The 72,089-nt window shown below is 41.0% G+C and overlaps 1 protein-coding gene and 1 long non-coding RNA gene across 2 annotated transcripts in view; both read left to right on the forward strand.

The window, feature by feature from the left end:
• Window positions 1-5,128: 5,128 nt before the first annotated feature.
• RFX6 (regulatory factor X6) lies at window positions 5,129-56,055 on the forward strand. Its single transcript, XM_038396488.2, has 19 exons — window positions 5,129-5,421; window positions 5,979-6,135; window positions 8,389-8,512; window positions 11,517-11,578; window positions 20,819-20,896; window positions 23,483-23,510; window positions 27,309-27,416; window positions 32,874-32,951; window positions 33,044-33,157; window positions 36,041-36,090; window positions 37,421-37,580; window positions 38,465-38,609; window positions 40,132-40,241; window positions 44,407-44,524; window positions 45,752-45,874; window positions 47,547-47,756; window positions 49,995-50,507; window positions 52,235-52,453; window positions 55,156-56,055. Exons 1-19 carry the CDS (start codon window positions 5,193-5,195, stop codon window positions 55,347-55,349), a joined length of 2,820 nt encoding a protein of 939 aa, XP_038252416.1. The 5' UTR covers window positions 5,129-5,192; the 3' UTR covers window positions 55,350-56,055.
• A 10,859-nt stretch (window positions 56,056-66,914) lies between these two features.
• LOC122459325 overlaps window positions 66,915-72,089 on the forward strand; it is an 8,461-nt gene continuing 3,286 nt past the window's right edge. Inside the window, exon 1 of the long non-coding RNA XR_006279933.1 lies at window positions 66,915-67,151. This is a non-coding gene — a long non-coding RNA (uncharacterized LOC122459325). The remainder of the gene's footprint in view (window positions 67,152-72,089) is intronic.

A 72,089-nucleotide genomic window follows, 5' to 3' on the forward strand; every position in this document is an offset into this window, starting at 1 on the left:
CAGCCCAAGAAAGCCTAAAAAAAAAAAATAGAAAATAAATTGTCAAAGACAGACTTGAAAGATTTACACAGAAATCAGTGCATGGAAAGTGGTGGAGAGAGATTGAACACTTCAGTGATTAACCAAGATTAACAAACTCATGGCTTGTAGAAGGATACCTCAAAAGAGACACAAGGTGGGTGAGGTAATATCTTTTATTGGACCAACTACTGTTGGTGAAAGAGACAAACTTTCGAGCCAACACAGAGCTCTTCTTCAGGCCCAGTTAAATACAAGATATTACCTCACCCACCTTGTCTCTCTAATATCCTGGAACCAACAAAGCTACAGAATACACTGCAAACCTCAAAAGAGAGACAGAGAGTTTATTATGAGTACACATGAGCAGTCATTAAGACTTAATTACATTCACAACAAAATTGACCAACAGAACTGATCCCCGAACTGCAGAATGTGTTCCGAAAAGGAGTGCTTGCACACTGAATGCTTTCAGGAACCTGGCTGGGAGAGAGTACATGGACAGGTACAACGAGGTTAAACGAGTGCCCTCACTGGAGCTTCTGTGGCAAGTACAGATTCAAATGAGCCATGCAGAACTATGACCACCAGATTGAAAGTGCTCTAGAGAATGAAGAAGCTAAGATTTTGTAGGATCTGGTAATTGTCTCAGACCAAACGGTGCAGGTGTCACAGGCTGGACATAGTGGTTGTAGAAAACAAGACAAGCAAGCCCATGTTAATTGCTATTGATGTGCCAGCAGACAGAAACATAAAAAAGAAACAAGAGGAGACAGTGAGGAATTAAGAATGCTGCCACAAAATGGACCAATTGCAGAAAACTAGAACATAGACTATCCCTGTGATTGTTAGAGCACTTACAGCGATCCGAAAAGGTATGAGGAGCAGTTCAAGGACATATTAAGAGTACAAGCCATCATGATCAGTGTCCTCCAGAAGACAGCCCTGTTAGACATTGTGAGAACCTTAAGGAAAGTCAAGGAGAATGAGTGCATTTGAGCACCTAAAATGCAGGAATTCTGCATAGGGTTTAATAATAATCCTAACTACCCAAATCTAAGGGGTTGATTCAAGGTCAGGGCTATTGGTGACTCATGGGGATAAATTTTAGACAGTAGCTTTCCCCTTTTTATGCAGAAAGATCTTGTAAGTTTTGAAGGCTATTTTTAAAAAGAAATCCCCATGATGTAATACTGAGGGCAAATAACAATAATATGGGAGCAACATAGTTTAAGCAATGAGAAAGTAACAATTTTTGCTTCAGGACCCAGGCTAGACTGGAAGGAAGCAGACTGGCCTGAGACAAGGCAGTTCAGGCTGGAGTAGTCAAAGGGAAAGATGGAGACCAAGGCAAGAACAGGGGTTTTAGCCCCAGGAATAAGGTGGGAGGATTGGATTTTGATTAAATTATAAATGCCAAATGCATTTTTGTTTTTTCTGCTTTCAAGCAAGCTATTTCTACACACTGTAACTCAATACCTCCAGGATAATTTTTCCTTCCATAGATTAGTATATCAACATATATTTTTCAAATAAAACCTGTTGGAACTATTTTAGGCTTATTAAAGTGCACTGTCTACCCAGCATCAGCAAAGAATAACTGACAGTTAACTATTACCTGTATTTATAAAAACTCTTACTTATTTTATTTCTATTAATTATAGAATAGACATGTTTGCTCACGTAATATGGCACTGGATGAGATACTAGTTCTCATACACTCGGTGTGTGTTTGCTTAGGTGCTCTAGTCTATCCTATTTTCTTTCTTTACTATTGCAAACATATGCTTAGTTTTATATTAAGCTGGCAACACCACAGGACAATCTTTCACTGGCTTTGAAAGGACAAGTAGATGACTGTTTATATGAGCTAGACAAAGGTTGCTAAATTCATTGAGCATTTAGATTTGCTTAAATAGCTCTTAAAAGTCATTTCAGACTTTCAGTAAAGTTAATTGAAGCAGTGGCTCTTTTCAGCATGCTCTCTCTCTCTCTCTCTCAATAGGCCAAATCATGACTGAACTGGAGCAGGTGTGTTAAAGGAAGGGGCACTCTGTACAGGAGGCAGTCATAACTGTCTGACTCCACCAAGGATGGGAGCCAGCTGGCCCCTAGGCCTGATTCACCACTGTCTCAACCCATTTTTATACAGCTGTAATCTTGTTGATTTCAGTGGAGTTATTCCCAAGGCCATAGAATCAGGTTCCTGGACAAGAAATAGTACATTCAATTTTGGGCACCTCATTACCAGAAAGACACAACACACTAGTGTGTGCTCAGAGAAGATGGATACAAATAATTAGGGACTGGAAGGATTTACTTTAGAGGAAATGTTGAAAGAGCTAATTACTGTGGACCAAATCCCCAAGCACTGTCTCAGTGATGTGAAGTCAAAGAGCCACATTCCGTTCTCAGTTACACCAGGCAATGTAGTTGCACCAGTGAAACTAGGAGTTGAATTTGGTTTGATGAATGCTTTGACTGAGTAAGAATTGAAGTATAAACTGAGTCAGGATTTGGTCTTGTGTGTGTAGTTTGAATGCTGAGTGATAACTACTGAATAAAGATCGAAGGGAAGGGGACATGGTAGCAGTTTACAGATGTACAAACTGTGCAACGGTGTAACTCTTCGTTGGGACCTGCCCCTCTGCAGGGATGGATCGGGGAAGAGCAGCACTCCTGGGGCTGCCGGCCAGCATAAAGGGTGTGCAGGCAGCTGGGCATGTGGCATGTGCGAGGCACTGTGAACGGGGGCTGATCTCATTGGGATGGGAGAGCCCTGCAGCCCCCGGGACTATAGGTTAAGCCAAACCTGTCCCCGACGTCCCTCTCCTCCTGGGTGGAGAGAAATTTTAGAGGGTCACAGAAAGAGTTAACAAGATGAAAGTAAATAAGGGAAGATTTTGGCTGAATATGATTTCCTGACAGTGAGATCTATTAGGCCATGGAATAATATCCAAAGGGAAAAGGGGAAAACACCCTCACTTGGGACACTTAGAAGTAGAATGAACGAATCACTAGGAAATGGACTAGTAGGAACAATCCTGCCCTGGCAGATGAATGACTGGGATGACCTCATAGGTCTTTTCCATTTCTAAATTCTGTCATTCATATTCACACTGTAGCTCTAATCCTTTTGGCATATATAAGCACAGACAGGGCTTTCTTGGCAATACCACCTGTGTTGGGCTGATGCTGTGGTCATGAGGAAAGGCTGAACATCAACTTCACTGGACACCTTGTGTCCTCTGACACCTTTGCAGAGTGGGTAGAAACCACTGAAGTTAGAATGGTAGTGTTCTGCCTCTTGGCACAGGCGTGAATGATGCCATGAAGTGCAAAGTAATGGAGACTGGGAGAGTGTGCACTGGAGCAGCTGCTTCATGAATCACATACCCAGAAGTGAGCTGTAGCTCACGAAAGCTTATGCTCAAATACATTTGTTAGTCTCTAAGGTGCCACAAGTCCTCCTTTTCTTTTTGCACATACCCAGTGATGGTCCAACACTGCAAGCTGGTGCCAGTGAAGGGGTGGGGCCCTAGCTCTGCCCTCACGCTCCCCCTTCCTTGTCCTTACCACTGTCAATGCTAGAGATCCTTAATCCTTGTACACCTTAATCCTTGTACACATAAGATGAGCGAAGTTTTAACTTGTGCAGGAACAAGGCCTAGGCAAAGCAAAACTCTTTGTCCCTCTTCCCTTTCCAGCACATCAGCCCAGAGCTAGGAAACTATCTAGTGCTCAGCTCATGTTAAGTTTGCATTCCTGGAAGAGCCTTGCTCTCCAGAGGTGGGCAGGAACTGGATTTCCCATTGCACAGGAAATTCCATGATTTCAACATTTGTCCCATTCTGAAATGGAACCTGAACACACACAAAAATCAGAAATGTCCTGTCAAACGAAATTCTCATCAGCAAATTACTAAAATAATTTTGGATCGATGGAAATGTTTCATTCCAATAAAATGAAAATATTTCATTCCCATTTTGACCATTTGATTTTTTTTTTAAATTAGAATTTAAAGGAAAAGAAACCTCAACACGAAAAGCCCTTCTGAAAACGAAAACTGGAAACCGCTGAGTTCCAAAACCAGGCCAGGGGAAGGTGGGGATTGTATCCGAATGTTTCCCTGTCGGCCAGCGGGCAACCCCGCCCGACCCCAAATGCCCGCCCGGCTCTGTGCTCTCCCTCAAAGAGCAATGCAAATGCAAGTCATGTTGAAGCCCCACAGTGAATGCGCCGGTAAGATGGGGGGCCAGAGCCCGACCTTTGGGGAATGGCATGTATGTAAGTCGCTGTGTTCTTCCCCTGATCCCTGGCCCTGCTCAGTGAGATGCAGAGCCCCCCCCCCCCAGTTGGCCCGTCTTCTTCCCTCTGGGAGGAAGGATCTGACCCGGGACAGCCAGGCAGGCTGCCCTGCCCTGGCTGCGCGCCAGTGCCACTTGTTTGCCAGCCTGGTTGTAAGTTTCTCTGCCTCCACCTGAGTGACCCTGGCTTCTTCTCAGGCCCCTGGGTGCTGCGGGGACCACCCCCCCCCCCCGCTGGAGATATGAAAGGCGGGCTAGAAACACAATCAGAAATACTTGTTCTGCGGGGTTAACCATTAACCCTGCTCCAGCTCGGCTCTGCGCCGGGCGCCCCCCCCCCCCCCACTCACTCCCCCGGGGCCAGGACTAAACCGCTTTCGGTGACGTCGGATCCCGTGTAGTTCGCACGGCGGCTCCCGCGGAAGGGGGCTCTTCGCTGGGACCTGCCCCTCTGCAGGGCGGGATGGGGGAAGAGCGGCGCTCCGGGGGCTGCCGGCCAGCATAAAGGGCGTGCAGGCAGCTGGGCTTGTGGCGCGCGCGAGGCACTGCGGACGGGGCCCGACCTCGCTGGGACACAGGAGCCATGCAGCCCCCCGGGACTATAGGTTAAGCCAGAGCGGCCCCCGACGTCCCTCTCCTGCTGCAGCCGTCCTGCCCGTGCCCGTGGCCGGGGTGGCTGAGCTGAGAGAGCGGCACCCAGAGTCCCACTCCTCCGGGGCACCAGGCTGCTTGGAGGGGGAGAAGCGGGGCTGGCCCAGGGGCTGATGTCCTTGTCGGTGCCCCCTGCGCCCCCAGCCCCGCTGAAGGCGTGAGACGCCCCCGGGAGGGGGCTGCGGCTCGCATGGCCGCGGCTGGGGGAATGTGCCAATGAAGAGCATGGCTAAGGCGCCGGAGGGAGAAGACGACCCCTTCCTGCAGCCCTCGCACAAGGGGTCCCCCGGGCTCCAGGAGGATTGCTATGAGGGCCTGCTGGGGAAGGCCTTGCTCTCCTGCCCGGAGCAGGGGCTCTGCGCCCCGGCGCTGCAGCAAGCCAGTTCGCTGGACAGCCGAGAGCAGGGCGCCCCGGAGCCTGGGCTGCCCATTGGGATCAAGTCAGGTAAGAGCGCTGCCCCCGCGGGGGAACTGCTGTGTAACTGCCCTCTGAAGAGCATCGGATCGTGCCTCTGTCTCCCCCTTTCCGCTCCCGCCTGCAGGCAGCGGGTCTATTTCAGTGTGTCCATTGGCGGGGTGCGAACGGCGGGTTCCCTGCGCCCCAGGAGTCGTAGGTTGGTAGGTGTCGTCCCGGATCTGAGACTGTCTATGTCATCTCAAAGCCAGGAGTGCAGTGCCGGTGCTAGACCATCCCTGGCACACACAACCGGTCACATTACACAGACCTGGGTCGCACTTGGCAATTGTATAGATACATTAGATGAACTCGATAGATCTATCTATCTAACCTAGTTCATCGCAGAGTGTAGGGATATGTAATATGTATCTGTGTAATACACCCGCCTGCGGATATCTAGATCAACGCACACACAGAGATATAAAATCAAAGGAAGGGAATTTAGGATTGAATCAGGGAAATCGAAAATACTCTTTCAAATGGAAATGTGATCAACAAATGTAATGATGCACTTGGATTTATTTTCTTTTCCCCCTGACACTCAGAAATACATTTTAACAGTGAAGCCCTTTCCTCGGAAGAGGAGGATACAGATATTCCTGTCAGTAAAATAAAATCCTTCGACAAAAACCTGTCTCCGAAGAAAACCATCACGCAGATTATGAAGGACAAAAAGAAACAGACCCAGCTCACCCTACAGTGGTAAGGCTCTTGCCCATCTACACACAGAGCACACCTGTACTACAAGGAGTCTTTCTTTCTTTCTTTCTTTCTTTCTTTCTTTCTTTCTTTCTTTCTTTCTTTCTTTCTTTCTTTCTTTCTTTCTTCCGTGGGAGGAAAGCTAATAATTATTTACAAAGTCTGAGTGCATTAGGGTGGTAAAATCTGTGTAAGGAAAGCTTTCCCAAAGGAAGTCACTTTACTACTTGTAGAAAATGCTTCTATTACTGTATATTGGTCAAATGAATCAACAATTAAGATTTCGGACAACAAAGGAAATTTAAGTATTTGTTTATCCAATAATGAAATTGGTCTCTGTAGCCCATTTTCACAATATTTGCCATTTAATCTGGTGCTGTTTTGGAGGGAAAAAACCGATTTAAAAACATAGCTCACAAGATATCTGAAAGAAAAGGAGTACTTGTGGCACCTTAGAGACTAATAAATAAATTTGTTAGTCTCTAAGGTGCCACAAGTCCTCCTTTTCTTTTTGCGAATACAGACTAACACGGCTGCTACTCTGAAAGTAGATTTGCTAGGAAGTATATGAGTGGCTTTTAGCAGCTTTAATGCAGACTGTAGTAACTCAAATGGGACACATTTTAGGACCCTGTCTCTGGAAGTGTAAACCTGTTCACGAATACTTTCACTGCTACTGATTTAGCGCAGCTCAATATACAATCTGAGCCAAACCTCCGAAATAGAAATCAATTGAAAGCATAAAGATCCCAACAGAAACATTCTCTTCTAGTTACCCAATCATTCAATATTAACCAGCATCTGATTTATAGCTGCCGAGCACCAGTTTATTTCAATGTGGTACTGTTACCCCTGCCTCTAAAAATAAATAGCCATAACCTGGAAAAACGTGAAGATGAGTGATTAATTAAGACATACATTTGTGAAAGGAGCAGTTAATTCATGTCTTTGGTAGCTTTACTGAATTGTAATGCAGCTGGTCATTATTCCCAGACTGGAAACTCTAATGTTACTGTATTTTATTTGGGCAAAGAAAACACCCAAGAACAGCCCTTATTTGGGAAATATTCCCTTCGGAGCATGGTTGAAATCAGGGAAATCTCCCACTGAAGTCAGTGAGATCTTTGCTACGAACTTCAGATTTAGCCCTAGATTACTTCCTCTAACAGTGAAAACCATATAAAGTAAACACAGGACTGCATTGCTACCGCAGATTTCTCAGGCTAGTTTAACCTGGAGAGTGGGCTGTAAACCGATTCAATAGAGGTTTCTACAGCAAGTCCTTTTAGGCATGTATGCAATATGAGCAAAGAGGAAGCTGTTATGTGGGAATGGCATTGATAATAGTGAAGGGTAGAAATGGGCCGGGGTGAAATAGCTCCAAGACTGAGAGCTCACAGATATCCCCACATGCCATATTCACTAAATAGGAGATGAAAGGACCAGGTTTCGTTTCATTCCTCGAAGTACCACCTTGGGGTCCAACACTACTAGCCTCTGTGTCACTTTTAAATGAAGTGGCAAGATATTAAGAGATGCAGGCTCACACCTGTTCAGACAGGAGTCTGGGAAACAAAAATAACCTCTAGATGAGGTTGTGCCTCAGTTCCAGTTCAGCCCCTCTCTAAATAAGCATTTCCAGTTTCTCTGGATTTTTAGACAGAAGTTGCATATTGAATTAGTCCAGGCACCGAATCAGGATCTAGATTTAGGCTCTGGATCAGTCAAAAGCGATAAGGTTAAAATGATCCTTGTGGGTAAATCTATTGCATTTCAAGGAGTAACACCAAGGAGGAATTCTTCCCCTTATTTCATAGAATCCTAGAATCTCAGGGTTGGAAGGGACCTCAGGAGGTCATCTAGTCCAACCCCCTGCTCAAAGCAGGACCAATCCCCAATTTTTGCCCCAGATCCCTAAATGGCCTCCTCAAGGATTGAGCTCACAACCCTGGATTTAGCAGGCCAATGCTCAAACCATGGAGCTATTTCTTGACCCCAGTGGTGATTTTGTTTTCTCTCCTGCTGGAGAAGAAAGCTGCAGTGCTGGTTGTCATACATAAAGCACAGCAGATCAGAATAAGCCGTTCCACTCCTCCATCTTGCCGCAGGTGCTGTACAGTAAGTTGCTGACTAGTAAGCTATAGTGAGAGCGCTCAGTAAATTTTGCAGAAAGGGCGTGGAAAAGAATGGAGGAAAAACAAAATGGGGAAACCTAAGGGGTGACTTTTCATTTTGGTTATTGTTTTTACTTTGCAGGCTGGAGGAAAACTACATCGTGTGTGAAGGAGTTTGTTTACCGAGGTGCATCCTTTATGCACATTATTTAGACTTCTGCAGGAAAGAGAAGCTAGAACCTGCCTGTGCTGCAACATTTGGGAAGGTGAAGAGCAAATGTCTGACTGTCCATTGTTTGTTAGACTAATTCTTCAACAAAACCATGTTTAACTCCTCCCATGTTATTATGCCTCTCAGAAATGAACAAATCCTTATGCTTTCTAGAGCCCCTGTGTCTTTGAATTAAATTGGGTCCAACTAAACCTGCATTGCTCCCTCTGAACAGGGTCTTAGACAGCAACCTCAAAGGGAATGAAATTAAGATTCCTCTTGATTTGCACTGTGAAAGTCGGAAGAGATATTTTCTCTCACAGCCTTTGCTTTGCAATGAGAGGGATGTGATTCTTCATATAAAAGGTGCAGCCTGAGGGATCTGGTACAGAACACACAGCTTTATACTTGGCAGTCTTGAGTGCAATTAAAGAGAGAAATGTTGTGAGGTTCGGTAGGAGAAGAAGAAGAGTTCAGAGCAGAATGAGTTTCTAAGTGGGAAACTGTTGAACCCCCCCTTTCTTCAACCTCTCCCACCCAATTAGTCCTAAAATCATTTAACCAGAGTGAGAGATATGGACTTTCAAAATTAAATCCCACACATACAGTTAGTGAAACGGAAAACCAAGAAGGCTTTTGTAAAACAACACTGATCCATTCAGTTTGCTTACAGAAATGCATTCATTAGTCTAATGAAATAACGGTAATGGAAATCAACTCCAGATCATAAAACGTTCACTCCTCACATTTTGTTACCTTCATTGGATGTATTTGGGGAGTTCCCATCTCACGTTGCTTAAACGACTTCAGTATTGTTGGGGGAAACAACAAATTTCCACTTAAACAGTATTTTTATTGTGAATTTTATTTCCTCTGCTTATGGGATAAAGGACTTTTCATTTTGTACATCTACTGCCTTAAGCCCCATTGAAACAATTATTGGTGTGGAAAGATGATTAGGGCACTAGCCTAGGATTTGGGAGACATGGGTGTAAGTCCCTGCTCTGCCACAGACTTCCTGTGTGACCTTGGGCAAGCCATTTAGTCCGTCTGCACCTCAATTCCTGATCTATAAAATGGGGATAATCGTAAATACATTAAAATTGTGAGGGACTCTGATACTAGGGCAATGGCGGGGGGTCATATAAGTATGAGAGAGAGAGAGAGGAATTTGTATGTCTTAGCCTCCAGATTGAACATTTAAAATGAAAAATCAATCCATTACAAAACAAAATATCTAAGGGCCAAATCCTGCCATCCTTACTTAGGATTAATGGCAGTTTTGTCTGGGTCATTTTTTGTTTCAGGTTTCCATTAGTATTGTTTAATATGCATCAAGATGAATCCAGAGTGATTGTGTCTGAGTCATCAGTGAAAGGGAATTGGAACCAAGACACCTGAATCTTATTTCTAGCTTTGTCTCTGACTCTCTGTGCAAGCTTAGAAAAATTACTTGCCCTTCTGTGCCTCAGATTTGTAATAATACTACTTCCCACGAAGTGAAAAACTAAACCAAGCAGTGTTCACAATGTGATTTGAGATCCTAGGTTCTATCAAAATTCAAATATTCACCTGTCGAGGGCTGGCATAGCACACGCTGTGGATCTGTGATGTCCTGTCAGAGGGATGGGAAGCATTCAGTCATTGTATCCTACTGTCAATGGAAATCCTTCTATCACGGTATTTTATTCAGGCAGAGATTACGACCAATAAGGAGCACCCCACTCCCATAGCCTGGCCACAATCCCATTGGGAAGCATAGGTCCTGCTCCCCCATTTGGCACTATCTGTCTGAAAGGGAGTAGGTGAGGGTGAGGACATATCTTTTCTCTCCCATGTCTCCCCCATATATACAAGCTAGCAAAGCTGGCCTGCCAGGGAAGGGAGTGCCCCTGCATCCTCTTCTCACCCAGTAGAGCTGTCCTGCTGGCATGAGTCAGTCTCTAGATCTGACTCCAAGGCCCCAGAACGTGCAGTAGGGCTAGGAGTGGGTGTTACAAGCTACCCCCACCTGCTGCAACATTTTAGCACAGTGTGATGTCATTTCTCACGTGGGTGTTATTAGATCACCCCAGCAGTTTCCTCCCACCCTGAACTGCTCAAGTGGGACAGACATGATTTTAGAATCCTGACCTGCTGCTGCACTGCAGTGGGGGAGCTCTCCCTGACCTGGCTTTCTCCAGCCTTTGCAGTATTGCAGCTTGGTGCGGGGTGGAGGGAGTGAGAAGAGCCATCACAAGGAGTCATTTGCCCCTTCCCTGTCCCCCATGGTCCCCAGTTCTGTCATCCCCTCTACACAGCCTTGACTCACTCCCCAGTACTGCTGCTTCCCTCTCTCCTCCCCAGTCCAGAAGCATTCTCATGTACTTTCAGTCCCCTGGCGCATTCCCTGGCCCTGCATCTCCTCTTTCCATTTCCAGTGTAGACACCTGGTACCTACCTTTCTTCTCCAGGGCCTAAACACCTTCCAGCCCACACAGGCTGGCGCCTTCCCTTCTCCCCTAGAGCCCAGACACACCACACAGTGCCTGCCGGAGTAGAATCCCTGCTACCGGTCCTTTTGTTCCACCTGACGGCCTCCCTATAGGATGGGGCAAAGAATCCAGTGCTGCTTAAGTGCAACTCATTGAATGACACTGAAGACAACTAGTCTTTGTGGTGACAAGTAAGAGTGAGACTGGGAAGGAGATCCTGTGGGGTGTGTGTGTGTGTGTACGTACACACTTATGGGGAGATCTGGAGTTACAAAGTGGGATGACTGAGGGTATTAAATGCCCTAATCTTTCTACTCTGGGCTCTAGAAAGCATAAACAGTTTGTTTAGTTGTTTGTGGATCTTGATAGCATTGAAATAACACTTATTCATGAATCACAAATGTAACAGTTTTCGGTCTCTGCAGTCTACTCTTATACTACAAGTCCACCCTTTATTTTTAATATGTTCAGGAATAAATATTTATCCACTATTCAACATTTGCTTTTTCAAGAGAAACTTTTCAGAGCTGCTGACAAAGGAAACATGCCCTTACTAGAAACTAACATGCCTGACTTTCTCATTAGACCATTCGTCAGAAATTCCCTCTGCTTACCACACGGCGGCTTGGAACAAGAGGCCATTCAAAGTAAGGCACAATTATCCATGCATCCAACAGAGTATAGACAGTACAACATGCAATACTTCTGTGTCTGTATTTTATGCATTAAGCCACAAAATCTGCATTCAAATAACTAGAGCTACAGATGACATTGTGTGTGTGTGTGTGAGAGAGAGAGAGATGGAACTGAAAACAGTCTGAATTTTAGAAAAATTATTGCATGCATGATTTTAAATGTAATGGCTTTTTCCCAGATTCTCCATTATCTTTATAATGTCATGGATCTTTTGTGGTGTTTCCAAACTTTTGTCAGATATTTGTTATACTTGCTCATTTTTGCTGGGAAAATTGCATCATTGAATTATGATTGTTATTATTCTGGTTTGCAAACCTGGCAGCTTTTCACTCCCATTTCCAAATTACAGTAAAGCTTCAGCTGAAACTACTAAAGACAGACATTTAGTGCTAAACCTAGAAGAAAATATACAAATGACCTTTGTTAAGGACAGTTTTAGAAGGACTTTGAGAGTTCATAATTGTAGCTGCAGACTTCTTCAGTCTAATCGACCAGTTGATTTGTTTCAGAGGTGTCACCTTGTTAGTTTGTATCAGCAAAAACACGAGTCCTTGTGGCACCTTAGAGACTAACAAATTTATCTGAGCATAAGCTTTCGTGGGCTATAGCCCACTTCATCAGATGCACCAGCTGATTTGTATAGTTGGTTTGTGGAGTGTTGTGCTTTAGGAGTACAGCATGATGATTTTTTACATGTGTGTTTATGATAAGTAAGTATGATGCCTAGTATGTAAATGATGTCAGTGTTCATCCTGGACTTACATTTTTAGCCCTAGGCAGAGCAGGTGTAATGTTATGGTGAATCTCATAGTATGACAACACCTTTTCTTTCTGAATACCCCAAGAGCTCTGAGGAAGTGTGACTGAGTTTCCCCAATGTGATTTTGATTTTGGTTCAAGAATGTAAAAAGAGTGTCTTGCCATGGATTGTGTATGTTCTTAAGGACGTAAGGAGCAATGTAGTGAACTGATGCACCAATACACCATAAATGATGAAAAATACAATTGTACAGAGGCAGGGTGTTCTAAATGATTCCTTGATGCACAATCAGTGAATAACTAGGAATCAGGTATTTCAGTAAACTCTCTTCCATTCAAAGTAAGGCACCGTTATCCATGCATCCTCATAGAGTATAGGCTGTACAACAGTGGGAAGTTAATGATGCAATATTCTGTGTTGTTTGAAGCTGACTGTCTATGAGGCTGTACTACCAGGGAAGACTTAAGATTGTTAGAGTGACCTTAAAAGCTAATTTCCATACTTCGTTGGGATTTGTAAAGTTTATACTTAAATTAGAATTCTGGGGATTTCAAAGTGAGCGGGACACTTTTCTGGGGAGAGGGAGTTTAGTTAAACTTTATTGTTCTTAGAAGGCATTTTTCCAAAAAGTTAGCAGTCCTCAACCTGGAGTCCAATTTAGTCAAGTTCTTATCTGTGAATTTCTATCGGCTTCAGAAGAAGTTTCTCCTAAGAATGCCCATGTTGCTATGAGGAACGTTATAGGATATAAATGGTATCCATGTTTCTGTGAATATATCTATCTGCACTAGTCCATAGTTATTCAGGCCCTTATTCAAGCAAGTGCTTAAGTATGCATGTGCCTTCAAATACAGGCATAGTCCCAGGATTGCTCTCATGCTTAAAGTTAGGCATGTGTTTAAGTGCCTTCCTGATCAGGGTACAGGAAAATAGACTTGATTCAAAGAAGAGATCACAATAGAGTGATGGTTTATTGAGGCAAGACTGAAAAACAGAGACAAGTAACAAGGAAAAGAATAAACGAACAAAGATGGAAAACCATAACAATAATAGTAATAAGAAAACTCTTGGGAAAAGACTCTGGGTGAAAAATTCTTACCTTTTATTTAGTAACCTGTGAAACAAAGTACAGAAAATAAAGGTGATCTGCAAAAGGAAAACATAAGGTCGTGTTCTTCTCGAATTATTTATACTATATGGCCTGCAGGATGGTTGGTTGACTGTTTTTTTTTAAGTTTTCTTTTCCCCCCTGAGGCTTATTTTTTTACTTTGGTCTTTATCTTAGAAATATCAGGAATGGCAAGTCGGTTTCCTGGCTTTGTGGCGAGCTCACTGGAGATGTCATATATGGAATTTAGCTTTAGGAATTAATCAAATCCTCCTTTGATTAACAACTAACAATTTCAAATTGTTAATAGCAACATATTTTTTCTCTCTCAAGTGTTTCTCAGGCATTGTATTAACAAAAACAAAATGAACCAAAGTGTTTTAAATAGTTGGAATAAAAATCCCTTCCCATCTCTACCAACTTTACTCCACTTGCCTCATTTCTCTCATGTCATAAATCCTACCAGTTTCCCAATGGTCCATAGAGTTTTCCAGGAAAAATAGGAGAGACAAGACCTACATTTCTATTGTAAAGTGACAAGATGGGGGGGGGAGCATAGTTGAGGAAGGAAGCCCAACAATCTTTCAGGCTTTATTTACATATCTAGGGTGACGAGATGGCCCATTTTTATAGGGACAGTCCCCTTTTTGGGGACTTTTTCTTATATAGGCTCTTTTTACCCCCCACTCCCTGTCCTGTTTTTTCACAGTTGCTATCTGATCACCCTATACATATCACAAAGAAAAATAACAAATGGAATGCAAATTTGTTTTTTCCCCTTTGCAGGTCACCTTTAAATGCTGAAAGGAGGTTTTTTGGAATAAAGTTGTTATTGGAAAGAAGCTTGTGTTGGTTAAATGTCCGATGGACGTGGGGGTGTGGAAGGGTGATCATGCATTGTCTGCTTTAGTGAAATCTCTTATTGTAGTAGCTCAGTCATGGCTACAGGCATCCTAATGTAAGTGTGGACTGATGTATTGTCCCAAAACTTTGGTTTGTAACTGATCTCATACAGACTTCTAAATGTTATGGTGTTGGCATTGTATGCAAAATAACTAACTAGCTCACAAATTCTCCAGACTAGTCAAGTTCTTCTAAAGGCCCACATAGCTCAGTGAATCTGGACCTTAGGTTCAGCCATTCTATTGCTATTATAAACCAGAAAATACCAGAAAAAAGTCCCCCGAAAGGCACCTCAGTTTTTTGGACCTGTCATATCTAATAAACAGGTTACCAGATTTTGCCCCAAACCTTCAAAAAGGCAATTCCACCTTCAGTAAATATCACACATCTGTGAAATGTCAGGTGGTTTGATTTCTGTGAAGTTGAGGGGGGTGTTTAAAAGAGAGGTAATAGCACAATTTATAAATATGTATTTATAAATGGGGATCTAGCTCCAGCATTAATTATGTAGAGATGAGTGTCACTGCTCACACCTCTTTTCGAAGACATGGTACAATATTAGAGCAGAAATACAGCTCATCCGGCATTTACTCAGCAGATTGCACAGGCTCACTGATCTTGACAGTATTAATGAGTGATGTTTTCATATGGATTATCTGCTCTTGAACAATTTCTTTGAATGGGTAAGGCACCAAGAGGTTTCGCTCAAACATCTGGCATTGGGATCTTCTTTTTTATTTATTTATTTTTTTTCTGAAAACATCATGGGCCTGATTTTCATTTACACTGAGATGACCTGGTCTATACTTAAAAATTAGGTTTCAGAGTAGCAGCCATGTTAGTCTGTATCCGCAAAAAGAAAAGGAGTACTTGTGGCAATTTAGACACTAACAAATTTATTTGAGCATAAGCTTTCATGCGCTACAGCTTACTTCACTTATGCTCAAATAAATTCATTAGTCTCTAAGGTGCCACAAGTACGCCTTTTCTTTTTACTTAAAAATTAGATCGACCTACTTATGTTGCTCAGGGCTGTGAAAAATTTCATTCTCTGAGCACCATAGTTCAGTCCCATTCTAGACATGGCTAGGTTATTAAGAATTTCTCCATTAACATAGCTACACCTCTCGGAGAGGTAGATTATCTAGATTGATGTGAAAAACGTCATGCCCTGAGTGCCATCTGAGTGCCATAGTTAGGTTGACCTAACCCCCACTGCAGACACAGATAGGTCAGTGGATGAATTCTTCCATCAACTTAACTATCACCTTTCAGAGAGGTGGATTACCTACACTGATGGAAAAAACCCTTCCATTAATGTAGGAACCTTTCTATTAATGCTGTAGCGCTTGTAGTGTAGACATAGCCTAACTGCTCACTAATTAAAATAAGCAGGTCAGAACTTGGGCTTGAGTGAGGTTAGGTACTACTGGGCACCACATTATAATACAGACATGTCGGTAGGGAGAAAAACTGGGTTCTTTTGACTGGACACAGTCATTTCCTCGCACTCAGACTCTTTCTTTTAAAGAATGTAACACAATGGAGTTATTTCAGTTCTAAGGTTTAGATTCTTGCTTAGTATTTTTAATTGTATTACTGTAGCATCTAGAAACTCCAGTCAAGATGCTATTGTGCTTGGTGCTGTACAAATATAGAACCAAAAGACAGTCCCTGCCCCAGAGATCTTACAATCTAATATTTCAAAGGAACCCCCCAGCACTTTCCAGGAATAAATTATCTCACAATGTACTTCTCACCTCGTATATGTCAGGATAGTGATAGAGCACAGCCACAACCAGAGCTGACCAGAGAATGACAATTCCATTTCTCAGCAGCTTTCAAGGTCCCAACATTTGTTTTCATTTTGCACTGGAAGGTTTTTGTGACAATAGAATTGTGTTGGCAGAGAGGCAGAGATGTGTGTGGGTGTCATGGTAGGTAGGGCACCCAGGTCCAAGTCCCTGCTCTGACTGATTGAAAGCAGAGTTTTTCACCCCAGATCCCTCTGATTTAGGCAGCATAGAGCCTTTAACCTGTCTCACTCACATCCCAGGACAGTGCCCTAACCGCCCTTTAGAGTGTAAGAATCTTTCTTTCTCTTCCTGGATCCCAAACCCCATTTTGATGAAATCTTTGTTGAAACCAAAACTTTTTGGCTTAGATGAAAGAGCATGTTTCACTGTAGAGCAGGCTCCCAATCAGCACTCGTCATGACTACCCCGTATTTCCCATATTGCTGAAGGGATGGGGATCCTGGCTAGATCCCAGCTAGATGGGAGGAGACCCACTATAGAAAAGGCTGTAAACACTGGTTCAGATTAGTATATAATAGTCTGTAAACTCTTTGGGGCAGGGACTGTGTCCTCTTGTGTGTTTGGACAATGCCAAGCATAATGTGGCCGCTCCCAGAATAGAAATAATAAACAATAATCACCATGATCTGTGAATTACCTGTGACAGCTACTCAGGAAAATGTACATACTGGGTAGAGTAGACACACAGGAGATTGTGTTTGAGCTCAAGTTACATTTTAATTTCTTTGTAGACTTTGATCGATGTAAAATCTTAGCTTTTATCCATCATGTCTGAAAACTATTATCTTATTTATTAGGAGTGATTTAGTGGGTTAATAAAACTGATATGGCAGCTGGCCTCGTGATAACAAGTTATTGCAAGTCCCTGAACAGCTTAATCCTATCATTTCCTTATCAGCCATCATTTGTGTCAGTGTAAGCTAAAATCAGGGCTACTAGTTGCACAGGAACATATGTTACAGCAGACCTATGAAATAAAAAAGGAAAGCAGTTTAATCTGTTTCTTTTTATAGTTCTGTTGAGAAAATCAAGAAATAAATCCTTCACCATCATGGATCTTATTTTATTCCTAATACATCATATACAATATAGTAAATATATAGCTATGCAGTTGTATATTTTATATAATGAATGAGAATTCCACATTTGTTGGGAAAGAAGGACTATTTTTGTAGGAGGTTAGTTTGAAAATAAAAAATGGCAAGTGTTTGAAGCTGCTGAGAGATTTCAGATATTAGAATAAGATCTGAGAAGTTGCTTTAGTGACAGAGTGCAAATGAGCAAGTCAATGGTGCATATATTATAATGCACTTAACATTTTTTAATTACGGGTGATATCTCTGTATAATATTTTCTCTAATCTAATGTACAACTCTTGTTATTTAATTGCTAAATGATAAAAGTTTGATTTTTTTAGAACATATTCTCACACATTTCATATCAAACACTCCCAACTCTTAAATCTCATCTAAAATAGTTTCAATGCAATGGGAGAAAAATGTCCATGAGCTCAGAGTGAAAAGTTTGCATCTGAACTTTGCCGAATGTCCGGAATGTTCAGATCCAGAAGTTTGGTTCAAGCCCAACTCTTTAATATAGAATATATGGAATACAATGGCTGAAAGAAATTTCATGACTTCTATCCATAAGAGAGATCAGATACAGAAGTTTATGCTATGGAGGTAAGATCCTTTAGCATTATGACATTAACTGGTATTATTTAGGGCCTAAACCACCTGTTGATATGATTTTACAGAGCAACTATTGGTCACAAATAATGGAATGATTCAAGCAGGTGGACATAGTTCGGAGCTATGTTAATGCATCTTTAAAATTGGCCTGCTCATGTGTACTTAGTCACGTCACCGATCCTCAAACTAATATACTCATGGCAAAGAACCAAGGGAAATGGTGATAATGTAGGTGACAAAATCTTGCCCTTCTCAAGGGTCAATGGGTATCACGGTGTTTTGGTGGAGTTACCTTTACTCATAAATTTCAGGTAAACAATGAAAGCAAAAATGTGTTTAGCAATGACCACTTAGCATCACATTTCCTTAGCTATAAAACCTTGACTACTGACAGCAAAGCTGGCCATCAGCAGAAGTAGTATTTCAGTTGGGATTTGCAAAGCCAACCGATAATTTAGACACATAACTCTCATCAAAATTGCTTTTCATGGGAGTTGTATCTAAATCCCCATGTCAGCTTTGAAAATATAATAACCTTCATCTTTTACTGTTCCTAGCCTTCCTTCTCCCTCAGCAGAGAAAACAGTGAGGATACAATTTTAAGCTAAAAGGAATAACAGTGCTGAGTTGGGAATGCTTATCAGCTTGTTCAGAGACATCATCAAAGAAATACCACTTTGTGGAGATAGCTCTTCTACAAAACACTTAAGCATGTGCTTAGTCTCACTTAAGTCAGCAGGACTACTCATGTGCTTAAAATAAGCATGCCCTTAAGTATCATACTAGATCAGGGCCCAAATCTGGTTGCAGAGCACAGCAATTTGATATAGATATATGGTCCATTGGTAGATTAGGATCATCCGTAGCATCATAGGGAGCAAGTATTTCATTAGTAATTGTATCGATTCCAACACATTGAGGCTTATATTGGTAGCAACAATGGTTCAACAATGATTTTCACCATGATATTGTTTACACTGAGTTCTTTTGTTACACTGGGAAATGATGGTCTAGCTCTGATGCACAGACTGAAAAGTCAACACTTTTCTTGAAAAGGTTTCATTTAAAACCTCTTTGATGCCATAAAATTAAGGTCTCTGTCACATTCCAAGACTAATAATGCAATGCTGGATTACTTCCAAAGCACATGGTCCTCTTCCTCTTCTCCTCCATATGATACTTTATGGTGTTTTTATTTCTTACTTTAAAAGTGACTTTAGTACTTTGAAAAGTGTATGTATAGGGATCCTGTACTAAGGCGGGAGTATCTGGTAAATGAAATTCTGTAATGCTGGTATGGAAACATTGTGCTATTACCTCTCTTAAGCTTCTGAGCACATGTAAAGTAGAAGTTTCCAGGAGCCTATGTGGTCTCAGACTGAGCTAAGCCCTTCAGACTGAGCTAAACTACTGGAAGACCGGCAAGACAATATATAGGGAAAAGTGGGATTTGGCTTCCTGCCCCAACCCTTTCTCACTACCACTTACCCAGTGACTCTCCAGATTCTACCAGAGCATAGGGACACTGGAGAATCAGAAGACACAACCCCATTTTATACCCCCACCCAGAATCAGGGCTATTGAATCTAGACATCTGTGAGACCATCTAGCCTTCCTGCCAGTGCAGGATTGTTTCATCTCGTACATTTACTGGAGCTTTGTCCAGTCTAGTTATCAATGTGCCATGTGATGGGACTAATCACCCTGAGGTGGTTATTCTTCTTCTCTCCACCTCACTTCTTCTGTCCATCAGGGATCTTGCAATTTCCCACCAACTCTAGCCCTTAAGAATTTTTCCACCTAATTCTCCCTCCCTCTAGGTATCTCCTTCCTTACTGAACACTTTTTAAAACGTAAGGGATGAAGGGATTAATATAGAGAGTTTATAAACCAGGTTATAACTTTGGCATCCTTCTGGATGAACAGTGCTATATAAAAGTAAGCTATTAGCTTTTATAGATGAGGAAATGATGTTGATGTAAGTGATACTAATGTGACACTAATGAGTCATTTTTAAAGACATTACTACTTTTATTGTTTATATTTGAAATATAAAAAGGCGACTTAATTTAAATTTCCCTCTCAATTAAGCTGACGCAGCTCCACTGAGTTTGGAGGGGTTATGCCAATGCAATTTAGGCCTACACACAAAGTTGACCAGTTTAACTAAAAGTTGTGATTCTAACCAATTTACTTAAACCAGTGCAACTGGGTGTTATGTCAAGAGTGTCCACATGAAGGGAGTTGCACTGATTTAACTAGTGAATCAATGCACGCACTGTTGGTGGACAAGGCCTAAGAGGAGTATCCAGCCAATGGGAGGATTCAGGGATAGTATTTCTAGATATGGGAAAGAGGCTGAAAACTGACTCACAGGGTAGCCAAGAAGCACAATATTGTTCCATGCACCTCATCTGATTGAAGATGCTGCAGCATCATGTCAGGAAAGAATAGTCTGAAAGGTAAGCTGATTATAAACCACTTAGAACCTTCCAGGGACTTGGATACTACAATGATAAGCATGATATAAAAATCTAGATAGATGGATCAAACCTGGCATTTTAACCTTCACCAGGAATCAAACTGAAAGCCACTGCTGACTCCGGAGCAGAGATGAAGAGATAAACTGGCAGGACATAACATTTAATAAGTGGGCAGTTGCATTCTGCACCAGTTGAAAGTCTAAGTGGGTTTCAAGTGGACCCTGGTAAGTGAAGGAAGTAGTTTAGCTGCGGTCTTTGAGCCAAATCTTGAATACAATGGTAATATTCCCATTGCCTTCAGTGGGACCAGGATCTGTCCCAGTGACATGAAACATTACTTTAATTAAAATAGAGTCTAAGGAAAAGTTGAATTAAGCACCAGTTTAGTTCCCTGTAGACCTTTATGTGTGTCCCTTTTCTTTTTCATAGGTATCATTACTATGGAATTGGCATTAAAGAAAGCAGCGCGTATTACCACTCTGTGTATTCTGGAAAAGGGTTGACAAGGTACAGTAACATGACTTCTGAGACTAAGTCTCTGCCACTGTATTTTGGAATGATGTTCAGCGATGATCTAATTTTAATCTCATCTATCTATGTAAGGTAGTCACAGGATACCTATCACTGTAATATAGAGGCACCAGTAATATTGTTCTCTCATGTTTTTAATGCTCCTGGTTTGGGGCAGTAATTTACTTCCAAAATCCAGAGTTAAATTTTTGGACACAATGGGCCAGATTCCAGCTGGTGTAATTCAGCATACCGCCACTGAAGTCAAGGGAGCTATGCCATTTACACCATTTACTCTAGCCCACTAAATTTAGAGTAGTGACGCTCAATTTTCAGAGCATTTTGCTTATACGTATTTGTGTGGCAAAGACTCCATTTGCCACTCAATGCAGTTCACCATTGTGAAACTGCCAGGGAATGGTGTGAAGTTGGCACCTGTGGGCAGGAGGGCTGGTTTCAGTGTAGATTAATATTTACTGATTCTTTTACTGGCAAATATCAAGCTGAAACCTAAACCAGAAGCTCTAATTATATTTATTTAAGGGACAGCTACCAAGATCAATAAATTATGATAGCTGCATGTTGGTTTACCAAACAAAGATTAATAGTTCATAAAACAAATGTCTCTGTTCACATATGGCTTGAATGAAGGCTTTCATTGTCAATGAAAATACAGCCATGAGTGGGATTGTGTTAAAGGAAATGGATAAATGAGTTCATAAGCATATATAGAAAATTCAGCCGCTGACAGCTTCAGGTTATCGACCAGGGTCCCTGGCATAAGAAATGGCTAATGTTGCCATTGGTCATCTAAAGAAAGGGGGATCCTGCAATTGCTGGGTATAATAATCTGAACCTGCCATTTCCTTATCCAGTATTTATCAAGGGTTGCGGGGGTGTTTTTGGCACATTTGTAGATGAGGTTATTTTGTAATGCAGAATTATCTTGAACAAATTGCTCATTTAATTGAGTGAGAGGCACAAAGGGGACCATATCACTAATGGTCCTGGGCAGTGTCTCAGCCAGAGCCATGCACCATTAGGTTCAAACCTGTGGCCTTACAAGCTCCAGTGCTGCTGAGTGAAAGAAAGTGGAGTTAATGCAAAAGTACCCAGGGCCAGATTTTCAAAGGAGTTAGGTGCCTAACGGTGCAGAGAGGTGTCTAGTGAGATTTACCAGCACTCCCAGTATTTAACAACTATTAATTTCATGAGACTGAAGTGCCTTGGCACTTTTGAAAACCCCACTAAGCACCTTTCTGCATCTTTAGGTGCTTGAATACCTTTAAAAATCTGCCTCCCCACCCCCGTCCTTCAAAGGAGGAAGTGTAGCACACTCCTACCAATAGTACTGTGGGTAGAACAGCTTTAGCTTGTGACTGGGGTTTTGGAGGAACACACCCAGCAAAAGCTGCCCAAGTTATATGCTGAGTTGGTGGTCTCCCCTTGCAGCTCTGTCCACAATACACATCTAGCTGTGAGGCCCCTATCTCCATCTCTGTAGGCAATGGAGTTCTTCTACCCACCCTCCCTCTCTGCTTGCCTTCTGGTATCGACATTAGACCTGAGGTTTGGAAGGAACACACATTTCCCCTTTCCAAGATACTCACTGACATTCCCCTGAGCCATTTTCCCTGTGTCTGGCCTGTGCAGGCAGCATACCTTGGGTCACCTCTGGCCATGTCAGCTCCACTCCCTGTCCCCGACACATCTCAATGGCTTTAAACCACAATATCACCCCATGTCACTATAAAACTTCATGTTGTCATTGTAATCTTATCACCTTGCAGCTAAAATAAGGGAGAATTCTCTTAATTAAACAAACCACAACTGACTTGTTTTCATCATTGTGCAGATCCTTGTAGAACCTTGCCACCCGGGATTCCCTAACATAGTAGATCTGATTCAACTTGAGTTTTCTAGTGACTGCACCTAGGGCTTGCTTTGACATCCAATGAAGCCAATGGGAGTCTTTCCATTGACTTCTGTGGCCATTGGACCAGGCCCATAGTACACAGAATGCTGTCTATACTGTTTTATATTCCTGACAGTTATTAATGATTTTTTTCCATCAGAGATACATCCCTCTTGGATTGAAACAATTCTGAGTTCTAGGAAAGTTTCTGGCAAACACTATTTTATGCGGTTATTGTTCTTCTCAAAGGGGAAAGTCTAAACTCTTTTTTCTTTCATTTATTTTTTATTAGTCTTATTCTCTGCGAGGGCAGTTCTAAAATATTCTAGATTTGGGGTCCAATGCTTCCCTGATTTACAGACTTCTGACACAGGTTTGAAGTCTGAATGGAACCTAGATCTTAGACTTTTCTGTTTGGTCACTGCCCTAAAGTCTTCACTTTTAAAAGACGGTCCCCCATGGCTGTAATGATGTTCTCAGGAGCTTGGAGGCCAGTAGAAGTTGAGGAATAGAGCTAATTGCCCAGATATGTTTATTTTTCAGGTTCACCATGATAATTTTCCCATCCAGAGTAGTGTGTGGGGGAGAAGCTGTTGTTGTGGATGTTTAATTAAAATAACCACAATGCTCAATTTTGATATACTAATACAATCTATTTGTTTTCAAAGGTTTTCTGGAAGCAAGCTGAAGAATGAGGTAAGCACGGTGCCCCTTTTTCTCTTACTTGTAGTCCCATTATTTATAGTAGTACTATTGAATAGGGAGTAGTTCCCCCAACTCCCAGTTTGCCTGAAAATTGAAACAGTACATTAAAGGGTAGATTGTGCAACCTTTAGTCAGGCTGCTAAGAATGTGCTCCCAAGAGTAATCCCAATGAAGTTAATGAGATTACATTTGTGAGTAATGTTAGGGTTGTATAGTCTAGCCCTTTGTGTCTGAGACAATGCAGTCAAGTTTCAAAACAAAACTAAAATGAATGTGATCAGACAGGATTTAGTGAAAATTTTTCAACTTTCCTTACATTAAACTATATACCTACTAACTGCCTTGAATATACCATAGAATCATAGAAATGTAGGACTGGAAGGGACCTCGAGAGGTCATCTAGTCCAGTCCCCTGTACTGAGGCAGGACTAAGTACTAGACCATCCCTGGTAGGTATTTGTCTAACCTGTTCTTAAAAATCTCCAGTGATGGAGATTCTACAACCTCCCTAGGCTATTTGTCCAATTAGTTTTTGCAGAAAGGATTTACAATGATTGCATGAGATGTCACTCTCACCAGCAACACAGAAACATTGAAAAGATTTTAAAATCTTATAGGTACAGACTAAATGAAACTTCAATGAACATTGAGTGCCAGGCATATTGTTTACCTCTGGTATGTTTTATCACATTTTTTAGTATTTTTTCTGTACGAGCAGATATCAGAAACTCTTTTATCTAAACCAGTTAGTGTGCCATTAGAGTCTGCATGGTTAATTAGGCTGATAATATTGCTGTCATTATCTTAATGTTAAATAGCCATTAGAAACAGATGGCATTAGAATGAAAGGGCAGGTGGCAATGGGTTAAAATATCAAACCTAGAAGTGGGATACAGTCATATAAATCCATTAGCACAATGAAATGGTGCAAATGTTTTTTTTAAAAGAAAACTTTTATGCATTAATTTCTTTTAATCAAAGCTTTTAATACATTTAATGGGTAATTGCGTAATAAAGGCACCCAGATTGCTCCTGTTATCAATTTAAAAAAACAACTCTGGATGCTGATAGGCAATTGAAGAACTACAGAAATATTGACTCAAAACAGTGTTTTAACTGTCTAATGTTTAAGACAATACAGACTTTAAACTTCTATCATTTCTTTCATTTAGCTCTTTTTCTGTGTTTGAATAGGTCGATGGGACAGGCAAGGTGCTGTTCAAATAGCACATGTCTGTCATTCCTTGCTTTCTGTTTTGTTTTTTTTAACGATAAAGTAAAGACTGTTTGGAAGTCTGAAGTGTTCATTCAAATCTGAATTTAAGGTACAAATGCAAATGCATAGCCTCAAACGAAACAGATCAGTGTAAGAATGTAAGTCAAAAGATTAAAAAACAGGGCAAATAAGTGGTGGACAACACCTAGCTTCAGTTCTTTTTATTCTGAATTCATTTAATTTGAGGCTGACTCAGATTGTTGAAATCCTTACATCTACTTCAGTGGCCACAGAATTACACACTTTGCTGTATTTCTTTGCACTATGTTGATGTACACCCATTAAACTTGCTAATTCACGCTAGGGTGAAACTCACCCATACGCAGAGGGCTAGAACAAGGCCAATTTAAGTACCACTTACATTCTCAAATCAGGGTTTAAATGTGGCCTGCCCAGTACCCGGGCTGAATCGCACCCAGTAGTGACTGAGGAAACCCATTCAGAATGAGTGGATTAATAAAGGTGAAATTCCTATCATTGCAGAAGGCCAGTGTAAGGCTCTGTGCACTGAGGACTAAGTGAGGCAGAGATGGAACACAGGGACTTGTGCAGGCAGCCTGCCCGGGTTAAATGTAATCCTGTGTGAGCAAACACAATTCAACAAGTCAGGAGAGCATCACAGAATGTACTCTGCCCATTTATCTTGACCACTAACATTTCATTTTCCTCACGGTATTTCATAGTACAGCACTAAGTGTACTGTGGTATATGCTATAAAGCTTAGGAAGTCTTAGTAACGTCATACCTCTCATTATACAGGGTGCTACTGATCAGTCTTTGCTGAGAAGTGGGCTGAGGCAGCCAGGTTTTTGTGGGAATTATAAAGTCAGCAAACTAGTGAAGCGTTGATTGATCATGTTTTATCATTCAGTTAGTATCTGAACATGCAGGCTTGTCATTGTTTCATCATCTGCACCTGCCATCGCTCTGAAAGGGAAAGGCTTGCATCAGCGTTTGGGGCCACAGTTCTAGCCCTGAAAGTTTTCCTCTCGAGGTATAGCCAGCACCTGTGTTATCTTTGGCTGTGATCCTGCCAGGGGCTTACAAGATTAAGTTAGGTCACTGCTTGCATGGGAGCTCTGTAGGGAACATCTAGGAACTGCAGAAAGTGGTACTGATGACCCAGAAGGGAGGCATTTTTCCCTTTGAGTTAGTGCTGGACCAGTGCGCCCCCAGGGTAATTGGTGGCCTGGTGCTTTTCAGAATACTATCTTCCAAGGAGATGTAAGCCTGACGTCATGACCCCTTGCGCTTGTCAACAATCCCACAGCATTTCTTTTTTTTTTTTTTGGTAAGAGAGAGTTGATCTTAGTGTCCTGGCCAAATTGCAGCTTGGTTAAGTGTGTTTTGCCTCTCTGTACTATCCCCGGCATGATTTTATTCTTCACTTCCTGTCCTTACATGAAGTCCGGGACACTCAGTCAGGCAAAACTAGGGACTTCAGTGCTGGGCTCTTGAATTGTTGCATAGTATTGCTGTACATTTGTAATGAACTGTGGTTACACACCCCTCCAGACATCACTGTCTTCAGCAGGGATTGAACCAGAACCACAGGCCACTGCCATTTGAATAAGGGAGAACTCCTTTAGGTGTGAGAAAGCAGCAAAGCACAGAGCTTAGGTCAGCTCCTGAGAGTGAATGAATGGGAATCACGTGTATGAAGGTTAGACTGTTCTGGGAACCTTTATAAATGAATGGGAGCTTACCTCCGAAATGAGCAACCAGCAGAGGTGCTCTTTCACTTATCCAGCCAGTGTGAACAGAAGAAAAGGCCTTGGTGTTTACAGTCTTATTAGTGTTTCAGAAGGCAATTTGAGTCTCACTGTGAAAACTCCCACTTGTTTCAATGGAATAAAATTGTGCCAGTGCTTAATTTGTAATGGAAGAGGTGCCGGGGATCAAGCAATTTTTTTGCATTCAAACTGATGCAGCAAGCTCAAAAGTGCTGGGGCTACGAACTGCCAAACCTAGAGGTCCTGGGGCTCCCCCCTGGCAAGCCATGGCACAAATTAAGCACTGGATTGGGCCCATACTCTTTAAAAGGTCCCTTCCAGAAAAAAATGTGTCCAATTAATCTCTGATATAACTCAAAGTCAATGGAGTTGCACCAAAGATGAATTTGGCCCAATGTAATCACCTGGTTTTACAAAGCTTTGTGTACGTTTTATGTATGTCCATTTAAACACAAGAGATTATAGTCTGCTTTCACTTATAAATTGGAGTCAATTATTTGAAGCCAGTAGAATTCCATGAAGTCAGTGGAGTGATTCCAGTTTTGTACAACTGAGAAAGCAAATGTCGATGGTGCTTAAATTTAGGCACATGCTTAAGTATCTTACAGAATAGTGACCCAAGTTTTGAAACTGTCAGATTTTGGAAGTATTATCTGAATTTAACCAAAGTTTTGGAACCTTTGGGAGTCTCATAAGATATAACGTCAGTTAAATACTAATTGGTGGTGGTTTTGGTAGTATTACGTATTTCTAATTTTACTGTATTTTTACACATTTCAGGGTGGCTTCACTAGGAAATATTCTCTTAGTTCCAAAACTGGAACGCTCCTTCCAGAGTTCCCCAGTGCTCAACACCTTGTTCTTCAAGGGTGCATTTCTAAAGAAAAGGTAAAATGGGAGATGCTTCTTTCTTGACTTGCAGATCAAAAACTGTCAGAGAACTTTTCTCCATATCTCACTCAGCCTTTGAGGATCACAGTATTGACATGAAAGAGCCAGAAATGTCCACAATCAAACAGAGTTGACTGATTTATAGAAGGGGCAAACCTTTACTAATGTCGATTAACTGGTTCACCATTGGCAAGGTGGTTGAATTATTTACCTATTAACTGCCTTAGTATTTTACGAACTGATGGTATGTAACAAAGGGAGGGCAAAACAAACAAATAGTTGGGAGCTGTATTCATTCCAAATGCCTTTGGATTTTAAAGTCAATTTTTACTGATTAGATTGGAGCAAATAATTCACAACAAATAATTAGGTGAAATTTACCTTTCCCCACCTCCCCTCTTCATCAACTGTCTATGAACAAATTACAAAATGCCAGGTGTGCTGATTATTTGAAATTATTCATGAATTTTGTAGCAAATAATTCTTGGTCACAATATTGTTTGAATTGCATATTTGACTGTAGCATGGGAAGTCTGTGCTGCGTTGCTCAGTTACATAAATCTGATGATATTGTTGCTGTATCCTGAATGGATGATGTATGTAACTGAACAACACAGTGTACATTATAAATTGTGAATATTATAAGTAAATACACAATATTACCCCATTCCCGCTTGCACTTTAACCACCCAATAAACAGTTCTGCTTACATAACCCAGGGGTTAGTACATGTGTTATGTGTCTGATCCATGTAGGATATGAATCCGTTAAAAGGGCCCTAAACTGCATAGCTTAGATCTTTAGCACAAGCTGTAAACTCTGAAAGTTGCTGCTTCAGTCCCCCAGTGTTGGCCAAGTTTGTGGCTGCTGTACTAAGATTAGAGGTCTCTGAAGGCTTTCTGAGTCCCTAATGGCCACTGACCAGGTGTTCCAGTGCTGCCCGTCCCCCTTCTGAGCCATCTCCTCAGGGGAGGAGCTGGTGGGCTCATGCCTACTTGTTCTGGAAGAGTGAAAGGAGTGAAGGCCTTGGAAGCCCTTGTGCCTCTGTTATGAAGAGCTACATGTAAGAAGCCATTTGCAGTGTACAACAAGTTTCATTGGTCCTCTACAAAATCCAAGACCTATGCTATATATTGTTGAGCACAACCTACTAGCATTTAATCCATTAGCTAACTATCTACATATGGATAGACATCTCTCATTTATAGACCACTCTTGTAACAGCAGTGTCTGAGGGCAGCAGGGGGTGACTGGCATACTCAACTGGCCTGCTCTCTCTGACCTGCTGTTGCTGCCCCAATTTGACTCCCTTTAGGGCAACAACAAAGCAGAAGCTCCATGCTGCTTTTGTGGCTAAAGAAAAATATATTTGCTACAGTTGGGAAGTTGTATTGAGCATGGGTAGCATGTGAACTGCTGGCCTGGGGAGGCTAGCCCCCAGCTCCACCCCTTCCACACCCCTCCCCCCGCGGGAGCCAAGAGCCTCCCCCTGCAGCCGCAGCCGCTGGCCCCCACCCCAGGCTAGTGCACCCAGCCCCCGGAGTGCCTGAAGTGGCGTGGCCCCAGCTGCACAGCACATGGGAAGAGCCGCCTCGCAGAGCAAGAAACAGGAGGGGGACTGGGGGCGGAGCATGGGGGGGCTATGCCTGGCTGTTTGGGGAGGCACAGCCTCCCCCAGCCTATGATACTTGCCACCCATGGTATTGAGAATTTAAATCAATTTAAGTTAAGCCAATGAAAACTTCTTATGTAGACAGGCTCTCAGATGTGGTTAAAATGAGCTGTAATACAGGATAGTTCAGCCTCTGCAGATGGAGCTAGCCAGGTAATAACCACATCAAAACCTGTGTAGCTGCACCGTAGTCTGACTCTTGGAGACAGGGAGGGAACAAATATTGCATCCAAGACAGCTGGAGATCTATGAAAAAGGTCCAGAACAGAGCTCGAATAGTATCTGAAAAGGATAGACTAGGATCGTCCTTTCTAGGTTTTTAAAGTGAAGGAAATGCCCAGAAGCGCCTCAGATACCATGGTGATGGGAGCTGCTATAAAAACCCACACAGATAGATCGTTAAAATGCTAAGAAACTTAAGTGAGTGGAGGTTCTAAAAGTGTAGAAGCTGGAATTAGGTGTTACAACTAAAGTGGGTTGAAATTTTCCAAAGTTTTGATTTTTTTGATGAAAAATTATCAAAATTATAAATTTCTACAAAAAGTTCCATGAATACATTGTTGACTCTGCCTTTCATCCTCCATTTTCCACACAGTTGTAGTTATAATTGTAGCTTTGTGAAAATCAGCAGGTTCATTTCACACCGTGATCTGTACACATCTTTTATTTTTGTTTCTCTTGGCACATTCCCCTCTTTTCCCTAAACCAAAAATGTGCAGAAACTAGGGCTGTCAAGTGATTAAAAAATTAATCATGATTAATTGCACTGTTAAACAATAATAGAATACCATTTAATTAAATATTTTGGATGTTTTCTACATTTTCAAATATATTTATTTCAATTACAACACAGAATACAAAGTGTAAAGTGCTCACTTTATATTTATTTTTTATTACAAATATTTGCACTGTAAAACACAAAAGAAATAGTATATTTCAATTCACCTAATATAAGTACTGTAGTACAATCTCTTTATCATGAAAGTTGAACTTACAAATGTAGAATTATGTACAAAAAAAACCGCATTCAAAAATAAAACAATGTAAATCTTTAGAGCCCACAAGTCCACTCAGTCCTACTTCAGCCAATCGCTAAGACAAATAAGTTTGGTTACATCTGTAGGAGATAATGCCTGCTTCTTGTTCACTATATCACCTGAAAGTGAAAACAGGCTTTTGCATGGCACTCTTGTAAGTGTCATTGCAAGGTATTTACGTGCCAGATGCACTAAAGATTCATATGTCCCTTCATGCTTCAGCCACCATTCCAGAGGACATGCGTCCATGCTGATGATGGGTGCTGCTTGATAACAATCCAAAGCAAGGCAGATCAATGCATGTTCATTTTCATCATCAGCAGAAGGTTGAAATTCTTTTTAGGTGATTTGGGTTCTGTAGTTTCCGCATCAAAATGTTGCCCTTTTATGATTTCTGAAAGCATGCTCCACACCCCATCCCTCTCAGATTTTGGATGACACTTTAGATTCTTAAAGCTTGGGTCAAGTGCTGTAGCTATCTTTAGAAATCTCACATTGGTACCTTCATTGCATTTTGTCAAATCTGCTGTGAAAGTTTTTATAAATCAAACAACATATGCTGGGTCATCGTCTGAGACTGCTATAATATGAAATATATGGCAGAATGAGGATAAAATGGAGCAGGAGACATACAATTCTCCCCCAAAGAGTTCAGTCACAAATTTAATTAGCACATTATTTTTTTAAACAGCGTCATCAGCATGGAAGCAGGTCCTCACTTTCAGATGACATTGTAAATAAGAAGTGGGCAGCATTATCTCCCGTAAATGTAAACAAACTTGTTTCATTTAGCGATTGGCTGAACAAGAAGTAGGACTGAGTGGACTTGTAGACTCTAAAGTTTTACATTGTTTTGTTTTTGAGCGCAGTTACGTAACAAAAAAACCCTACATTTGTAAGTTGCACTTTCACGATAAAGAGATTGCACTACAATACTTGTCTGAGGTGAATTGAAAAATACTGTTTCTTTTGTTTATCATTTTTACTGTGGAAATATTTATAATCAAAATAATATAAAGCGAGCACAGTACACTTTGTATTCTGTAAAAAGAATGAGGAGTACTTGTGGCACCTTAGAGACTAACAAATTTATTTGAGCATAAGCTTTCATGAGCTAAAACCCAGTTCAATGTACATGGCAGAGGGGCATTGCTGGCACATCATGTGCAACTTAGAAACTGGACAGTCTCTTTGTAAAAGAATAAATGGGCACAAATCAGACATCAAGAATTATAACATTCAAAAACGAGTCAGAGAACACTTCAATCTCCCTGGTCACTCGATTACAAACCTAAAAGTCGCAATGGTACAACAAAAAAACTTCAAAAATAGACTCCAATGAGAGACTGCTGAATTGGAATTAATTTGCAAACTGGACACCATTAAATTAGGCTTGAATGAAGACTGGGAGTGGATGGGTCATTACACAAAGTAAAACTATTTCCCCGTGTTTATTTCTCTCCCCCCCCCCACTGTTACTCACACCTTCTTGTCAACTGTTGGAAATGGGCCATCCTGATTATCACTACAAAAGGTTTTTTTCTCCTTATAATAGCTCACCTTAATTGATCTCTCTCGTTACAGTGTGTACCCATTTTTTCATGTTCTCTGTGTATATATATATATCTTCCTACTGTATTTTCCACTGCATGCATCCAATGAAGTGGGTTTTAGCCCACGAAAGCTTATGCTCAAATAAATTTGTTAGTCTCTAAGGTGCCACAAGTACTCCTCGCTCTTTCTACAGAATACAAAGTGTACAGTGCTGATACAGACTAACACGGCAACACTCTGAAACCTTTGTATTCTGTGTTGTAATTGAAATCGATATAGTTGAAAATATAGAAAAACATCCAAAATATTTAATACATTTCAATTGGTATTCTATTGTTTAACAGTGTGATTAATCACAATTAATTTTTTAAATTGCAATTAATTTTTTTGAGTTAATCACGAGTTAACTGCAATTCATTGAGAGCCCTAGCAGAAACCATGCAAACCTGAGTTTAATCTGAGCCTTGGTATGTTGGAAAGTTTCACAAACCGTTGCAAACTTTCTCTGAATCTGGATGATCAGGTAAGTTTTGTCTAATGTCAGTCTTCTTTGGAAATGTTTTGCACAACTCTAGTTACGAATATTACCCATTTTTCAGACACTGGGACAAATTCCTTTGTCAGTCACACCTCTGCAATCCCATTAAAATCAAGGAGCAATACACTAGAGATGAATCAGCTGCATGAGATGAAAGAAAAATTCTCTCTTTAAAGCTTTGCTCTTGAAAGGTGATGATTAAACTTTGACCCAGTGACTGACAGCTTTTTTCCCCATTTGTCCACCCAGTGATGTTTCAAAACACTCATAGACGCCTATAGTAGCCTAATGATTAACTTGTACTACTCTTGGGAATTAATCCTACTTTCAAATATGTGGGTATACTTCACCACCTAACTTGGATAAATTGGTCACTGCCTATGTAAACTTTCAAAATATATTCTGCAGGTCTGAAACAGGATTGGACCTTAAAAGTGTTGACGCAGAACTAGAGATGGGTGCCTCTTTCATTATTACCCATTCTAAAGCTGTACCCACTGTTTTTTGAAGGTCATGTACTTTGACTCCTTTTATGCTAGAAGGTTGATATACTGTACTTCAATGCTAGCAAAAGACAGCAGAAACCTACTTCATCACAGCACTAACAGAGAGTGGTAAGAGATCCTATTTAATCTTTCTCTCTTCCAAAACAGGTAGATACCCTTATCATGATGTACAAAACACACTGTCAGTGTGTCCTTGACAATGCAATTAATGGGAACTTTGAAGAGGTGAGGCTGTTTGAATACACATTCTTTGGTTATATATGCATAGGTAGCAGAAAAGACATTATTTGTCTCTGTGTTTTGTTTCCCCTCCCCAGATCCAGCATTTCTTATTACATTTTTGGCAAGGAATGCCTGACCACCTTCTTCCCCTGCTCGAAAATCCTGTTATCATTGACATCTTCTGTGTTTGCGACTCAGTACTCTACAAAGTGAGTTAAGCATTCAGTTTTGTGGATAATCGGGGTCAATCTACAGCTGTTTAACAGGAGGTGTTTGAGTAAAAATACAGTGCAGAAGTTAGAACAAGATTCCTGAGGCCTGACTCCTCTCCCTTGCACCTCTGTACATCAGCAGCAACGTCACTATAATCATTAGCATAAAATTGCAAAAAGAAAAGAAGTACTTGTGGCTCCTTAGAGACTAACAAATGTATTTGAGCATAAGCTTTCGTGAGCTATAGCTCACGAAATGCATCCGATGAAGTGAATTGTAGCTCACGAAAACTTATGCTCAAATAAATTTGTTAGTCTCGAAGGTGCCACAAGTCCTCCTTTTCTTTTTGAGAATACAGACTAACACGGCTGCTACTCTGAAACCTAGCATAAAATTGGTGTCCGAGCAGAATTTGTACTGACTTTATTCTCTCCTCTGCCACCTACTTGCTGTGTGATCTTGAGTGGGTCACTTAGGACCGAATCCTGAGGTTCTTACTCAGGTTTTACTCAAGGAAATACACAGTAACTTCATTGGCTGAGTAGGACTTGGATAAAAACCTTTATACCTGTATTTTGATATCCATATTAGGAATTGTATTGATTTTACTTTTTTGGCCAAAAAAATAAATTACTTCCCTAATCGAAATAGTTAAATCAGTCTAAAAACTTTGTGTAGACCAGGCCTGAGGGAGGCCCTTAGCATTTGGCATTTGATCTCTCTCTGATTCAATATTTTAGCACCCATAAAATGGAAATAGCCTCTTTCAAACATCTGTTTGGGAGCTGTTGGGTGCTGAGATCTTTTAAAAATCTGGCCCTTATTTAATTAATAGTTGTAAAGCTCTTTGAAATCCTCAGATAAGAGACATCCATAAGAATAAAGGATTATCATTATCTTCCTGATAGATTTCACAGTTGCATGTGGATTAAATGAAGTGGCTACTGCAAATCAGAAAACATCAAAAGTAGTAAAAAGAAAAGGAGTACTTGTGGCACCTTAGACACTAACACATTTATTTGAGCATAAGCTTTCGTGAGCATCCGATGAAGTGAGCTGTAGCTCACGAAAGCTTATGCTCAAATACATTTGTTAGTCTCTAAGGTGCCACAAGTACTCCTTTCCTTTTTGCGAATACAGACTAACACGGCTGCTACTCTGAAACCTATCAAAAGTAGTGTTTGTGGCAAATGGAGAGATTTGGGCCTAGTTAGCACTGAGTCTTTTATTGTAATTTATTTTCATTTCTTCACTGGATAAAAATATGAAAAAAAAATCTACAAAATGCAGGGAAAGGATTTCATAGAAGCATATCAAGCAGCAAACAGAGCAGCAAATTTTAGATTCATGTCAATTGATGATGAAAATCAATAAAAAGTGTAGGAGATTAGTATAAAGATATGAATTACTGCTCTTGGACTGTGCCACTTAGCATCAGTTCCAGATACAGGACATGTTGTGCCTTGAGTTTATCAAGGGTTTTCTGCTTAAAAACACAGCATCTCCATAAGTATTTGTTACAAATTAAACTAAGATTGAGCTAAAAGGGGAAAAAAATACTACAAAGCGCAGAATTCAAAATCTGGAATAGTGGAATTCCCCAAAATGTCATCACATTAAAGAATTTGCTATTCCTTCATGTCATTTTCCCTAGTTCTCACTTTCAAGCATTAAAGGTGTTCTTGGCATTACAATTGTTAAACATAAACTAGCATTTTATTGTATTATTATACCATTAATATTATTCGTAGAAACAAATTTCATTTTATTATATGACATATAAGAAACCCTGTGTTGTGCCAGATAAATAAAATCCATCAGAGAGGACAATATTCGGTGCTATTTCACCCTAATTGTTCCACCAAGGGACTAGAATCCCAAGCCCCTGCTTGAGATTGAGTCCCGGGACCTGCACCGGACCCTGAAAATCCTCTGGGCTCCACCCATACAAGAGGAAGGATGGTCTAATGCTTAGGGGCACTAGCCTAGGATTTGGGAGACCTGAGTTCAAGTCTTTTCCCCAGCACAGACTGCCTGTGTGACTGTAGGCAAGTGATTTAGAGTACTTCTACGCAGCAAATCTCTGAGCCAGCGCCCCTCCCTCGGCTTCAGAACCTGAGGCCCAGCCTGAGTCATAGTGTCTACAGAGCTATCTCAGATACTGCGGTGATGGGGGTCATATACATACCTAAGGTATTTCTAAGATAGGAGCATGGTTCTGTGCTCAACAGACAAATTGTGAGAGAGAATCCCTGTCCCCAAAGAATCTAAATAGCCAAGAGAGGCAAAGGGTGGGAAAAGGAAGTATCAGTGGCCCCATTTCACTGAGGCACACTGACTTGTCCCAGGCTATGGAGAGAGTCTCTGACAGCCAGAAATTAAACCCAGCTCTCCTGAGTCCCAGTCTAATGCTGTAACCCCCAAGCCACCCTTCCTATCCATAGTGTCATCATTGCTGAATTTAACACTACCAGCTGGTTCCATAACAATAATCTCGGGTGTGACAAAAACAGGGGAATTTTGAAGACATTTCTGGAGAAGACCTCTATGAAATGCATTATTATAACTAACTTGGTGTGACTCCCTTGATCAGAATAAAGGCAGCAGATAAGAAAACATGACAATGCTGTGAGCTTCAACTGTTACATTAAAATAACCAAAACTAACAAAGCAAAGAGACCCCTATTTTAATGTCCAGTTCTTTTCTCGTTACCTGCATTTTTTTTCCTTAAGAGGCCTGAGGAAAGATTCAAAGAGGTGTAAATGGAAGAGTCCTCCAGGAACTTACAATGGGAATTAAATTTCCCAGAAGTTAAATTTCTTTGTATGAATGTGTTGACAATGGAGGTGTAAAACAATTTTCTATTACTTTGTTCAAGGTCCTCACAGATGTACTCATCCCTGCAACAATGCAAGAAATGCCAGAAAGGTGGGTACTTGGCATTACTATAATGCTATATTCTGGGTAATGGTTAGGCAATCAAATGCTCCAAAGAGAGATGGAGTAAACAGCGGATGTGACAATAGAATTCTAAGCTTAGAAGATTTTAACTCAGTCACAACATAAATTTTAAGTACCTTTCTAAAATGGTGCAGTACAGAGCAAACTACAGTCTGAACTGATGGAATGTATAGATGTAGACTTGTGCATATTTTTTCCAAAATATTTTAAAATCTGATTCTACTGGTATGTTGCTCTCTGTTCCTGCTGCTGTTTTTCACATTACAGCTGTAATCAAAGTAGACTGAATGATGATGCCATTTTAAAATTTCCAATGATGGAAACCTTTATTTGTGTGAGTGGCCCTATGAAATCAGAAAAGGAGTACTTGTGGCACCTTAGAGACTAACAAATTTATTTGAGCATAAGCTTTTAGTGGGACTACTCACATGACTGAGGGTTTCAGGATTAGGCCCATAATCACTATTGACACCATGGGACAGATCTTCTCCTGCACCAGGCTCTTAGCAGAATGGTAAGGAGAGAGATGTCAAGGAGCCAGTTACCGCCCTTATTCTAGGTTCCAATTTTTACCACCTCCAGTGCCGGCCTTAATTATGGCAGCCTCGGGCCTGCTCTAATTTATACCAGATGAGTATAGTCCCCCCAGGTATGTCTACATTACGTCTGGGAGGTGTGATTCCCAGCATGGGTAGACAGACTCCTGCTAGCTCTGCTAAAGTTAATGCATTAAAGGTAGCCATTTGTATATCTCTGCCATTCTCCTGCCATGGCATATATCCCATCTAGCTGAAAGGGGAGCTCTCAGCTGGCCAGCTAAGGCAAGATTCCAGCTCATTTGTATTACTTGGGTGGCACAAAGTAGCCAGTTGGGGAGGAGAATCTGAAGGGGAAGGGAAGGGGATGAAGGTAGATGGGGCAGCAGCTGGAAAGGCAGATAGGTTGAGTGAAGGTTCTCTGAAGACAAAGGGGACTAGAACATGCTTGTTATGTGAGACGAAAGCTTAATTTCCACTATTTTCAGAATACTATTATGGTTCTTGCATCACACCCATCACCGTGATATCTAAGTACCTGCCAACAATGCCTTAAGAATGTGACTATTATCTGTTATACGTAGATCCTCTCTGTTCTCTTCCCTGGTGGAAGAATTGTTGCAGATTATTTGTCTGTCTAGGTCTTTGTGCTGCTGCTATCTCCGTTGGCCTTGGCTTTTCAAACTGTTCCCCTTAAACTGATGCAATGCATTATTTTACCATAATGTTGGCCTTTTTAAAATATATTGTTTTTATTGTAGTTTATTGGCAGATATAAGAACTTTTGCTAAAAACTGGGAACAGTGGGTTGTTTCATCTCTAGAAAATCTACCAGAAGACCTGGCAGATAAGAAACTGCCTATTGCACGAAGATTTGTTTCTTCTCTGAAACGACAGACATCATTCTTACACCTAGCTCAGGTAAGCTTTGGAGACCAGAATGAGAATTTGAATCACTACAAAACACTGTAGAGTGAAAGGTTCATGAAAAACTTTCCCATTTTTTGACCAGCTATAGTCATTGGACCCATGAGTCTGCTACCATTTCAGGTGACAACACTATAATCCCCATAGGAGTTTTCTTTGCAAATCCTTCCATGTTTTGGCAAGCAAATTATGAAGTGGGATAAAAGGGTATTTGTTTATTCCCAAACTGGAAAATATCAAATGATCTTTCTCCCAATGATCTCTTCCTCAGTGCAGTGGTTAGTGAGTTCATCACCTTTTGGATTAATTTGTGATTTACCCATGTAAGTAGTGCTAGCTCTGAACCAGTAACATGCAGTCATTCACAATTATGAAATACCATCATCTTATTATCTGGTGTACTATATCAGAGGAAACATTGTCTTGTGGTTAAGACATAGGAGTCTATTCCTGCCTCTGCCACAGACTTCCTGTGTAACCTTGGACATGTCATATAATTTCTCTGTGCCCCAGTTTTCCCATATGTAAAATGAAGACAATAGAAACATCACAGTGGAGTTGAAAATATATTCTGAGAGCCTCTGATGGAAGGCACTTTAGTAGAACAAAGTATTATAATGTATATGTAACTAAGTAAGGGGAAGCTAAGAGTTAGTTAATATGGAGCTTGAATCAATTCTCACTCAGTCATGGCAGTTCATTTGGTCAATGTTGAAATAATTGTATTCTTGTGGTGGCATCTAATCAGTGAAAAAGCCACATCATTCCTCAGCCTTGAAAAAAGGAAGGAAAGAGCGCACGATCCTTCCTGTTCCACAGATTATTCAGTTCTTTCCACAGGTGCAGATTTTAGCATTTAACTCTGTGGTCTTTTGCAGATTGCTCGACCAGCCCTCTTTGATCAGCATGTGGTGAATTCCATGGTGGCTGATATTGAGAAGGTAGATTTGAATAGCATTGGGTCTCAAGCTCTTCTCACAGTCTCAAGCAGCATGGAATCTGATGGGGAAGTCTACACTGAATGTAAGTCTGTGGTAAGATATTTTGTAAAATAAAAAAATGGCATTTTATGCTTAATTAGTTTCTGTGAAGATGGACTGAAGAAAATGTCGTTGCACTTACAGGTTTGAGTGCCCTATGCTAATTCAGGATTCACCTCCAGAATTTTAAAAAAGCCATTAAATGGTCCCAATGTGTCCAACAAAAAGGGACGCTTTTACCAAATTCTGCATACAAATTTCAATCTTGAAAATAGTTTTACACAGTCGTGTCAGTTATTGGCATCCCAGCTGGGCATTTTTAAAATGGTTGTTGAGAAAATGATATCTATGTTATCTGATAATTGTCGTGAGAACTCGTTTTAAAAGTTAGCCACCATCTGCACAGGTCAACACAGCTGATTAGTTTCTGAAAAATGTCTCTTTAACAGTCATTTGATAGTGAAGATGGGGTTTACAGGTTTTAAGAAACAGATCTAAAAGCATATTTAATACTTAATTGTAGCTTTATTTAATAGCTACTAGAGCTGGATTACATTGCTTGCATAAAAACTTTGTTGTTGTTGTTGAAAACGGCCTTTTTTCTAAAATGAAAAATGTCAGTAAATATATCCTAGACAATGTCACAAAAACTAGATAATGGAAACAGCTACAAAATTTTGAATTTTTTCACACAATCATTTTTCTATTTTTTTTTACCAGTTCTTATAGCTATTGGCTCAGAATAAAGGGATTTAGCCACCTTCTCCTCAGTGCCTGAATATACTATGTGGGGACAAAAGATACTTTTTAATCACTTAAAGAACATTTTGGTCAAAAACTGGCAGAATTGAGAGCAGCAGCATCTGTGTTCTTCTACATTTTGTTACTTTGATCATGGAAGGTTGAACAAAGTATATGTTGTTCTTTCTTTTCTTAAAAATGCCTTACAATCTAGTCACATTTTCATTTTAGTTGCTCTTTCTTTCTTTCATTCTTTCTTTCTTTCTTTCTGTTCTTGCTCTCCTAGCATGAGAGAAAAGAGAGATTAGCTGGGAATTCACTGGACAGGTAATGAGACATTTTATAGAAAAGGAGAATCTTGGAAGGGTTAGTAGCTTAGTTTTGCTGTATGTAGTGAGAATCTAAGAAGTCAGAGAAACCTAAGACACTCTGAGAGTCATCCATTGTTTCGATCATCCATATTACAGTATGGTAAAGCTGTTCTTTGTCCTATTAAATTTAGAGTTAGACATGATTCCAAGAACAGATCCTGGAATTAATGAAAAATGTTCATATCTTAGTGTGTAATTTTATTTTATGGGAAAATTCTCCATTTTCTTAAAGTCTCCCATAATTTGCAATGTGGAAGAGCTTTTTAAAACAAAACAAACAAAATAAAAAGCTAACAAACAAGAATGCTTGCTTCCTTGGTGAATTTTCCATTCTTTCAATGCTCTAATTCTTTCCTTTCCTTTCCATGCTACAAAATTGTCAGTGACTGGTGAGTGGCTTTCTCTCATACTCAGAGGAGCGAGCAACGATGTGTTTTCCTTTTTACATGGTAGATGACTCTATTACAGTGTTCCACGAACTGAAGGACCTGCTAAAGAAGAACGCCACTGTGGAATCATTTATTGAATGGTTGGATACTGTGGTTGAGCAAAGGGTTATCAAGGTACCTTTCAACTGCTCTGTCTGATTCAGGGCCAAATCCTGCTCCCCTTAATCATGTAAGCGAAGTCCCACTGACTTCAAGGATGGGATTTTCAAAAGTACTCAGCTTTGGGCTAACTCTGTTCTCCCTGAAGAGAATGATTTTTCAATGAGACAGATCCTCAGCGGCTGCAAATTGTCATCCGTCCATGGAAGTCAATGGAGCTATGATAATTCACTCCAGTTTAGGATCTGCTCCAATAAGGTCAAAGTTAAGCCAGTGCTCACTTCTTCTGAAAATCTCATCGCAAGTGTTTTATATATGGAAACCTCAATTCTATATGACTATGACATTGAAATCAGTACTTCCATAATGATGTAAAAATAAATAAAAGACTCACACCTTACCTTTGTATAGATGACATCAGTGGCACTGCTCAAATGAGTGTGAGCAAGATTTGGTCCTCAGAGACGGAGATCTTTGTTTTTTTCAAAATGATATTTGTGTGCCATTAAGTGTGATGTAAGAAAAAGTGGTAGATGGAATCAGGAGTGGCTAATCTGCAGAAGGATTTCTTGTATGAAAAGAATAACTGCATGGAAAGTGCCTTGCTGTGATTTTAGGCTGAGTGCACTGGTATTACTCAAGATTTTTGTGGGAATTATTTTTATAGTGAATTGAAAATGTTTTGTGAAGCAAATTTAAAATCATAAGAGTGAAGGTTTGTGTACAGTTAAATTAAGATTGTTATGCTTGTCTGTGACCAAACACATTTATATTTTCAAAACAAAATAGTTTAAATTTGGGTCTTCCTTGCCTGTAAGACCTGCATTCAGAGTTCCAGGTTATATCTGGAATAATAAATGACATCCCAGCTTGTGATTCATAAGCATCTAGAAGAACAGAGAGATGAGGAAAATTCAGTGCTTCAGCTGATAGTGAGATTAGTGATCTCAAATCAAATACCAAATGCTGAATCAAGCCTTTCCAGTGAGAGAGGAACTTTTTTCAATTATTTTTGTTTGAAAATATAATGGTTGGTAATGCTAATGTCTTCTATCATCTTACTGAGCTCCTTAATGTAAGCAAGTACATTAAGGGAAGGCAGTGTAATCTAGTAGCTAGTGCACTGGACTTGGACTCAGGAGACCTGAGGTCTATTCCTGACTCTGCCGTGGACCTATGGGTTGACCTTTGGTAAGTCATTTCCCTTCTCCGTGCCTCAGTTTCCCCATCTGTAAAATGGGAATAATGATACTGACCTCCTTTGTAAAGCACTTTGAGACCTACTGATAAAAAGCATTATATAATAACTAGGCATTGTTATTATTTAGTACAATGCTGAATAGGGCCCTTAGAGATTAATTCAGCCCTCATATAATATAACAACAACCATACTGGGACTGACCAATAGTCCCTCTAGCCCACTATCCTGTCTTCTGATATTCACCAGTGCAAGACGCTTCAGAGGGAATGAACAAAACAAGGCAATTATTGAGTGATCCATCCCATGTTGTCCAATCCCAGCTTCTGTCAGTCAGAGGCTTAGGGACACTCAGAGCGTGGGACTGCATCCTTAGAATCATAGAATATCAGGGTTGGAAGGGACCTCAGGAGGTCATCTAGTCCAACCTTCTGCTCAAAGCAGGACCAATCCCCAACTAAATCATCCCAGCCAGGGCTTTGTCAAGCCTGACCTTAAAAACTTCAAAGGAAGGAGATTCCACCATCCCTCTAGGTAACGTATTTCAGTGCTTCACCATCCTCCTAATGAAAAAGATTTCCCTAACATCCAACCTAAATGCCCCCCACTGCAACTTGAGATCATTACTCCTCATTCTGCCATCTGCTACCACTGAGAACAGTCTAGATCCATCTTCTTTGGAACTCCTTTTCAGGTAGTTGAAAGCAGCTATCAAATCCCCCCTCATTCTTCTCTTCTGCAGACTAAACAATCCCAGTTCCCTCAGCCTCTCCTCATAAGTCATGAGTTCCAGTCCCTTAATCATTTTTGTTGCCCTCCGCTGGACGTTTTCCAATTTTTCCACATCCTTCTTGTAATGTGGGGCCCAAAACTGGACACAGTACTCCAAATGAGGCCTCACCAAAGTCGAATAGAGGGGAACGATCACTTCCCTCAATCTGCTGGCAATGCCCCTACTTATACATCCAAAAATGCCATTGCCCTTCTTGGCAACAAGGGCATACTGTTGACTCATATCCAGGTTCTCGTCCACTGTAACCCCTAGGTCCTTTTCTGCAGAACTGCTGCCTAGCCATTTGGTCCCTAGTCTGTAGCGGTGACTGGGATTCTTCCATCCTAAGTGCAGGACTCTGCACTTGTCCTTGTTGAACCTCATCAGATTTCTTTTGGCCCAATCCTCTAATTTGTCTAGGTCCCTCTGTATTCTATCTCTACCCTCCAGTGTACCTACCTCTCCTCCCAGTTTGGTGTCATCTGCAAACTTGCTGAGGGTGCAATCCACGCCATCCTCCAGATCATTAATGAACATATTGAACAAAACCGGCCCGAGGACTGACCCCTGGGGCATTCCACTTGATACCAGCTGCCAACTAGACATGAAGCCATTGGTCACTACCCATTGAGCCCGACAATCTAGTCAGCTTTCCATCCACCTTAGAGTCCATTCATCCAGCCCATACTTCTTTAACTTGCTGGCAAGAATACTGTGGGACACTGTGTCAAAAGCTTTGCTAAAGTCAAGGAACACATCCACTGCTTTCCCCTCATCCACAGAGCCAGTTATCTGGTCATAACTATTGATCCTTGACCATCTTGGCTAATAGCCGTTGATGGATCTATCTCCACGAACTTAGCTAATTCTTTTTTTAACTCAGTTATAGTTTTTACCTTCACAACATCCCCTGGCAAAGATCTCCACAGGTTGACTGTGTGTTGTGTGAAGAAGTACTTCCTTTTGTTTGTTTTAAACCTGCTGCCTATTAATGTCATTGAGTGACCCCAGATTCTTGTGTTATGTGAAGGGGTAAATAACACTTCCTTATGCTGTTCCATACTCTTAGTCGTTTTTGTTGCCCTTATCTGTACCTTTTCCAATTCTAATATATCTTTTTTGAGACAGGGTGTTCAGAACTACACAAAGTAATCAAGATGTGGGCGTACCATGGATTTATAGAGCAGCATTATGATATTTACCGTCTTACATACACAAATGCACAACTCCCACTGATTTAAGTGAGGTTTCAGCCCTCTTCTCTGAAAGCAGAATTTGACTGTTACAATCTAAAATGTGATATGGGATATTCTTTTAGACAATCAGTGATAAACAAAGCAGGCAGAAAAATAGGAGATCATCCCCCTTTAGCATCTATTATGTAATATGATACAAAGGCAAGCAGGTATGCTTCCAGGGTTGTTTTCCCAGGGTTAGAAAAAAACAATCCCAACCAATAGTCCCTTGTAGGAGTCGAGATTAGTTGAGTCAGAGCTAATCATTTACAGAACATGTAATCCTCCCATTGCCCCCTACCTTCTGTTCATGTTAAAGCGCAGTCACTGTCAAATTCACAACATTGCTTCTTTCTGTTTGCAAAAGTGACAGGTTATAATGTTAGCACATGGAGCAAAGCCCTGTCAGGGTGAAGTGACAACAATGAGCCACTAGTATTAAAAGCTCCAGTCAAGGATACTAGATTTCCCATTTTGTTGTTTGACAAGAGAGATGGCCCACTGAATAGTATGCATATGAAGTTTAAGCACAGGGATCAATTCCAGCTCTTTGTTTGTAGGTGGCATAATACAGTGCAAAGAGTTTTTTCCTTTCTACCTATACATGTGTAGAGGGGTATTACTATCTTGAGTACTAGGACAGGAGCCCAGCAGAAAAACCATCCAGCTCACAGCCAAAAGGGAAAGCAGCCTGCCTCATTGGAGGCGTGGCCGTGTCCCCAGCCCGCTTGCACTAGAGAGAGCATGCACTAATCCTTTCTGAAGTACTAAGTATGTGCACTGCAGAGCATGTCTCATGCAGCCAAACTGTCCTGCCAGACTGTCCAAGATATCCTGTGAACTGCCAAGCAGAAACCACTCTCCTGTCTCCCCTGCTGTGCTGTGTGGCCACGTGCACAGGCTAAATAAGATTCCCGACAAGTAGGAGTCATCATAGTTTACTTATAGATTCCTCTTTCTTTCTTTCTCTTTTAGGCAAATAAACAAAATGGGAGGTCACTGAAGAAGAGAGCTCAAGATTTCCTTCTCAAATGGAGCTTTTTTGGTGCCCGAGTGATGCATAATCTCACCCTAAACAACGCATCAAGTTTTGGTATCCTTGTCTTTATAAAACCCCTCCTTTATGAACTATCTGCTTGGCACTCTGTTCAGACTTCCCAAGCATATGGAATTGTCTGGCGAATGTTTCTCTGACCAGAGCCCAAACAATTATTCTATATACATTGCCAACTGCATTTTTAAAGAACATTCTTAGCAGTAATTAGTTGGTACCCTAGGATTAATGTCAATTTTTAAAGGTTTGATATTTCTTTGTCATTTTTGAGCTAGTGCTAGGAGTTAATTTCCCAATATATAAAATGGGGATAATTATACTGGCCTTTGTGAAGTACTGAGATCTAAATAACAATAATACTACCATGAATAATAATGATTAAATGTGCTATGTAAGAACAAGGTAATATTATGATTATTTAACTTGGCAATAAAATACACAAGCATATTTCCCAAGATAAGAGGTCCAGATAAGTGATTTTAGATAAGAATAATACATCTGAATCAGTTTGGCAAAAATAATTGTTTTTCACATCAAGCCGTTTTACAAGGAATTTAGCAAAATATCTTTATGGTTTAGCTCTGGGATAATGGACATCACACACAACATCCTGCTCCTATTTGTTTTAAGATTTCAAGTTCACACATCATATACTTTGAAGCTTTTAACATTTTAGTGTCCTTTAGACACTTTAGAAACGTCCTTTAGAAACTAATATTTCTAAATGAGAAATTTTTTCAGCACAAATTACAGTTAGCGCATCATTTCTCAACTGATCTCTGTATTGGATGTTACATTTTTATCTTTCATTCAAATGATATTTGAAAAGGCTGTAGTGGGAGATCTGGTTTGAATGTGGTGTTTCCTTGAAATCAACTCCAGGACTTTGTGGACCATTGTCTGGTTATTTAGTACAAGACAAACAGAAATAGAGCAGAGTCAGGCTCATTCTAGCAGAGTGCAGCCTTATCTACCTCCAGTGTGTGCCCTCTTCATGTATAAAGCATGTCTCACTTTCATCAGTATTTTTCTTTGATGTAATTAGTGGCCAAATAGCCTACAGGATAGTAAACATATTGAGCTAGGTGGGCCAGTGCAAACAGAGATTAGAGCGAGAAGTTAGGCACTATTCCTTGTTGGTCTTGGCAGGTCATTTAAAGTCCAACAATTATTTGTTTGTTTCACTTGCTTCTTGTAAAGTGTTGAGAGATGGTCACAAAGATAATTTTGTTACACTCTCTCTTCTCTCCCTCCACCCCCACCAAGGTTCTTTTCATTTGATCCGTATGCTACTAGATGAGTACATCCTGCTAGCCATGGAGACCCAGTTCAACAATGACAAAGAACAAGAACTCCAGAATCTATTGGACAAGTATATGAAGAATTTGGGTAACTTGATTGTTACATTTGATTCCTTTTGTTTTTATTTATTTGTTTATTTAAGCCCAGACCGTGAAAAGACGTATGCACATACTTAACTTTTAAGTACATGAGTAGTCTTGCTGACTCCAGTTGGACTACCCATATGCTTAAAGTTAAGGTCTTTACAGGACTGGAGCCTTATTTCACCTTTCAGGTACATGTACACCACAATTAAACACCCACAGCTGGCCCAGGTCAGCTGACTTGGGCTTGCAGGGCTCCGTTTGTAGGGCTGGAAAATTGCTATGTAGACGTTTGGGCTCAGACTGGAGCCCAAACTCTACGACCCCGCAAAGGGGGAGGGTGCCAGAACCCAGGCTCCAGCCCAAGCCTAAAATATCTAGGCAGCAATTTTTAGCTCCACAGCCTGAGCCACACACGCCTGAGTCAGCTGACCCACACCAGCTGCGGCCATGTTGCCAGTCTTTTATTCCACAGCATGTAAACGCTCCCTTGGTGAAGCATTAATATGAGCAAAGACACAACAGGAATTTTAAAAGAGCATTTTAAGCATTCCCAGCTATCGTTCTACTTTACCCTCCACACTTCTATCATACTCCAGGCACTTTGCTGTGAGGTGAGCAAAGCTCAGTAAAGCTCAAGAAATTGTGTTTGGACCAAATTCAAGTCTCATTTACACCATATAAATCCAGAGTCCTGGGCTCAATGGAGTTGCTTTGGATTTACACCAGTCTAAATGAAATCAGTCTTCAGCTTTTCGTTTCGTAATGGCCAAATTCTGCTCTTTAATACAAGCAGTTCCCATTGATTTAATCTGAGGGGGGAAATTGGCCTTTTTAAATTATTATTATTATTCAGCTTTACAGAATTTTGTGCTATGCAAAATTTGCATTCAACTTGGGGACTTGGGCGGGACTTGAGGACCTGAAGTGAAATCCTGGCTTCATTGAAGACAGTGGCAAAACTCCCATTGACTTCACTGGCGCCAGGTTTTCACCCATGGTGAGCAATGAACTTGAGAAGTACTGAAAAGAACAAATACATTTTGCCAGGCAGCACTATAAAATGTATGAGCTTTATGGGCTTTTGAGCTCCCCTCCTCCACCCTTCATATAATTAAGGATTAAATGTTATAAGCCTAATTCATTCCTGATGTAACTCAATTGACTTCATGGCTGGAGTGTTTCCACTTACTTCAATGACATTTCCAGAGGGATAAATTTGACCCAAATAATTACCAGTATTGCTTCATTTATGAAGAGTTCTTCTGTTATGATGTAGGTCTATGGACATAGAACACAATGGAAGGCGTTTGAGCAGGGAAGGGGAAGACTAGAGTGACATAATAAAGTTGCATATATTGACTATGTCAAATTTGGAGGCTTTGTAGGATTTTTTTTTTAAATAAGTGACCAAACAATGTTAATGAGTCACTAACAGGCCTCTTGTATTCTCATCAGCCGGTTCACATGCTGATGTATACGGACAGTGAGTTTACATGCTATACATGCATACAACCACAATCAAGAATGCATCCGATGAAGGGAGCTGTAGCTCACAAAGTTTATGCTCAAATAAATTTGTTAGCCTCTAAGGTGCCACAAGTCCTTCTGTTCTTTTTGAGGATACAGACTAACATGGCTGCTACTCTGAAAAGAATTTTCTTATACTTTTCCAGATGCAAGTAAAGCTGCCTTTACCGCATCACCAAGCTCTTGCTTCCTCGCAAACCGCAACAAAGCTCCTACCCTTCCTAGTGACACTTCAGTCAAAAATGAGTGCCTTGCAGAGCAAACGTATGTGTCATTGTCAGCCAACCAGCACAGCAGTTTATATTCTGGTTTGAACCCCTTCTCCACTGGGGACAGTGAAAATATGCAGCTAACAGGTATTAATCGGTTTTTAAGCATATAGAAAATAATAGGTAATAAGGAATAGCCAACATGGATTGGTCAAGAACAAATCATGGCAAACCAACCTAATTTCCTTCTTTGACAGGGTTATTGGCTTCGACAGGGTGAAATCTGTAGCCATTATATATCTTGATCTTAGTAAGGCTTTTGATACATTCCATATGACATTCTCATAAGCACATGTGGTTTATATGAAATTACTATGAGGTGGTTGAAAGACCATAGACACAGGTGATGACTTTTGTTTTTCCCACTGGGTGCTCCACCCCTGCTTTCCCCCAAGGCCCTGCTCCTGCTGGGCCACTTCCCCTGAGGTGCCGCCCTCGCTCCGTCTCTTCCCTCCCTCCTTCGCCCCCCTCCCCCGATGACTTCACCCCCTCCCCCGATGTCCCCCTGCCCACAGTTGGCTCATCTCGACCCTCTCCCACAAGTGCCTCCCACCAGCCCCTCCCCGATTGACAGCCAGCAATGGGGCCCACCGAACAGCTGATTGGCAGCCAGCCCTGGAGCCCAACGAACATCTGATTGATGGCCAGCCCTAGGGCCACAGAACCACAATGCCTGCTGGGTGCTGAGCATCCACTATTTTTTTCCGCATGTGCTTGAGCCCCAGAGCACCCAGAGTCGGCACCTTTGCTCAAAGAGTAGTTATCAATGGTTTACTGTCAGACTCAGAGGACTTATCAAGTGGAGTCCTGCAAGGATCTTTCCTGGATCCAGTACTATTCAATATTTTCATTAATGACTTGGACAATGAAGTGGATAGTACGCTTATAAAATTTATGAATTACACCTAGCAGGGAGGGGTTGCTAGCATTTTGGAAGACAGGATTACAAATTGGAGAATTGGTCTGACTTCAACAATGTGAAATTCATAAAGACAAGTGCAAAGTACTTCACATAGAAAGAAAAAATATCAGTCACACAACTACAAAATGGGGAATAACTCAAATAGCTCAAAATTATCTAGGGTTATAATGGATCATAAATTGCATATGAGTCAACAGTGTATTGACTGGAATGTCATATATAAGACACAGGAGGTAACTGCTCTGCTCTATTCAGTACTGGTGAGGCCTCAGCTGGAGTAATGTGTCCAGTTCTGAGCACCACACTTCAAGAAAGAGGTGGACAAATTGGTGAGAATCTGGAGGAAAGCTACAAAATGATAAAAAGGTTTAGAAAACCAGAATTTTGAGGAAAAGTTAAAAAAGACGGGTGTGTTTTAGTCTTGAAAAAAAAGTAGACTGAGGATTGACCTGAGAACAGTCTTCAAAATTGTGAAGGGCTGTTATAAAGTGGACAGTGATCAATTGTTCTCCATGTCCACTGAAGGAAAGATAAAAAGTAATTGGCTCAATCTGCCTGCAGCAAGGGACATTTAGATTAGATATTAGGAAAAACTTTTTAACTATAAGGATAGATAAACGTTGGAATAGGCTTCCAAGGGAGGTTGTTGAGATTTTTATTGGAGGTTTTTAAAAACAGGTTAGACAAACGCCTGTGAGGGATTGTCTTGTACACTTGGTCCTGCTTCAGCGCTGGGTGCTGGGTTAGATGACCTTTCAAGGTCCCTTCCAGCTCTACCTTACTGTGATTCTATGCATCAGGATCTTCTCTTTACTGATATAATTGCTCTTTTAATCTATAGTTACTAAAGGGGGAAGAATAGTGTGTAAACCTTATGTAATCAACTGGTGATTGTGTTATGGGTCCCCCCTAAGCCAATTCAAAGAGGATATGAGTTGTTAGAGTCGCTAGCTGCAGAGCATTTGACCTGGAGCTGGAGCTGCTCATGCTTTTAGCTCTAGAGTTCCCCAGTTCAGTCCTGGTATGTTAGCCAGTAGACGGTGGCTGTCACATTAAGTGGAAGCACATCTGTAGATTCGAACCACTGTGAACCTCAGATGTGCAGGAGGAACTTCCTTTGAGCAGTGGATAGAAGCATCATTGCCTCAAACATCTGAGGTCGACAGCAGTTTGAATACCAGAGGTGCCCCCCTCTTCCATTGAATGTGGTGGCTGCCATGTTGGCTAGCACACCAGAGACTGAACTGAGGGTCCACAGATCCTCTGCAGAGCAGCATAGAGGGAACCCATAACACACACTCACTACTGTATTATATTTACAGTTTTAGAAAAACCCACTTTAGTCAGCATCTGAGAATATCACAGCATGAACACTACCTAACACTAATGTTTGTTTTTTTCAGGTCAGCTGGAGCTCTCTCAAAGCACTGGTCATCTGATGACTCCACCCATTTCCCCAGCCATGGCCAATCGAGGAAGTGTTATCAACCAGGGCCCAATGGCTGGGAGACCGTCAAGTGTAGGCCCAGTGTTATCCACACATTCACACTGCTCTTCCTATTCAGAGCCCCTTTACCAGACTTTGTCACAAACCAATCAGAGCTATTATGGAAGCAATTCCAATTACCAGGCCATGTTCAAGCCCCAGACCCCTACCCCTGCAGGAGTTTATCACCACAGAACAGAGCACAGTCGATTCGCAGCCTTGAGTGAGCAGCAGTTCTCCAGAGACTACTTCAGTAGCAGTTGTGCTGTGTCTCCATACAATCCCAGGTCTCCGGCCAACTACGGTCCCTCCTCGACTACACAGGACACACACAATATGCAGTTTTTGAACACTGGGAGCTTCAATTTCCTGGGCAATTCAGTGTCTTCTGCCTGTCCAGGAGCAACATATCCCCCTAATGCTTCCAATGGTATTAATCTTTATAATCATCTTCCTTTCTCTCGGATTATCTATTCATACCCAGAGGCAATACTTGCTCTTTGTCTCCTCTCTTGCACATAAGGTGTTCTTCAATTCCTGTTCACAACTTCAATCCTCCTGTGCACCCTGGCTGGTTGCCACTGCTTTGATGACACAAAGCAACTGTAAAGCCAGTGTAACTAACTACTTGAGGATTGATTTCCCGATTCCTACTGCCCCGGGGGATACCCGGGTGGCACAGAGTGCCTTAGCAGCTCCTGTGCTAACCTCCCTCTAGCAGAGTTGGCCTGTCGAGCATAAAGGGGGCACGGCCCATGTCTCTGTGCTTCAGCAATCTCCATTGCTAGAAGAGCCCCTTTGGCAGCTGGTATCAAATGGAGCAACCCTCAAGTTGCTCTTCTTAATACCAGGGCAAGTCCTGTGGCCAGCCTGCCCCCCAGGCGAGGGTAGCAAAACAAAAGTGGCTTAAAGCACAGCTTGGTTGCAATTCAGGATTTTGGTCCTAGTGTGGATTGCTGTGAATGTAAAACAGTGGCCATGTCCCACCCCAGAGATGTGGTCGGTGAAATGATTCCTGTTGGGACTGTGACTTGTAGATCAGTTTTTTGAAGTGATTTTGGGGCCTTCAGGATGAAAGGCACAGCACATATGCAATACCATTATAATTAGAATTTTCTTCTCTTGTATTTTTTCTTGGCCATCCATTTCAAAATCTATTTACTATGATGGGTCAAATTTTCAAAAGCACAGAATTGAATTAGGGATATGAAGCTGAGTAGTTGCTCCTCTGACTACTTGATTGTGGCTGAGATAGGCTTGACTCTGACTTTACAGTGAAAGATTCACTTTGTGCCAAAATTTTGGGCAAGTTTTTAGATTCTCTTCTCTCTTCATTGCACATAGATAATGCCTTAGTATTTAATAAGCTGTGAGCCAAGGAATTCACTAAGAACTACATACTGTAGCTAGTTAGGAAAAATTTAAAAGAAGTGGATTTTACATAATGGGTTTATTGTAGCATAATGACTACAACCAGTGACTTGTAGCTAATTTATATTAGTTCTATAAATAATCCTTGTTTAGTTTTTCATATACATATTCAAGAGAACAAAACAAGGATAAATAGAAAATGAAGAAGTGGTGTTTGGAACTAGATCCAGATATTTGAGCTAGGCTTTGAAGTTTGAATTGAAGGCCATATAAAAGTTAGTGTTTTGGTTTGCATTCCACTGTACCAAATTCTTGTAAAAGTGGCTGTTCTAGTTAGCTTTTCTCTACAGCCTGACAGGAACCAGAAAATTGGCCCCTTCTGGTTTTGGAGCTGACCAGGAACAATGAATTTCAACTTGGAGATGCTAATCCTAAACTACCTAAAATTCAATGGGTTCAGTTGCAAGCGTTTGGTTTTGACCCGTCTCTGATGATAATCATTTTTGCTCTTCAAGAGCGTGATCTGTCAGCAGTTCTCAAAGCACTTTACTAGCATTAATCAACTGAAATCTCACAGCGCCCCTGGGAAGTACTATTACTTCCATTTGACAGAATGTGGAAACGGAGGCTCAGAGGGGTAATGGATTTCCCATGGTCGCGCTGCTAGGCACTAACAGAGATGGCTGTAGAACCCAGATCTTCTGACTCCCAGTTAAGCCACTAGAGCAACTTTTCTTTTTTATATAGTTATTTTATTTTACTTTTTTGTTTTTTCCCTGTCAATAGGATACTATGGAAACAACATAAACTACCCAGAATCCCACAGACTTGGATCAATGGTGGATCAGCATGTTTCTGTAATCAGTAGTGTAAGCAGCATTCGACCACTGCCGCCATACAATGACATTCATGACCCACTCAACATCTTAGATGACAATGGAAGAAAACAGGCAGGCTCATACTATACAGATTCCTCATCTTCAATAGTCTGTCGGACCCCCATAAGTAAGTACCTCTGATGATGAAGCAAGCACTATGAACCTGGTAACACCTTAATACAGTGTAGTCTAAACACCTTTGCCAAATCTTGTAGTCCTCACTTAAGGCAAAACATCCACTGATGTCAGTGAGTTTTACCAGAGTGAGAACTGTGTGGTCCCAAGGTGGTTGGAAAAGTAAATATTAAGAATAAAGGACTAGTTCATCCTCCTTTAACTCCATGGAAGTCAGCTGCATTATACTAGACCTTATTTTGATTCAGTATTATTAATGGGGTCAAAAGAACTGCAAGGAAGATGTAAATCACAGCATAATTAGGTTCTATATGCATAATATGTATTTCCTTCTAGACCTCAGCTATTTGATTTCTTTTCCCCACTTTTCTGCCTATCTTGTGCAATAAACAGGCAAAAAAGGCAAGAATAATGTCTTCTATTTTAGACAGATCATGTGTAGAGCTGGTCAGGAATTTTTCAACAAAACTTTTTTTGGTCCAAAAATGCCAGTTGAGGGAAACTGAAACTGTTCAAGCTTCAATGAATCTCCCAACTCAAAAAGAGAAGGTTAAGGAGTGACTTGATTACAGTCTATAAGTATCTACATGGGGAATAAATATTTAATAATGGACTCTTCAATCTAGCAGAGAAAGGTATAACACAATTCAACAGCTGGAAGTTGAAACTAGACAAATTCAGACTGGAAAAAAAGTGTAAATTTTTAATAATGAGAGTCATTAACCACTGGAACAATTTACCCAGGGTTGTGATGGATTCTCACCGACAATGTTTAAATCAAGATTGGATGTTTTTCTAAAAACTGTGCATTAGGAATTATTGTGGGGAAGTTCTATGGCCTGCGTTGTACAGGAGGTCAGATTAAATTATCATAGTAGTCCCTTCTTGCCTTGGAATCTATGAATTTATCAATTCACATGACAATAACACAAACATTGGGGGGGGGAGTTTCTAAATTGCCAAAATATCCAGTTTTGACATTTGAAACAAAAAGTTTGAGGTTTGTGAGTCGAAATAACTTTTCATTTAGAAATGTTGGTTATTTAGACTTTTAAAAAGGTTTAAAAGGTAGGCGGGGAAGACTGACATTCAGACAAATTATTTTGATGTTATCATGATGAAATGTTTTCATTGACCCAAACTGAAAAATATTTCTGCCAGTTCTCAGAAAATTTCTGTGATTTTGATTTTTTGTCACGATTCAGGACGGGAATTTTTTTCAAAATCTCAAAAATGCTCACAGAACAGGGCATTTGTTTTCAGCTCAGCCTGAATCACATATCACTTGCACTCTACTAGATCATGCCTTTTCTTGGAGTTTCCAAACCACTGAAGCCTGAGTCTTGATAATTTGTTATTGGTGATGTTCCCTTTTAAAATGGTTAGCAATTTTCAAGTCTTAGCAATATTGAAATGCTCAGGGCTATCCTCCACACGTGGTTGAATACGCCTATGATTGCCCCAGCTCTCTTTCTGGCTCCTCCTTGCCCACTTTCTCTGAGAGATTTGCATCTGTCTTCTAGTTAAACTAGTTTTGAATAAAAGGGCCACACTTCTGAAATATGCAAAAAATTTTGTGGAACTGTGCACTAATTCTGTGGCTGCACATGCCAGTCAGGTATCCCTGTTGGCAAATCTGAAAACATTTATTTTTCTATTGGCACATACAGTCTCCTGATTGTGAGAACAATCATGGTAATAAGTGTGAGCAACAATTTGGGCAAGACAGTCAGACTAAAAATGATTCCCCAAATCTACGAATGGACAGCTGCCCACTCATCCTGCCACTTAACTGTGCCCTTGTTCTTTTCCTTGCAATAACTTCTTAAAGAGCTGTATTCATCTGTGCCAATCATAAAGAAATCCCAAAACAGTGTTTAACTATGGTTCTTCTGGAGACTTCCAAGTAGCCACTGCTGGCTGGCTGGCTTCTTTAAGAAAAACTTCAGCAGGGAAAAAACACTCCAGGGATTGTCCTCACCAAGAGCCTTTTGTGTCCTGTGATGATATTTGCCAGGTGGAAGGTTTGATTTTTTACATCTAGAGGCAGTGGTGCAGTCTGAGGTTTGGTCAACACTATCAATATATGTTGGTATAACTACATTGTTCAGGGGTGTGACTTTGCCACAATGCAGTTGTATTGACCAAACTCCTGGTGTAGACACACTATGTTGATGGGAAGATTTCTCCGGTTAACTTAGCTACCACCTCTCAGGTAGGTGGAGTACCTACCCTGACAGGAGAACCTTTCCATTGGTGCAGTTAGCGTCTTCACTCAGCGTTACAGCAATGTAGCTGCACTGGTGCAGCGCTGTAAGTGTAGACAAGCCTTAAGAGTCAATACTGGAATGAATGATGCTTGATGTGGGAGGAGGAGGAATAGCAAACATGCTTCATTTTGCACGCCTTGTGTTAGAGATGGGCTCCTGCTGTGAAGTTCAGCTGGATTTGTAACATCCTAAAAATTCAGGGATGTTCCTTCAGATCTGGGATGTTAGATTATCCCTTTAGAAAGAGAAGAGCCATTTGGGAAATTCATATCTGAATCCAGAATGGGTTCAGATTTCAGCCCCCATGATCCCCCACCATTACCTGTGTTTAGGGAGATGGTATGTCTGAATACAGGACTGTATCTAATTAAAGCAAACTGTATATTAAGATAGAGAGAATCGAACAGAAAACATGCAGTGATAGTTACCTTTCTTTTCACAGCTTCAAATATGCAAACTGCAGTAGCTGCATCCTCCTCCCAGTGCATGTACGGAACATCTAACCAGTATCCTTCTCAGGAAACGCTGGACTCCCATGGACAGCCCAATAGAGAGATGGTGTCATCTTTACCACCAATCAACACGGTCTTCATGGGAGCTGCTGCTGGAGGCACCTGAATTAGGAGAGGCATTTTATTTTTTTACACTTATTTTCCAGTTCTAGCCTCTGATGGTTTTGTTAGTTGTCAAACCCCATCAATGACTGGGATGAAAAAGTATTAAAAATTGGTCTTAAGGAACCTATCCTGAAGATTAAGGTTAACACTCAAACAGAAAACGAGCTATATTCAGATCATGCCCTGCACATGAATTGCTCAGAAATTGTCAGCATCAATGCGGTTCTGAAGTCATAACTTCAGGGTGAGCAGAAAGAACCAATGATTCTTGCAGACATGTCTTGGCTGTGAAAAAATGATTATTCCCATTTTTAATTTATTAAATACACTGTTTCAGTCTTTCACGTAAACCTTTTTTGTATAAAAATTGTTTATTTAATGCCTGTGATGTTTGTTATTTATTAGGATTGCAGAGTCACTGTTTACTTTCTCTTGTTTGACAAATAGTCAAATGTATGTGTTCTACCTCCTATGGAAATGTTTACAAGGTCAATTTTTTACTGCTTCAAATCAATCTAAATCAAAATTCTTAAGTTTTCTACTGTTGTGCATTAAAATGTCAATTTTGAATGCTTAGTGCCTTATGCTCCTACTTATGTTAAAGTTAGAGTCCACAAGAATTAACCATGTTTTAGGGCAGTTTGTTTCTTTTAAAATAATAATAATAAAAAAACACCTTTCTTATTTAAATCCCACCTTTAGAGACTGCAAACATTATCCTCTAAATATTTCATACCACTGCCTGATACTGTTGCCAGATAACTGAAATTAAACGGAAACTGCCACAAAATCTCCTGGAATTCTGAAAATATTTGTGCTGTATGGGTTCAATCCAGTGCTGATTGAAGTCAATGGAATGACTGTCATTGTCTTCAGTGGGCCTTTGGCTAGGGCTCTGTGTACCCAACACGAATGTAGTGGAGATGATCAAAACATATGGCAAAACTCCAGTTATGCTTTAATAACTCTCTCTTTAAAAGGGTCATGATTCTGTTTGTGGAGGGGGCGGGCAGTAGAGCTGGATTTAGGGACAGGCGACCTGGGATGCCAGGCTTGGGGAGCACCATTTGGTCTAGGGCTGGCCCTGCCCATGAGCCTCTACTACAGCATTTTCAAGAATTCTATGGAAAGGGGGTGCAACGGTAAGTGGAGGAAGGGATTTATTGGAACATGTGTTCCTACACATGAACAGAGCAAAGAACAGATGCAGAAGCATCATGCAAACCACGCATCGGTCCTGAAATGGGCTACAAATGCAGTGAAAAATAAGGTATTCAAATATTTAACAAATAGAGGGGAGGTGCCAAAGATGCTCCTCTCCTGGGGCACCATTAGGTCTAAGGCTGGCCCTGATGGGGATAAACACATAACGCTAACCTATCATCATATACATTTAAGAGGAGACAGTATTACAGTCACCAATTTTGGTTGGATGTATTCTGCGAGGGTTTATTAAAAGATATAATCTTTAATTAAAGATTAACCTTTAATTCCTGGAGACTCTAGGACAATCCTGGAAGGTTGGCAACCCTATACAGTATCCTACAGAAATGGTCTCAAGCCACAGCATTCAGATTTGGATGTAAATACAAATTTCCCAAATTTAAGGGGCTGTTTAGTTTTATTGGTCCAGTTCAGTCCATTATACACAACTCAGATGAGGATTAGAACTTCCCTGTGTGTTGGAGCCATGTGTTGGTTTTTATGGTGGGGGGGGAAATGGGTTTATGATGTAGTATTCAGTTTAGTACCATCTCCTGCATAACTTTATTTCCTTTTTTTTTTAACCATATCTTCTTGTCATGGAAGCCTGATTGCAGCAGAAAGGCAATAATACAGTGAGTGTGAGTGCACATTTATCTGCTATGGTTTCACAGCATAGAAAATAAACCCTTGTGAAAAACATCCATTTAACTATCATGGAGCAAAGTAACAATCCCCTCTCATTTTAAACACTGCAATAAAGAAGTGCATAAAATATCAGCCTCTGGAACAAGCCGTAGTACTACTTAGCACACGCCCCTCCAACACTGTATTCCATAATGACAACTGATCTAGACAAGCTGAGACAGGATTATACATGTATTGGCTGCAATAGAGTAAACAAGAAAAATATTGTGATATGTCTTTAAGTCATCTATGCTAATGGTAGCAATGCTAGTCTCACTATACCAGTGGTTCTCAACCCGCGGGCTGCATGCGGCCCAATTAGCACACAGCTACAGCCCAGCTGTGTGTTAAAGGCTGCCAGGCCTGCATGACAGGGTCTGGGATGCCAGACTGCCCCACTGGCGCAGTAGGGTCTGGGTCCACCAGGGCTGTCCTGCCCCGCATGGCCGGGTCCGGGGCTGTCCTGCCTTGCCGTGCCGCAGGGTCCAGGGCTGTCCTGCTGCCCAGATCCACAGTGGAATCTGCTCCTGGCCCCACTCTGGGAAGGGGGCTCTGGGCGGGGGCTGGGCATAGGGATCTGTCAGGGACAATTGGGGTGGGGCACTGTGGTTCTCAACCGATGGCCCAGGTAACACCCCACAATGATAAATAGGTTGAGAACCACTGCACTATACAAATGTTGTAAGACAAATGAGTGACGAAATGATGTCACACTATGCCAAAAAACTTAACTCAAGTTTGGATGTCTTGCTACAATATATGATCTAGCTCAGCCAGAAGCTATGGAATTACTGGATGAAATTCTCTGATCTTTGTTAAACAGCAGCTCAGATTAGATTGCTATAATGGTCCTTTCCGGCCATAAAATCTATGAGATTATGAACATGTAACAAAGAAAGTAGACCTGCAATCTCATCTATGTTATTCCCCCATCATTGTGCTGATTTACTATAGTTTATAAATTGGCATTTTATATTAGGTCTTCCCTTTCATACAGAAGGCAGTGAGCAGTTAAGGGAAGTACTTAAATACAGATTTCAAACTCAATATATGGTGCCACAAAGGTAAAAGTCTCACAAGGCTGCAGCACAATGGGGATTGGCCAAATAGGAGAGAGAGTGGCTCTACCCACTTGCTGCAATATCTAGGGACTAGATATAACCAAAGGGGGAATTGTTATCCAGAAAAAGGATCTGTGTAGCTAATTAAAAGTTTTGTCATAAAGTGCTTCATCTAAACCCTTCATCTTTGGATAAGACAACAGCCAATATCCCAATACCCATCAGTAAATATTAGCAGATTAACATTATAATGGACACTGGATGCAGGCCAGCTAAAATATTAAACTACTATAAGGTGTATTACTGACAGAAAGAGCCGTAAAAAAACCAAGCCTCTAATATTTAAATAATCATCTAAATGGCTCAACCAATCAAGAGGCCCTCTATATGGTCAGAAGACTCAGAGTTTGTTATTTAATTAAAAATAGGGCAAATTGCATGGGATTTGATATCCTAGCAATTCAAATGAGCAATCGGTGCCTTTATGGCCTTAGAGTCTAGTCAAAAGTGTGGTTTGGTATATTTAATGCTATACTACTTAATATGAATTTCCTTCTAAGATCAATCTAAAGCTTGCTTATGTGAATTTAGATCATTAATAACTTTTTAAGAATCTTATTTTTGGCATTGTAGCATCATTAAAGAAGTAAATAATAGACTCAGTGGAGAGTGATCATTTGGAAATACTGTCTAAATAGTTTGAGCATATATTGTATACAAATTCATGTGTCATTTCTTGTATGTATATTCCAGAAAGTCAATTCAAAGTGATAAAAACTTGCAGGTATAGATTGCATGTGACACAATTATTCACTAGCAAATAAGAATATTCCAAAAACTAAAATCCGAGAGCCACTTCTCAAAAAAGGGAGATGAGAAATGACAGTGAACTTGGACTGTGCAGTATATGAGAGGGCGGATGAATGACTTCCTCTACTCTGCTCTCTGTTCAACAATAAAACAGATAAAAATGCAAGTGACTGAGACCCAAGCAGCAATATTAATATCAGAGAAGTAGCTGAAAGTTCATAGATATGGGCCCTGATGCTGTCCTTAGTTATGGGGGGCCTGGAAAGAATGTATCTCCAGAACTGATACAGACGTGTACTACTTGTCATCTGAAAATAAGTTGACTGTGGGATTTTGCTCCACTGTCAGTACCAGTGAACAGAGTCTGCCCCTCACTACAAATGCACTGTGGAAAGTAAAGGGAAACTACAAAAGACGGTGGAACTGCAAGGAAATGGGCCCGTGTTCATGGCTTTGTGGGCTATGGGCTTGTGGTGAAACTGATCCATCTCCAAAGCAAGAATAATTGCAAATGCACAAGCCAAGACCACTGTCAGAGTCCCTCATGGAAAGGTGGAGGTACAGCAGAGCCAACTCCTCTCCATGTCAAAGCTATTTGGTACCATTAATAACAATCTGTTAGGAAAAGAATTAAAGATAGGGCAGAGAAATGCAAGAACCTGGCAGAAAAAAGAAAGTCATCAACTCAGGTCACCATTGGCATAGCCCTGGGATATATAATGATAGACATTATCACCAGATGGGGAAACCTCACAAGGGGTGTGACAAGTGACACTGCCAACCAATTGCTAACACAAATGGTCCCAGTTCAAAGAAGAATACAGAGAGCCAGAAAACAGTTATGGCTGGAGGGCAGGCCAAAGAAAACCAAGCCAGACAGCCCCTTCACTCCACAAATGTATGCAGACAGCAGCAACTAGCATGGAGAAGGCAATAGTTACAGAGGACACAGACAGAAAGTATAAATATTCCACTCATAGATATCAAGTCTCATGATCTTCCATTGTAACAAAACAGGGATAATAAGGACTGCAAACATACAAAAACATTGATGAATGGATGGGAAAGAAAGGAATGCATGGGATACAGTTAATAAAGTGACAGACTGGAGTAGAGGACCATCAGGAACTGGGAGCTGACAGGACTGGGCAGGCCAAAAACAAAACACAGAGACACTAGATTCTCTGTTACCTCTGTGGTGTTAACATACATGGAAATGATAAGCAATATTTCCTATTGCTTCACCATTCACATGAAGAAATACTCTGCATACCAACTAGCAGAAGAACATTAGCACTAGAAAAAGCACACCTACAAGTCACTTCCTGGTTGGTACCTTTTCCATCGAACTACCCTGCCCCTCAGAAGAGTCAGATCCTTTCTGACTGTGCACCATCCTGATTATACATCAAAGTAGTACAGGCAGATACATTCCTCCTGGATTTCCAAGCAGGCTTTTTTGCTTATGTTGAATTATCCTGAGAAAAATAGAGCCCCATCGAGTCATTGCCCACAGAGCATCACCATCACAAAAATGAAAAGTATAGTGATGTGACCAAAACCTGGGTTCAAATATCCCCAAACTATGGGGACAGAAGAATATGGCATCTAAACCTGGATAAGGCTTCAAATATTATTATTGCCATCCTGGAGTCAGCCAGAAATATAAATTCTAGAGCTGGCCAGAAAATAGGGCATTATCCTTCTTTCATCCCTCCTCCCCTCCATGTCCTTTTCTTTGTAAAACCCCCAGACATAAAAATTTCTATTTTTGGCAGTTTTCTGACAAACAATTTTGGCTACAAACTTCCAAAAACTTAACTTTTATTGGTTGAAACCCCCAAAATGTTGGGGTTAGGGGTTTTGGTTTTCCAAAGAAAAGTGGAAATTTTCTGTGGGGAAAAAAAATCCAAACAGGTCTTGAGCCTAAAATTTCTGGCCTACTCGTGGATGACAGACACTTTCTAGGAAAACTTATCAGCGAGAAGACTGCTGCTCAAAAAATGGCATAATTTCCAAGATGGACATCAGCCATGGACATAAAGAAAATCAAAATTCAAATGAATGTAGTTCTGAGGGGACCATTGGGACTCTGGCTCCTCTGATGTGTTATATAAAAAAGCCTCCATGCTCTTGTGAGTTGCGAAAGACATCTCTGTCCTATTGCAAAGATCAGTATCTTTCGAATCCCAGATAAATAAAATGTCTTTGCATGCTTTCAGAATAGCACAGCGCATGATCAGCAGATGATGCAATTGAAGAATGACAAGACAGTTCAGTGCACAAAGCAGCAGTACATAAGATACCCTTATGCTGATTATTGACTTTGAATTGGCGAAGGGGGTAACTGGTCGCTATCTGAATGGTCATTAGTACCACATACACCTGGACAGGCTAGATCTCAATGGGAAATAGAGGCTTTGTCCGCACTTGGGATCAGCATGAGGTCCCAGGTGGGTAAGCGTCTGCAAGCTAGGGCAGATCACTTCTAACAGCTTGGCACACAACAGGAGAAACTGCTCAAAGCTCAACATTATTGAATAACGATGGTAATGGAAATGGAACTGTGAATGCAGCTTCCCAGAGGCAGGGAAGCTGCTTATCCAGGTGGGAGATCCTGCCCACAAATCCCACTGCCGCTCGCCATGGTAACAGGGCATCTGCGAGGTTCAGATTCTCCAAAGGGATTGAATCATCAAAAGTGGGAGCTTCCGCTCATCTTTCGCTTCTGGGTGAGGAACAGGTCTGGGAATGAGGGTGATAGGAGGCAGAAATTCAGGCCCATATTGTGCATTTCCAAAGGCAGAATAAGCAATGCTATCGAATGAGCTCAGTCATATTCATATGTTTAAAAGCCTTCATGTCTATCCAGTTCAGATTCTTGTTACGTGCAGGTTTTTCCCCCTCTTACAATGGGAGCACAGATAGACACCCATTTGGAAACACATAAAAGATTATATTAAGCGATTGAAATAGAAAAATCTACTTCCCTTTCTCTTGGTTTAGTTGATTATTATCCTTGATCAAATAAAGGGCCACATGTTCACATTGCCCTTATGCCCTGGTTGCTACAGTAAAAAGAGACATACAGTGAAATTCTGAATTTAAAAAGAGATTGATATTCTATGTTTTTTTCCTGTACTGTACATTCATAATGGTAAATTAATAGCGTATTTCTCCCATCCTATTATTCACCTTCGTGTGGAAGGTTTATTCTACAAGACAGTCACCTCCTTGAATCAACTGACAGAGAAAAACAAATACATCTAATGTATAAAGTTTCATCTTTTAGACAATCTACACTCCAATTAAAATTGGTTGTAACTATAAGAGAGAAGTGGACAAATCACAGCCCTTGCCACCCAAATGCAGCACTTGTAGTTCTCTAATCTGGAATGTAGTTCTCTCTAATACCGTCTCTACCTGCTCTCATGTTTAATAGAGAAGGAGCAGGCCTCAGAGATTAGCTGAGACTTTTAGCATCCTTTATTGGCATCTTTATATTGAATCTGCTCTTTTTATAGAGAGTAAATATGTAGCTCACTGGTTAGTGTGTGGAACATGGCCCCCACTATGCCCAATCTACAGAGGATATGAGTTTCTAGCCCTCAGCTACTGGATCTAAATCTTGAGTTCATATTCATGCTTTTAGCTTTAGAAGTGAGCTGGTCCATCCCCCACCATGGTCGCCACAGGTACAGACCTCATGCTCCTGAAAAGTTGCTCACATGGTGTTCCTTTGGGTGCCATTGCCATTATAGCTCTATTTCATATCTATTTTTGAAGTTGCCAATATGTTTAAGTTTTTATATTTGGAATCCTGTTAAAGCCCACATTAATTGTTTTCAATTTCTATCAGAAGACTCTCTGTGTTTTTTTAACACTATTAGAGACAACTATTAGTGTTTGACATAATGAACAAAGTTAAATCATGTTTCCATGATTTTTCCAGAACATTCACCTCTACGCAGAACCTCAGCATTTAACTCCCTCTAAAGTCCTAATCTGAAAGGTGAATTTCCACCTTAAATGCGTAATATATTGCTAAACAACTATTAATATCAAAAGGAATTTAGAGGATTTGGCCAAATGTTCAAAATTTGGTGACTTAACTTACTCATGTACTGTAAATCTGTATTTAAGCACTTAAGTACCTTCACATGGAGAAGACACTGTGTACTAAAGAGTTCTTCACTCTAGCAGCAAAAGGTGTAACAAGAACTAGTGGCTGCAAAGTGAAGGCAAACACATTCAGTTAGAAAATGAGGTACAATTTTTTTTAACAGTCAGGGTGATTAGTCATTGGAAAAAACTATCAAGGAAGTGAAGGATTCTCTATCTCTTGAAGTCTTCAGGTCAAGACTGGAAGCTTTTCCGGAAGATAGGCTTTAATGAAACACAAGTTACTGGGCAGAATACAGGAGTAACTGGGTGACATTCTCTGGTCCGTGTTCTGCAGGAGGTCAGACTAGATGATCTAATGACCCTTCTGACTTTATAATCTGTGAGTCTATTAGATAAGTGGTTTGACTTTCAGAGGCACTGAGCACCCTCCACTTCCATGAAGTCAATGGAGATGCTGGCATTTAGCATCACTGAAAATCATATATTTCTGTGGGCAAATAGGAATTTAGGTGCCTAACTCTAGGTACCAAAGCCTAGATTTTTAAAGGTATTTAGGCACTGCTCTGCTCAGAGTTGCAAAGCCTAAGTGATTTAGACAGCTAAGTTCAATTTTCAACAGTGACTCAGGCACTTTAGCAGCCTAAGATTCATAGACTCGGGCTCCTAAGTGCCTGTGTATCTTTTGAAAATAGGACTTAGCCGGCTAAGTAACTGAGGATTTACAACTCTGAGCAGAACAACATCTAAATATCTTTAAAAATCTGGACTCAACACTTGAAAGGGTTCCCTTCATTCAGTTAATTGATAATTGACAATTCTCTGTTTAACTTCCTATATAAGTGACCTGATTTTCTAAAGTGCTGAGCACCCAGTATTTCTCACTGACTGCCATTACTCAAATGATTCTATGAAGTAGTAAATGCTGAAGAGCTACACGGACCATAAACAAAACAAACAGCAGTTATTTTCCTTATAATTGCCAGGACATGTTCATTTGCACACATATTACTTACCATTTTCTCATAATAATCATTGTTAAAACACTTTAGTTTGATTTTCATCATGACAAAAATATACCACCACCACCACACATTGGGGTTCTCCCAGTGAAACTCCGTCAGTCAAAAACTGCCATTGATTTAAAAAGCAGTAAGGATTATTAAGCCCAGTCTCAAGCATTTTAATCCCAGTATCATTAAATAGGTCACACACATAGTATATTAAATGTGAGCTGAAGAAAACTGGTCATAAGGAACTAATTATGTGGGGCTTTGGGGGGGCTTTTTAAAAATTAATTTAGATGGAATTTCTACATATTTGCATTCAAGTCATACTGTTCAACTTTTCATCAGCCTCCAAGAATTGTGGAGACATTTCCACTTTTGGTGAGCAATTCTGTGAAGTGAATCTATGACCAGGCAACTTAAGATAGACGAGAGATTGACCAGCTCTATGTCTCCACAAGCACAAATACAAACTTACAACTTCTAGCATGGTTGCATTGTTTAACAGTAAAAAACCTGTCTCTGTTAAGCACCACTTTATCTGCTGTCCTCAAGAAGAGCTCCTGAGACAAAAATGCCAAACAAACCTGGGCTGAGATCAAAGCTTAGGCCTGTGCATCATGGGTGATCAGCACGTCATATAGAAGAACAATTGGATACCTGATATTCAGGTACATACACCACGTGACATATCTGATGTCACCACTTTTATCTGTACTGATAGCAACTGTTTCTGTACCAGACAATGTAGAACGACAGCACAAAGTGAGCACTGTTAAAGTACAACTTTAAAGATACTCTGCCATTTTTATAAACCACAGGCCATTTGCACCTGACAGATTCCAAGGCCAGAGGGAACCACTGTGATCATCTAGTCTGGCCCCTGTATAGCAGAGAGCATAGAACCCCAAGATAATTCCTTTTGAATTTTGCACTGAGTTATAAAATACATTTTTTGTTTTATTAATGATTGAGAGGTGACAGAGTAGCGAGGATCTGGGCTAACGGAGCTCCCTCCAACTTCCTGGCAGTGGAAAGATGGTTGGTAAAACTCAAGACCTGGGGTTTGAAATGAGAGACAGTAAAATAGGGCTAAAGAGAATTCCTAATGGAGGGCTCCAAAAAGTTGTTTGAATGAATAAATAATAAAGACAAATATTTATAAGCAAGAATATAAAATATTTATTTTACATTTAACAGTGTGGTCTGGCAGTAGTGATAAGTGGTCAGAGCAGGGGACTGGGAATCAGGACTCCAGCCTTCTATTGATATCTTCTCATCTGTAAGATCGGGGGAGGAAGGAGGAAATATACATTACCTGCCTTTAATTATTATTATTACTTATAGCTTTATTTCAGAACATACACTCAATAAGAGGCAGCCCATGACCTGAGAGGGTCAATCCAAACAAACAGTCACAAGGATGGAGAAAGAAAAGACTAACTAGCACCCATTTTATGGACTCAGAGAGATCTTAATCTCTGGTCTACAATTAAAAGTTATACCAGTATAACTATGTTGGTTAGGTGTGTGATTTTTTACTGAAGTAGTTACATGGGTATAAAACCCTAGTGTGAACACAGTTATATTGGTATAAAAGGTTTCAGAGTAGCAGCCATGTAGCCTGTATTCTCAAAAAGAAAAGGAGTACTTGTGGGCACCTTAGAGACTAACAAATTTATTTGAGCATAAGACTTCGTGAGCTACAGCTCACTTCATCGGATGCATTCAGTGGAAAATACAGTGGGGAGATTTATATACATAGAGAACATGAAACAATGAGTGTTACCATACACACTGTAACCAGAGTGATCACTTAAGGTGAGCTATTATCAGCGGGAGAGCAGGGCGGAAAAAAACCTTTTGTAGTGATAATCAAGTGGGCCATTTCCAGCAGTTGACAAGAACGTCTGAGGAACAGTGTGGGGTTGTGGGGGGGGGGATAAACATGGGGAAATAGTTTTACTTTGTGTATGACCCATCCACTCCCAGTCTCTATTCAAGCCTAAGTTAATTGTATCCAGTTTGCAAATTAATTCCAATTCAGCAGTCTCTTGTTGGAGTCTGTTTTTGAAGCTTTTTGTTGAAGTATTGCCACTTTTAGGTCTGTAATCGAGTGACCAATCGAGAGATTGAAGTGTTCTCCAACTGGTTTTTTGAATGTATAATTCTTGATGTCTGATTTGTGTCCATTTATTCTTTTACTTAGAGACTGTCCAGTTTGACCATGTACATGGCAGAGGGGCATTGCTGGCACATGATGGCATATATCACATTGGTAGATGTGCAGGTGAACGAGCCTTTCTGATATTGTGGCTGATGTGATTAGGCCCTATGATGTGTCCCCCTGAATAGATATGTGGACACAGTTGGCAATGGGCTTTGTTGCAAGGATAGGTTCCTGGGTTAGTGGTTCTGTTGTGTGGTGTGTGGTTGCTGGTGAGTATTTGCTTCGGTTGGGGGTTGTCTGTAAGCAAGATTGGCCTTCTCCCAAGATCTGTGAGAGTGATGGGTCGTCCTTCAGGATAGGTTGTAGATCCTTGATGATGCGTTGGAGAGGTTTTAGGTGGGGGCTGAAGGGTGATGGCTAGTAGCGTTCTGTGATTCTTTCTTTGTTGGGCCTGTCCTGTAGTAGGTGACTTCTGGGTACTCTTCTGGCTCTGTTCATCTTTTCTTCACTTCAGTAGGTGGGATATTGTAGTTGTAAGAATGCTTGATAGAGATCTTGTAGGTGTTTGTCTCTGTCTGAGGATTGGAGCAAATGCGCTTATGTTATGGAGCTTGGCTGTAGACAAATGGATACGTGTGGTATGATCTGAGTGAAAAGCCGAGGCATGTAGTAGGAATAGTGGTCAGTAAAGTTTCCGTATATGGGTGGTGTTGATGTGACCAGTGCTTATTAGCATCGTACTGGTGTAGTTTATTCCCTTTCCTGTATGGGAATAAGGGATACCAGCCTAGCTCTTTTATACACAATAAATGTGTCTACAATAGGGGGTTGTATTGCTTTAATTATACTGGTGTAGCACTAATTTTATGTGTAGAGAAGCCCTAAATGACTTGTCCAAGGAATCACAGGGGTGTAATGTTTGTGAAGTATTGAGAGCCTCAGATGACATGTAGTTTACAGGACTACTTAGTGGGGGCTGGTTGGCTTGGTGGGGCTGGTTGGCTGGACAGACAGATAGATATGCACTCTATTATTGTTATTGTCATCTCTTACCCAGGTTAAATTTGTCTATTCTTTTACCAAGCATTAAAGAGTACTTTACTCCTCTGTGTCGGTTATCCCCATTGCCAGACCAGCCCAGCGCCAAGGGGGAAGCATAGGCCGCGGGTGGGGCTAAGGTTTCCACCCCCACCCTCAGTGTGCTGGCCAGCACAACTGAACCAATGTGATGGGGGAAGTACCCATAGCAAACAAAAGGGCTGGCATAGTTTGTTTCTGCCCTTAAATTAGGGGGCAGCAGGGACCAGGATTTACAGTTATAATCATAATCCAGCCAAAAGCATTTTCTTCAACACTGCTGTAAGTCTCCTGACACAGTGTGTGAGCTTTTGCTTGTTGTCCTAGAGAGAGGAAATTATCCTCATTTTCCCTATTGATGGTGGCACACTAGCTCCATGAACAAGAGGTTGTGACATCTACATTGCAATGAAAACATTATGGAGGTTTTGTACTTTAAAAGGGATGGGGGTGGGGGGAAATCACCTGTACTACAACAGATGGTTTAAATGTGGCGATTACAAAATCCTGAAGTTAAAATAGTTTAATTACAAAGTCAATACTGCCTCCAACCTCTGCTAAGGTTCTTGTGTAAAAACAACAGACGGCAGAGTGCAAACGGATCTTTAGGGACAATGTTTAACCAGAACTTTGCATTAGCTACTGCGGCTATAGCTCTCCATCAGAACCTTTATAACTGACGATCAACTGATTTTCCCAGTTTTATTATTGTTAACCATCTCTGCTTTAGTAATCAAGGCATGGCAGCTAAAGGGGCAACAAACCAATCGGAGACAAATGGAAAGACTTTACTGAAACATGAGATGCAATAGCCAGATGGTAATTTTAAAGAAAGGCTAAGGCCCGGTCTTCTAAAAAATGGGCTCCATCTTCCAGGACTATGGACATATAATTTGGGCATGGGTTTGACATCCAGACAATAATCAGGGATCAATGGAATTGGGAATTATTAAAGAAGGAGAAATAAGCAAGTATTTAAGACGCATAGTATGATTAAGCTCTAGCTATATAAGAATCATAATATGGGTATTTTGAATTAAATGACTATTAAGAAAGTTCTGATTTATTTCATACTAGGGATTCTGATGAAAAAATTAGAAATATAGGAAGAAAGAGAAGTGAAAAAAATTGGAATGATTTGAATGGTAGGATCTTATTTCATTCCCCCAGAAAAAAGCAGTATAGAGGGACCCTGACCACCACATTCTAGAAAGTTGAGTCAGATACGATAGTGCTAAATTCAACAGCTAAGAACCTATAGTCTTGTTCTTTACTATCAAATATACATACCATACATCTTCCTTAACAACTGCAGAGGACATTATACACATAGAGGCACCCAGCTTATTTATTATTACTATAGCCTTGTATATGAAGCCAGAATAGCACATGTTGCCAGTACCGCAAAGAATTGCTTCATGTCACAATCTTGTTGTATCTGCACCTGTCATGTCGTATCATAGGATATTTACATTCACATTACACACACTCCATGACGTACTGCTCTAATACCACGTGAGGAGTGATAAATATAGATAATATAGATAACCATTTGGTGAAAAGGGAATCAAATTCATGCCATTCCAAGAAAGTGCTGCCAATTGTGGGCCCAGTTCTGATGCTATTTCTCCTCATTGACTTAGGTGGGAGTATGATGGATGGAGTATGATGCTTGTCAATATCAGTAACACAGAAATGGACCCCAAAATGAGAAGGCAAAATAGGGGCTGATACTCTTCTTGCTAACACAGATTTTATACTGGGGTAACTCCATCGACTTAATAGAGTTGCTCCTGATTTACATTGATGAAGATGAAATGGGAATCAGGCCCTTGATGTGTGAATTTTCCTTTCCTCATTCCCTTTTGCCCCTTCCTCTTAAATTTGTATAGTGAGTAGAAGACAGTGGATTCAGGTGACGGAGGACATATTTGCTAAGCAGAATAAACATTCAACAATTTATCTGTTACCTTAATGATCTTAATAAATGTCACCAAGGATAACTTGTGAAAAATCTTCTAGTTATTGGACAAAGGAGCCTTTCTTGGTGCTGATTGGCTAAGACTTTGTGGGAGGAGTCTGCCTTATGACTCCAAGGGAAAATGTTTATTAGTCCTTTGGGTAGAAGGGGAAAACATCCTTAGGGCTCGATCTTGCAAGATGCTGCACATGCTGACCCATTCCAGCCAAATACTTCTATACATGCTTAACATTACTTATCTGAGTAGTCCCATTGACTTCAAATTTAAGCACTGCTTAAATGCTTTGAGGGACTGCAGAGTATAGAGAAATTGGTTCTAATTCTAACACAGACAAAATTTATACTGGTGAATCTACTGGCAACAAGTCATGGGCAAAGCACTGCCACACAAAGTATATGGACTAATATTTTTAACAGAAACAGAAATTTGTAAGTTTCCATAGGAGATGAATACAAGAGGGCTGTTTGTTATTTACTTGGGCTTATTCTTACAAGCTCTAACTCTAAATCAAATATTTGCAGATTTACTCCTGCAGCTTGCATATGTACAAGCTGCTGGACAAACTGACCCACTCCACCAATTTTAAACAAAAAGGATCTCCAAGTGAGATTTTCATCTTATCCTTATCCTGGAGCCTGGGTGAATCCGAGTTACATGGGAAAGAGGCCCTTGAAGAATTCCACCAGGATTTCAATGATTTCCACCCCACCATCAACCTCAGCCTGGACCAGTCCACACAAGAGATCCACTTCCTGGACTCTACAGTGCAAATAAGCGATGGTCACATAAACACCACCCTATACCAGAAACCTGCTGACTGCTATACTTACCTACATGCCTCCAGCTTCCATCCAGACCACATCACACGATCCATTGTCTACAGCCAAGCTCTAAGATACAACCGCATTTGCTCCAATCCCCCAGACAGAGACAAATACCTACGGGATCTCTATCAAGCATTCTTAAAACTACAATACCTACCTGTTGAAGTGAAGAACAGATTGCAGAGCCAAAAGGGTACCTAGAAGTCACCTAATACAGGACAGGGCCCAACAAAAAAAGTAACAGAACGCCACTAGCTGTGACCTTCAGCCCCCAACTAAAACCTCTCCAGCACATCATCAAGGACCTACAATTTATCCTGGAGGATGATCACTCACTCTCACAGACCTTGGGAGACAGGCCAGTCTTCGCTTACAGACAGCCCCCCAACCTGAAGCAAATACTCACCAGCAATTACACACAACACAACAAGAACATTAACCCAGGAACCTATCCTTGAACAAAGCCCTTACCAACTCTGTCCCACATATCTATTCAAGGGACATCATCATAGGACCTAATCACATCAGCCATACCATCATGGGCTCGTTCACCACCGCACATCTACAATGTGATATATGCCATCATGTGCAAGCAATGCCCTCTGTCAGGTATAGTGGCCAAACCATAGTTCTCTACGCCAGCGATCTCAAACTCGAATCACCACAAGGACCAAATGAGGACTAGTACATTGGCCTGAGGGCTGCATCACTGACACCTTTTCATATAAAGGTACAAAAGCCTTCACCCCCCGGCCCCACTCCCATTCCATCCCTTCCATGAAGCCCCGTCCCTGCCCCACCTCTTCCCACCCCTTCTCCACCCCCATTCCAACCCCTTCCCCAAAGTCCCCACCCCAACTCTGCCCCCTCCATGCCCCTATTCCACCCCTTCCCAAATCCCCCCCCTGCCCCACCTCTTCTCCACCTCCTCCCCTGAGTGGGTGGCTTCCCGCTCCTCCCACCTCCCTCCGGGAAAGCACTAAGCAGTGCCAAACAGCTGTTTGGTGGCGGGAAGCACCTGGAGGTAGGCAGAGGAATGGCGACGTGGCGCACTGGGTAGGAAGGGGGGCAGCGGGTGGGGGGAGCTTGGCGGGCCTCTGCAAATAACTCCGTGGGCCGAGTGTTTGAGACCCCTGCTCTAAGCAAAAGAATAAATGGACATAAATCAGACGTCGAGAAAGATAACATTCAAAAACCAGTCAGAGAATACTTCAACCTCCCTGGACACTCAATAACAGACTTAAAAGTGGCAATTCTTCAACAAAATCTTCAAAAACAGACTCCAATGAGAAACTGCAGAACTTGAATTAATTTTCAAACTGGACACTATCAAATTAGGCCTGAATAAAGACTGAGAGTAGATGAGTCACTACAAGAACCAAAATATTTCCCCCTACTGTTACTCACACCTTCTTGTCAACTGTTTGAAAGTTGACCTGACTACCACTACAAAAGTGATTTTTATCCTATTGATAATAGCCCACTTTAATTGAATTGTTTTGACCCCCCACTTGTTAAGGCAACTCCCATCTTCTCTGTTATATATATTTCCTACTGTACTGTTATATATATTTCCTACTGTATTTTCCACTCCAAACATCTGATGAAGTGGGTTTTAGCCCATGAAAGCTTATGCCCAAATAAATGTGTTAGTCTCTAAGGTGCCATTAGTACTCCTCGTTGTTTTTGCTTGAACCAAAGGTTGATACTTACTGAATTAAATGAACAATTAAAAAACCCCTCACCTGAGGATACACCTTCATCTTCTAGCAAATATGGCAGCCTTTCTGCCATCTGA

Source organism: Dermochelys coriacea, chromosome 3 (genome assembly GCF_009764565.3).
Source record: "Dermochelys coriacea isolate rDerCor1 chromosome 3, rDerCor1.pri.v4, whole genome shotgun sequence".
Classification (NCBI taxonomy): Eukaryota; Metazoa; Chordata; order Testudines; family Dermochelyidae; genus Dermochelys; species Dermochelys coriacea.

What these genes read in the sequence shown, in the direction of transcription:
- RFX6 (XM_038396488.2), top strand. Translation starts at nt 5,193, where the DNA reads ATGAAGAGCATGGCTAAGGCGCCGGAGGGAGAAGACGACCCCTTCCTG. An exon ending in TGGGGAAGTCTACACTGAAT is followed by an intron (nt 38,610 to 40,131) that starts GTAAGTCTGTGG and finishes TTTACATGGTAG; the next exon opens with ATGACTCTATTACAGTGTTC. An exon ending in CAAGTATATGAAGAATTTGG is followed by an intron (nt 45,875 to 47,546) that starts GTAACTTGATTG and finishes ATACTTTTCCAG; the next exon opens with ATGCAAGTAAAGCTGCCTTT.